This window comes from Mustela erminea, chromosome 10, assembly GCF_009829155.1.
Source record: "Mustela erminea isolate mMusErm1 chromosome 10, mMusErm1.Pri, whole genome shotgun sequence".
Lineage (NCBI taxonomy): Eukaryota > Metazoa > Chordata > Mammalia > Carnivora > Mustelidae > Mustela > Mustela erminea.
The window spans coordinates 15,878,332-15,948,117 of NC_045623.1; the positions used below are offsets into that span (position 1 = coordinate 15,878,332).

At 50.2% G+C, this 69,786-nt stretch overlaps 3 protein-coding genes across 3 annotated transcripts; 2 read left to right on the top strand and 1 right to left on the bottom strand.

Moving 5' to 3' along the window:
* Positions 1-21,299: 21,299 nt before the first annotated feature.
* On the top strand, positions 21,300-31,709 carry EPS8L3 (EPS8 like 3). Its single transcript, XM_032303271.1, has 18 exons — positions 21,300-21,356; positions 21,524-21,588; positions 22,952-23,110; positions 23,404-23,553; positions 23,659-23,714; positions 24,108-24,247; positions 24,334-24,449; positions 24,667-24,787; positions 24,879-24,940; positions 25,182-25,256; positions 25,617-25,759; positions 28,468-28,549; positions 28,816-28,850; positions 29,347-29,542; positions 29,757-29,885; positions 30,495-30,568; positions 31,054-31,186; positions 31,427-31,709. Exons 1-18 carry the CDS (start codon positions 21,326-21,328, stop codon positions 31,436-31,438), a joined length of 1,779 nt encoding a protein of 592 aa, XP_032159162.1. The 5' UTR covers positions 21,300-21,325; the 3' UTR covers positions 31,439-31,709.
* Positions 31,710-43,398: 11,689 nt separating this feature from the next.
* Positions 43,399-46,744, top strand: LOC116567830 (glutathione S-transferase Mu 3). Its single transcript, XM_032303165.1, has 8 exons — positions 43,399-43,533; positions 43,924-43,999; positions 44,360-44,424; positions 45,347-45,428; positions 45,522-45,622; positions 45,938-46,033; positions 46,122-46,232; positions 46,543-46,744. Exons 1-8 carry the CDS (start codon positions 43,483-43,485, stop codon positions 46,639-46,641), a joined length of 681 nt encoding a protein of 226 aa, XP_032159056.1. The 5' UTR covers positions 43,399-43,482; the 3' UTR covers positions 46,642-46,744.
* Positions 46,745-61,814: 15,070 nt separating this feature from the next.
* LOC116567292 (glutathione S-transferase Mu 1) lies at positions 61,815-66,930 on the bottom strand. Its single transcript, XM_032302287.1, has 8 exons — positions 66,808-66,930; positions 66,423-66,498; positions 65,906-65,970; positions 65,525-65,606; positions 65,327-65,427; positions 64,491-64,586; positions 64,294-64,404; positions 61,815-62,308 (listed from the first exon to the last, which is right to left on the bottom strand). The coding sequence occupies exons 1-8, from the start codon at positions 66,841-66,843 to the stop codon at positions 62,219-62,221; spliced, it is 657 nt and encodes a 218-aa protein (XP_032158178.1). The 5' UTR covers positions 66,844-66,930; the 3' UTR covers positions 61,815-62,218.
* Between the last annotated feature and the right edge of the window lie 2,856 nt (positions 66,931-69,786).

Here is a 69,786-nt window from a genome sequence, read left to right on the forward strand (position 1 = left end):
GAGGCATCTCTGGGAGAACCCTGGAGATTTGTGGACTCCCTCAGGTGCACACCCAGAAGGGGCTCCAGCTCTCTCTGTGCCCCTCTCAGTGCCCGGTGCTACGAGGCAAGCTTCCAGATTCCTCTGGGGGCTTGCACAGCCACTGACCTGGGCTCCCTTGGGAGCAGGAGGCACAGGGAGAGCCTGAGGAAGACAGAAAGCATAGCCTGCACCCCCTGAAGAATACCAGTGAGGTTGTGGCCTCTGAAGCCCCATAACCTGGTTTCAAACCCTAGCTCACACCTACCAGCCATGTGCCAAGGCACCCTTTCTGAGCCTCAGGCATGTGCCCTGCAAAAGCATAGACCCCATGGAACTATTCGGTGGCAGGAGAGAGACCACTCGGCCCAGGGCCTTGCGCGTGGTACTCAACCGTGGCCTCACGTGCCCTCATGCTGGTACAGGTGTCCAAGTAATCAGGGAGGGTGACACAGACCTCTTCCAGCCTTGTGCCTGTCCATGAACTGACTTGGCATCTCACGCTCGATTGGAGGAGGCTGGGCCGTGGCCACGGAGCCCGGGAGGTTTCTCACCGTGGCAGGGAAATTGCTGGGTTGGGGGTGCGGACAGCCACAGTGACCGTCTCTCTGCAGGACGGATGTGGCTTTGCTGACAGAGAGTCTGCGGCCTGGACATACCAGCGGTGCAGGTCTGAGGTCAGCAGTGGGGAGCCGGGCCCACCACGGCCTCGCCATCCCCGGAGGGCCCAGCATCTGCTTCCAATCAGCTGCCCCTCAGCCTGGGGAGGGGGCAGGGTGGGACGGGTGCTGAGGACTCCTCCCCGGGCCCAGCTCTCACTGCACAGGATGGACCCCAAGGGTGAAGAAGACAGGGAGACCTTCCAGGGCCCTGGGTCACATAGGAAAGGTCTAGAAATCGAGGGTGATTGTTGTTAGTTCAATCCTCTGCTCGCACCCCTTTGCAAGACTACGCCCAAGGGAGCCCAGTGAGTACCCCCAGGCTCCCCTGGCTCATGCCTCTGGCTTGTTCCCCACTCCCACCCTGGGCCTAGAGACCCCTGCCCTGCTCTCTGCCCAGCTGACCCCTCATCCTTCCTCTTAAATCCCATTTCCTCAGGAAAACCTCCCTGGCCCCATGTTTGGGCCCCATTAGACAATCTTGTTGGTGTGATTCACTTTGCACTTACATATTTACCTATGTAAGTAGAAATTGTGTCTGTCTCCCTCGGGACCATATCCTAAAATCCAGCCCAGAGCCTGGCACAGAGCATGTGTTCGACAGAGATTTGTGGAGTGAATGACTGAATCGTGCCTCCTCATTCGCCTAGCAGTTTCTGGGTGTGATCATCATACTTTTTTAATCCCTGCAGGATAATCAGTGCTTGTGCCCATTTTACAGGCCCAGAGTCAAGGTCAGAAGTGGGTTATGGACCCTGGCTCACAGCCCAGTGCTCATCCTTTATCTGGGAGGATAGTGTGTACACGGGGAGAGTGGGATTTACAGTCAAATACCCTGGGTTCCTGCAGATAGCTCTGCCATGGTGGGCAGGGAACTCATCTCTCTGAGCCTCATTCTCCTCATCTGTACAATGGTACAATAACAGGGCTGATTTTAATGGGCTGTGGCCAGGCTTCCATGAGCACATGAAGGTCGAGCATCTAGCATGAGAATGGGGTCTCCTTGCCTCACCGGACCACCTCTCAGACATTAAGTGGCTTTTTTAAGTGCATTAAGTGGACAGGCCTTACTCCCCAGTACCTGGCAGTGCCCTGAGGACAAGATGGGATCTGGTGTGGCCGGCACAGGCCTGGAGTGGTTTTTGGCTATATGCGTGAGTATGTGAGGGCTCGTCTGAGGCCAGAGTCAAAGCTCTGCCAACCTCCTGCTGAGGAGCAGACTAGGGAAGCGGGAGGAGGGCCCTCTCCCTCCCAGATCCAGGGGCTGGAGGATGAGTGCAGGCCCGAGTGATGGAGCAAATGGGAGCGTTCGGAGAACCTGTGAGTTAGTTCCAAGGGAGGGAGCAACAAGCTCCAGAGGGGTGGAAGCAGGGATAACCAGAGGGAAGGCAAAATCTAGAAAAGAGACTGTGACAAAGGCCCTGCAGAGGGCAGGTTTGGCCTGGGACCTTGCAGTGGAGCCCTGGGGGCCTAGAGGGACAAGAAAGGGTGCCTGGGAGGGAACAGAATGAGCCTAGACCTTGGCCCATGGGTGAGCACAATGAGGCTAAAGGAAGCAGAGGCCCAGAACATAGACATCAGCATGCAACTTTGAACCCTGGAGCTCAGTGTGCCTATTGTACTCTCCCCTTGGACATCTGGGTATTCCTTTCGGTATTCCAGAACAATGTCTCCCACAGAGCACGCGCCCAATAAACATTTGTTAAGTGAATGAATGAAGAAGAAGGAGATTGTTCCATTAGCTTCTTCAGTGCTCTCCTGGCCTCCCTGGACTCTGCCCTTCTTGAAGCCATCTCCAAAATGCCCCTGGGACCCCATCACTACCCCGGGACCCTGTGGGTGGAGGTGGGGGAAGCATACCAGTGGCCTCTGAGCCAAATCTGGATCACTGACCTTCTCTATCCTGCCCACACCATGTGTTTTTGTTTTCTTATGTGTTAAATTCGAAATCGTTGCTAACATCTAAAAATAACAGTGCCCACAGAAAAATCTGGGTTTCTAGCTTTTCTGAAGAGTCCATGGGGTGACATATCAACAGGGTCTGCCCGCCCCAGAAGACAGCGACCAGAGATGTCCAGAGAAAGCCTGCCCTCCCTCCTGCCCTCTCCCTGCTCCAGCCTCTTCCACCCCTCCCTTCCCATCCTGGTCCCCGCGGATAGCAGAGACACAGGCGGAAGTCCAGACTCCTCTGCCAGGCCTTGGTGATGTGACCCTCCCTCACGATGAGCATCTCCATCTACCCATCCTCACTGTCCTTGTCCCTAAGGTTCTGGCCACACCACACTGTCTCTGATTCTCCTGCTGCCCACGCTGCTTCATATATCTGAGTGCTGGCATAGCCAGGACCTCAGCCACGGGCCTGCCCCACTGTGGAGACTGTGATGATGCCCACTTGATCTCCACTTTAGGCAGACGTGGAGCCTCCAGCTACCCCATCCCACGCAGAGCAAACAGCCCTTTTGTGCCACCACAGCCTGGGGACTTACACCACACAGCCTGGGAATCCCATCATAGCCTGGGGACTCACACTGCTACCCATGACTTTGGCACTGTTCATAGGGCTGTGGGCTCAGGGATGTGGGAATCACACCTTGCTCTCCCTTTATCTCTGGGAGGGCCAGTCTCTGGACAGAATATGGTCTCCTGGGCCGAGCTCAGCACATGCCTAAAGGAATGAATCAAATAGAAGACTTTGAGTTCATGTGCAGCAGGAACATAAACCAAAGAAACTGAGAAGCCTTTGGATGGTGTCTTATCAAGAGCCACATTTTGTCACTTCTGCCCCCGACACACACATGTACGCACACATGCATGCACACACACTCACACGTACACACGTGTGCATACACACACACACACACACACACACACTGCTCTGGTGGTTCTAGGACAGACACTGTCCCAATCAGGCCAGGCTCTTGAAAAACAAGAAAATGGCACAAATATTTGGAAACACTACTACAACACACACACACACACACACACACACACACCATTGACCGCAGCCACGTACACACAGATACACAGACGTATCCCATGTCAACTAACATCAACCACCTCCTGTTTGACCTCCAGCCGAGGCCCCACACCTCCCTTACCTTCTAAGCCTTTCCTGACTCCTCTCCCACCAAAAGAGCTCTATCCCCAGTTCTTGGCCTCGGCCTCCTCTGGAAAGCCAGCTTGCTGGATGGATCGTGGGGTCAGACAGCTGAAGCCTGCAGCTCTTGGTGGAGACTGTTGTCACATCTGAGAGCTGAGAGCAGCCTCATGTAACAGATGGGAAGATCAGTCTAGCCTAGAGTCCGGCTCTGAGGGGCCTGGCCGGCACGGCCTGGCCAGGAGGGGGGAGTGTGGTGCGCTCCGGGAAAGCCAGAGCCCTGGGAGGGACTAACCCTCACCACCAAGGGACTACTGGGTCCTGCCAGGCCCAGCTGAGATGTGGCCAGCTCCTGGATGGCCAGGCCTGCTCCGCTCCTTGTCTGTCTGGCTCTGGCCCTGGAGCCTTGCTCTCCACCACTGGGTTTCAAGTGTCATCCGTGACTGTGACCGACCATCATGACAGGGACAGGGTAGAGGAAGTGGAAACTAATATGCCCGCTGAGGTGCCCCATACAAGGGAGCAGCATTCAAATTTGCTGTCGCGGGATATTCGTATATTTAATGCGATAATACTCGCACATACCGATGTAGAACTTTTAGAAGAAGGGGCAGTTCTTTCTCACTGCCTCTTCCGAGGGCCCAGGTGGGCTGGCAGAGCCAGTGAGATAACATTTGAGGAGATGACAAGGCCAGGATCTGTCCCTAAGTCACCTGGTGGCCCTGTTTCAAGGAGGAAGCTTAGGCTCAGCAAGGTGTGTTGCGGCCCTAGGCATATTTCCAGCCTGCTCCTGGCCCTGGTCCGGGCTCCATGCCCTCCTGCCTTGGGTCTGTTCACCAGGCAGCAGGAGCAGGGCCAAGCCCTCCTGCCTGAGAAGTCTAGAAGGCATTAGTGCTTCTCCCGCCTTAGCCCCCAGGGGTGAGCATCCCAGGCTCAGCAGAGGTGCCACCCCCCTTCCAGCCCAGGCACCCACCAGAGCGTGGGGCATCTCAGGCTCACGGGCACGGACTCCAGAATTCTTGTTGGCTCCCTCCAACTCTACCTCCTGCTGTTCCAACTCCCACAGCCAAAGCCATTAATCACCTTCGCTCCTCAATCCCCCAGGAATGTGGCGGTCTCATAAAAGTCCACCCTGGGTTAAACAAACAAACCAACCTAGGTTTCTAAGTCAACTGCCAAGGCTCTACCAGGCTCCTGGCCTTTCGTCCTCTGCTGCGCTCTGCTCACTGCACCCCTGCTACCGTCACTCCCCAGCACACCTCAGAACCAGGAGGGAACAGTGTTGCCACATGAAATCATTACCTCCCCCTGCCCGGGGCCCTCCCACTCTGCCTGCTTCCACCCCACCACCCTCTGTGCGCCCCACTCCTCCTCAGCACTCACAGGCCTGAATTTGGTGTCTTGCACCCCACTCCCCAACCTGGGCTCTGCCAGCCACCTCTCATTCTGGCTGGGACCCTCTACCCACGCTGTATGGAACAGGACACCGTTCCGGGGAGATTTCCCTAAGGAAGTAAAAGACCAGAGGTGTTGGGGCCAGCTGGGAGGCTCTGGGAGTGAGTGTTTTCCTGCGCCATCTTGCCTTCCTCCATCTTGCCTTCCTCTTCAACCCCCAGTGGGACTGGGCACCAGCAAAATCCCACTGGGCCTGGCCTGGGATAGTAGGTTCAGTCCCGCCTCAGGGACCTTCTGCCAAAGGGAAGGGGGAACCACACCCCTAAGTGCATATAAACAAAGGAGAAAACATGCATACCCTCCACCCACTCACCGGAATAGAAGAAGCCACAGCTGGACAGAGGGAGGCACACAGGTGCAGACCACACTGCCTCTCTCATGAGCCACACCGAGGGGGCCAGATCCGGAACTGTGGTTCCCATTCTAGGGCCCCAGACTTCTAGAGTTTCTTACGCCACTTAAAACATTTCAGAAAGCCAACGGACATCCTACATTTAGCCACGGAGAAGCTTCTAGGATTAACAAAAATTCCAAGGCTCTGCGTTTGGCTTGGATTACACCAGCTCCATACAGAAAGTCTGGCCATCTCGTGCAGATAAACACTCTGAGGGGCTATGTACAAGGATCACATTGAGAGAATTCAGAAAGGAATAAGGACAACTGCTCTTTAACAAATTTTTCCCAAACATGGAGTTTGTAGCAGAGCAAATAATAAAATGGGTCTTAGAGGCTTATTGCCTTAATATACAAAGAGCCCTGACCAATCTAGGAGAAAAAGATGAATCACCCTCCCCTAGAATAGACAAAGGCCAATGACATGATATTCACCAAAAGAAGAAAAAGAAGAAATTCAAATAGCCAAGAAAGATATGAAAGTATGTTCAGCCTCACTCTTAAAGGCATTTACATTTTTTTAAGCGAGATGTAATTTTTCACCTATCAGATCAGCGAAGACTTAAAAGGTTGATTGCACCAGTACCGGTGCAGATGTAAGGGAGTAGGCAATCCCATACATTGTGGATCTGTAAATGGGCACAGTGTTTTTGGAAAGCAATTTGGGGACATATATTCAAATTTTAAACACATACCGTATTAGTCAGTGGGCAATTCATCTACAAATACAGCTGTTTATCCTAGCACCGTTTGGAATGGCAAAAACCAGAAGCAGCCTAAATGTCCATCAAAGAAGAAACCGGTAGCGCAAGTCTCTACAAAGAACTCTGTAGTCATTTAAAAATATGATGGGTACATCTACAGATATTAACATGGAAAAGATGTCAAAGATATGACATTAAGTAAAAAAAAAAAAAGAAAAGCGAGCTATAAAACAGAATGGTTATGATACGGTCCCATTTGTGTGTGTGTGTGTGTGTGTGTGTGTGTGTGTGTGTGTTTTAAGATTTTATTTATTTATTTGACAGACAGAGATCACAAGTAGGCAGAGAGAGGCAGGCAGAGAGAGAGGGGGAAGTAGGCTCCCCGCTGAGCAGAGAGCCCAATGTCCGACTCGATCCCAGGACCCTGAGATCATGACCCGAGCCGAAGGCAGAGACCCTAACTCACTGAGCCACCCAGGTGCCCCCCCATTTGTGTTTTATTTAAGATTTTACTTATTTGAGACAGAGAGAGAGAGCAAGCATGATCGGTGGGAAGGGGCAGAGGGAGAGGGAGAAGCAGACTCCCCACTGAGTGCAGAATCCTATGTAGGGCTCAATTCCAGGACCTTGAGATCATGACCTGAACTGAAGGCAGTGACTTAACCAACTGAGCCACCCAGGTGCTGTTTGTACTTTTTTTTAAAGCATGTGTAGTGACTTGTGCTATTTATGCTTGTCTATAGAAAGCCTTGTTTTAGGGATAAACGAGAAATTATTGGGTGGTTCCCTGCGGAATAGGCTGGAGCAAAAGGCAAGAGGGGGTAGAATGCTTTTAATTTGTCCATGCCCTTCTCTGATATATTATTTACCATATCTATTATTTACTAATATATTATATTACTTATAATTATTTTTATAATTTTTTATTGGTCTTTAAAAGAGGCCCCTGGCAAGGACGGCATGAGAGTTCCATTTTATAAGGACTGGATGAGTACCGAGGAGGGCCCAGGGGAGGGGGTGGGGATGGCTGCACCAAGGTGCAGAAGGGAAGACTTGGGGGGTCCTCTGCAGAGAAGGGGAGCCCCGCAGAAGCAGCCTTCTCTTTCATCTTGAAAAGGATGTCTTCCCTCTCAGAACTCCATCACACACAGATGGGCCAAAGGTGGGGTCCTATGAGAGGGGAGGACTTTTCTGGTCTTTGTGTGATCCCTCCCACCTACACACCCCCCACCTTAACTCCAGTCCATGTGGGGTCCCGTGGCCCTCGGGTGGGATATCAGCTTCTGAGCTTCTTACCAGGGCTATTACTTTGCTTCCCTGACCCTCAGTTTCTTCATCTGTAAAATGAGCATCATGGTACCCTGAGGATTGATGTGAGAATTAGAAGTAATACAAATAAATATGATAGCACTATGTTTGCCACACAAGGGGTCACTAAAAAGCATATAGTTGTGGGGTTTTTTTATTTAAAGATTTTCTTTCTATATTTGACAGAGAGAGAGAGAGTGAGAAAGGGAACACAAGCAGGGGAAGTGGGAGATGGAGAAGCAGGCTTCCTGCTGAGGAGGGAACCAGAGCAGGACTCAATCCCAGGACCCTGAGATCACGACCTGAGCTGAAGGCAGATGCCTTCAACGTGAGCCTTTGCTCATGCTGGTTCCCGTGTCCAGGATGCCCCTTCTTCTCCATCTGGCCAATTCTTACTCATGTCTCAAAGCCTAGCTGTGACATCCCTCCTTTGTCAAAACCTCTGCAACCCCTCTGCTGAGCAGAAGCGGTCTCCCCTCTTCAGAGCTTTCGGGCACTTTGTTCATAGCCTTTCCTGCCTTTGCAGGCTGAGTCACTGGAGTCCTTCGCCCTGTGCACTTGGGGGTCCCGGTCCGGGATTCATAGCTGGAAGCTGCTCTCCCAGCCTTGTGTCCCTGTCCCTAGCACAGAGGGCCCTGGATAAATCTTTGCCAAATGCCCACATGAATGGCTTCCCCTCATACAGACAACCTTCCCTCCTCCTCTTGAGGGACAGGAGTGAGCAGAGACATGGGACTTCTTTCTCTCCAGTCAAATTCCTGGATTTGGGTTGATTCCCAAGTTGCTGGGGGTATCCTGAGGGGCCCTATTCAGACACCTCTTGACACTGGGGCTCTCTCCCCCGGGGAAGGAGTGGCTGAGCATACCAAAGGCAAAGGGGCACAGTTGGAGCGCTAGGCTGGGATGCAGGTGTATGCCCCCAGAAGAGTGGGTGCCCATCCTGGGGCTGTCTGTCAAGTCACCCGACTTGGCATTTCCAGTGACCGTAAACTGGCCTTTTAAGGAAAGAGGCTGGTCTGCCCCTCCTGCCCCAGCTGTGCGCAGCTGGCCTCTTCACTCCTCCTGCCAGAGCAGTTAGCCCACCCCAAACCCGGCGGAAAGAAATGTCCTGGGTCTGTCCTGCCCCCTGCTGGCCAGCACAGGAATGGCCCCTCAACTGGTGAGGTGGTCTGAGGTGCAGAGGGAGGGATGGGACCAGGGCCAGGGGCTGCCTGGCCCCTCTGCATGGAATTGTTCTAGAAGACAAAGACCACTCCAACCCCACTGCCCTGTGGGTATCACCATTAGACCTTATTGGTTCAGGTGGGCATTACCCAGAAAAGACGCAAACCCCTGTCCTCAATGTCTAGTGGAAGAAAAAAATCAAGATCTTCACCGATATCCTGCATTAAGGTTTCTGACAAGAGATGGAAGAAGAGGCGTGCTCTCTCGGGTCAGAACCCTCAGAACCTGAGGGGGAAGGGGAGTTGGGGGAACCTTCCAGGCAAGAAAGTTGGGGAGGCAGAAGGTGCGGTGAGGTCGGGGTTCCGGGTACCTCTTTGTGGCCGGGTGGGGAGGGTGTGAAGTAGAGAGGAGGCTGAAGGCAGATCTTGGGTGCCATGGAATAATCTAGAGTTTGCTTTTTTCCTTAATGCAATGGGAGCAAACTAAGGATTTGCAAGCAGAAAAGTGACGTATGTAGATCCGATTTTTTAAAGATCCATTGGAAGGAGCAGAAGGAGAATCCCTGGGGAGGAGACCCCACATGAGAGGTTTGGGATGCTGTGGTGGAATAAGGGGGGATCAATGTCTGAGTTAAGGCAGTAACCGCAGGGAAGGAAACCATGAACAGATTCCGGAGCATTAAGGAAGACCCAGGACTTGGTGGCTGCCTTTGGGGAGTGGATGGTGGGACCACCACCGGGATGGGGACACAGGGTGGGGAGAAGATTGGGACTATGGAAGGAGCAGGGTCAGTGTGGAACCCGAAATGTCTGAGGCTCATTGGCCGAGGTTGACTAAGAGATGGGTCTGAGGTGCAAAGGGACTGGGGCTCAACCCCTCGGTGAAGGCCTTGTCAGCTCTCTGATGGTTGCTAAAACTGTGGGACTGAACACACTCACCTAGGATGGTGGGGAAAGGAGGGAAAGGAGGTGGACAAGGAACACCCTGCTCATTTTAGGGCTTGTATAACCAATCCCTGGGGAGATCGGGAGGTGAGAAAGAACTAGAGGCAGAGCCATTAGTCAGAGGCACTCACGTCACAGTATATGGGCTCATGGCCCCGGTGCTCCAGTTATGTAAGCATTTCTTTACATCTCCAGCCTCAGTTTCCCCATTCATGAAATGGCTCTCATAATACCCACCTTGTTGTATCATTGAAAGGAAAAGAAACAATACTCATAAAGCTCATCACACAGCTCCTTACCAAGAGGTATTCAGTAAATAAGAGCCACTGTCATGAACAGCAAACTTAGAGAAGCTACAAGTTTCCAGAATCGTCCAAGTGTGCTAGTGTTCTGGGCCAGAAACCCCTCTGGGCCTCCATTTGACACCCTTGTCACCAGCTGGATGAGCAAATCCAGGCAGGACACAGATGTCCCTGAAAATCCCACTTATGTCCCTGAGAGGCACAGGCTTGGAGACCCAGCTGTCTGAGCCTCTGTCCTTCCCAGGGTTGGTGTTTTCTGGAGGGATACCCCAGCCCACCCCCCTCATTCCCTGCCTCGCCCATCAGGACCTTCCCTGGAACTGCAGCTTGCAGGGGAAAGGACCAGGCAAGGGCCTCAGCCTCTGCCCAGAGCTTGAAGACAAGCCATACCCTCCCCACCATGTTGATTCCCACCTCTCCACTGGGCAGCCCCGAGGACTGAGCCAGAATGGGATCAAAAGGGGGCTTGAGGAGTCAGGGAGCCCATTAGGACAGAATGGCCCAGCTCTTCTCTTTGGGGCAAGCTCCCCAGTCCAGGGGCCATGCAGACAAACTTCATCCAGTGAGGTGGCCGCCCTGGCCTTGGTTTCTTTTCTTTTCAATTTAATTTTATTTAATTTTCAGTGTTCCAAAATTCATTGTTTATACACCACACCCAGTGCTTCATGCAATAAGTGCCCTCCATAATACCCACCACCAGGCTCACCCAACTTCCCACCCCTCTCCCCTCCAAAACCCTCAGTTTGTTCCTCAGTCTCATGGCTCATCTCCCCCTCTGATTTCCCCCAACTCCCCTCTCCTCTCCATCTCCCAATGTCCTCCGTGTTATTCCTTATGCTCCACAAATAAGCGAAGCCATATGATAATTGACTCTCTCTGCTGGCCTTGGTTTCTTCATCTGTAAAACATCCGGGTGGGCCAGGCCACCTGCGAGCTCCCTCCCACCAGGAAGGACAGCCCTAGCCTTTTCTGACTGCAATTCACCTTCTTTCCAGCAGAGGGAGCCATCACCTCCTTCCAGCCAGCCTGGAGCCCGGGCTGAGGAGGCCGGCCCAGGGTCAGGAAAGTTTGCTGAATAAGGGATGTGCCAGCCGCCCTGTGACATGCTCAGTGCACCCTGGTGGGGGACGAACATTCAGGGAACAGCAGCCTTAGTTGTCTCCATTTCACAGATGAGAAAACTGAGGTTCCAAGAGTTTAACTTGAACCCAGGGACTCGGGCATTCATGAGGACATGGGCAACTCTCAGAGGGTATGATATGATCTCTAAATCTGACGACTTGCCTTAAAGGTGGGACACACAGAGTAGATGTTCTGGGGACGCAGGCCTGACACTGGCCCAGAGAAGAACGTTGTGACGGTCAGAGCTGGCCAGTGGGACTCCGTGGCTCTCTCAGGGAGTCTGGAGTTAAGGGATGGTGGGTCTGAGACCACCTCCAGCCCAGGGGGTGACATTCTGAGAGGCCCTGAGGAGCCAGGCACAGTGGGTACCTGCTCTGAGTAACAGGGACCCCTTCCCCTCTGGGGCTCAGCTCTGCTGGGGCCTCACTGCTATCAACACCCTTCCTGGAACATGTCTGCCTCAGGGCTAGATGGGCCTGGTGTTTTCTCTGCGGGCCTCTGGATCCCAGTCCCAGACCAAGCGGCAGACTTGCACTGGCTATCTCTCTCACCAAAGGCTTGTTCTGGACTCCCAGGCAAGCCTTGGGGTGGGGGTAGGGGGTTCTTTGGAGGCCTGAATTCTGTGCTGCATTCATGGGGCTATGACCCTCCAGCCTATTGAGGTGGGCCAGGGAGCCACAGAGCAAGCTCACCAGGCTCATTCTGGGAGCCCTGTGAGGATGTCCGCCCAGACCTTTAGATGGACCAACATTCTGGACCAGGGCTCCAGGCCCCCGCTTCTGTCCAGTTTCAGAATCAAGCATGGCAGGATGAGCTTCTCTGGAAGGATGGTGCCTGTCTGGGGCCCACACACACCCCACAGGGCATGCTCAGGGGGCTGTGTGGGGAGAGTGAGAGCCAGCCAGAGGGACAGTCTCTCGGGTCCAAGCTGGTCGGGCAGCAGCCAAGTACTTGTCAATTCTTAGGCAGGGCAGTGCCAGCTGGAGGAAGATGGAAGAGGAGGATGGCTCCCATCAGAACCACTGGTGAGACTACATAAACTTGGATTCTGAGACTCCGTCATGGACTCTCCACGGTGGAGTCCAGGACTTTCCGTTTTCAACCAAGCTTCCCAGGGATTCCCATGGAGCCAGCACCTGAGCAACAGCCCTAGAGCGACCAACATGGTGGCCTACCTGGGCTCCCTGCTATCCTGGGGTGGCTGAGGGTGCTGGGGAAAGCTGCCTGGAGGGGAGACCCTGGGAGAGATCCAGTCTCAACCTCTGAGGGATTGTGCCGGTGTGCTGGGAGCAGCAGGAAGGACTTCCACGGAGACCAGCTTTGGGGAGAATATTCGTGGCACCTCTCCCCTGCTCCAGACATGTGACCCATGCTGTCTTGTGTAACCCTCACAGCCAATGTCAGCCCTTTAGATAAATGATGAACCTGAAGTTCAGAGAGCTTGGATTCCAAGGCCACACGGCTAAAAGCCAGCACTAGGATTCCAAGGCCCTTGGCACCTCGCTCTGCAGTGTGGAGAGCCCCACATGGCCGGCATTGCTGGTGGGGTAAGAAGCATCTAGTCACCAAGAGGGTCCCAAAGGCAGCTGGATGCTCCCAGGAAGAACCTTGCTTTATAGGGAGGCCGAACAGTGTGGGGTGGGAATGTGCGGTGGACATGTGTGGGCCAAGAAATCGAGGAGAGGCTTTTGGACTCCTTGGCTGGCTCTGTGTTCCCACCCACGAGGACCCTTCTCTCTCCCTCTCTCTCTCTAACACACACATACACACACACACACACACACACACACACACCCCTCCCCAAGGCTCAAGGAAGCCTGCACAGCCAGTCCAGTGTCTCTCAAGGCCAAACAGGGTGAGGCCTGGCCCCAGCCTTGGTGGGGTACCCTGAAATTCTCAGGGGCACTGCCCAGGTCTCTGGGACTCCTGAGGACCATGTGGGACAAAGGGGAGATCTGAGTCTTTCCCTGGCTTCAGGCCACTGATCTCCCCCGTCCGCAGCCACCCCAGCGCAAGACAGAGTCCCAGGGCCTCGGGAGGGGTGACTTCCTGGATATGTTTGTCTTGTTTTGTTACTTTTTAAATTCCCATTTATTTTGTGTGGGACAGAGCGGGAGCAGAGAGGCCTGGATTACTGCTCTTTAGGGAAGAAGCTGGAAAATACAAAAAAGAGAGTAAAGCCACCAGGAAGGGCCCACAAAGCCAGATTACTGACTCGTTTCTTGAGGTATCCTCTCAAACCCAGCCTCCTAGGTTCAAATCCAGGCCCACCCTTTAGTGCTGTGTAACCTGGGGCGAATTCCTAAACCTCTGAGCCTCTTGGTGCCTCAGTGTCTTCATATGTAAATCGGAGTTACAGATAACAGAACCCGTTCCCTTCCCCGGTTGTTGTCAGCATTCTCTGAGCCCCTAGATGAGGGCAGTGCCGCATAAATGTTTAGGTTCACACGGTGACAATTTTTTATCTTGCTCAAGATTTCACAATTACAATTTTTTTTTTTTACAAAGTTGAGTGTTACCATTTTGTAAGTAACCCTTTTCACCTGGAACTACATCATGAACATTTTTTTTCTTTTTTTAAAGACTATGTGTGTGTGTGTGTGTATATATATATATATATTTCTAATATATATATATTTTAGATTTTATTTATTTGACAGAGAAAGATCACAAGTAGGCAGAGAGGCAGGCAAAGAGAGAGGGGGAAGCAGGCTCCCCATGGAGCAGAGAGCCCGATGCGGGGGGCTTGATCCCAGGACCGTGAGATCATGACCTGAGCCGTAGGCAGTGGCTTAACCCACTGAGCCACCCAGGCGCCCCAAGACTATATTTTTAAGTAATCTCTATACCCAGCCTGGGACTCAGACTCGCAACGCCAAGATCAAGAGTGGCACACTCGACCTACTGAGCCAGCCAAGATTTTCTATATGTCGATTTGTATGACTGTACTGTTTTCTATTTAGAGGTATATGATTCTAGGTTTTGTTGAGATTCAGACCATTTCTTCTGTTTCCACTTATAGGATTTCAATTTATTTGTTTGTTAGTTTGAGGATCTCAGGAAGCAAGCCTCTGTCACTTTGCAGCCTGCCTTTTCCAGCTTATTCTGCATCATGAACTTTCCCCCATACTCCTGAAGGGTCTTTTATAGGCTGTTTTGAGTGGCTGCATTGTGGTCATCCTGAAAGTTGTGTGTGGAAGTGGAGGCAGGAACAGGAGAATGTGCTGGAGGGACTGCTGCTTGAGGTCCCCTCCCCAGCACACCCAGGAGGCGAAGCCTGAGCTGGGTCTGGCCAGGCCACTCCCTCGAGATCACAGAGGGCATGCCCCTCCCAGAGGCGGCCCCTCTGAGGCTGCCCTTACAGGCCCGCTTTCATGAAGGCCTCCTCTGAATCACAGCGCAAAGTCCAGGCCTCCAGGAAGGGCTTTTCCAGACATCACTGAGGGCCTCTCCTTCAGTGTTGTCTGGTCAAGGGGGTACTGGGTGAATCTGGGCCTCTGGGACCACCTCCACACCTCTCCCCGGAGGAGGAAGAGGCCGCAGAATACAAGGAAGGGAGGAAGAGCCATGTGTGGGAGTGACCCAGTGGATTTAAGGCTGGAGAGAGATGGAACCAAGTGGAAGCAGGGAGAGGGGCCCTGAGAAACCCCTAGAATGACATCCTGCTGTCAGGGACATTTAGGGAAAGGTAGGAGAAATAAGGCCTGACCATGGGCTTTGGGTTTGGGATTGTGGGAGACGGAGGGACTGAGGGCAACCTAGGCAAGCTAGGGGCTGGGTCTGAGATTCCAACCCTGGTCTCCCAGTCCCTGGAGGGCACAGTTTCCAGGGGCACCTGGGGTCTGGCCTTCTGTCTGGAAATTTCAAAGCTGTGACACCGCACTGACCCCAGAGGATGGACTACATGCCCTCAAGTCACCCCCTCCCCCAGCCTCCCTCTGCTCCAGCCCCCTTGCCTTCCTCTGCCTGAATGGGGAGTGGGGGAGCACAGCAGAGTCCCCCCAGGCTGTGAACCCCTGTTCCACCAGTGACACCAGCCCCTCCATCTACACTTGACCCCATTCTCCCATAGCTTCCTAAAGTCTCCGGTCCTTTGGTATCTCTGTTCTGGCACCAGTAGCTTCTCTCAGCAGCAAGTATGCCACGGTATCTGCCCTCTTAATCACGTCTGGACAAGTTTCCACAGGTCATTCCCTGAGCCCACCATCCCATTCCCAGCAGAGCATCTTGGCGCCACCTACACGAACCCTCTCCAGCCAGCCCTGGTCCCCTATGGCTCTGGGGAACTGCCTTCCTCAGGCCCACCCGTGGCCTCCATGTGCACAAGCACACGGATTCTTCTCTCTCAGCGCTTTTCCCCACCTCTCAGTACCACCTCACCCAAGTGTCCGCTCCTTCCTTCTCCAAATACTCTCCCTTCCTCGCTCCCCTCAGGGCTTATGGGCTGCTCCTCGGTCTCCTTGGTGGGTTCTTCTTCACCTTCCAAACCGTAAGGTGGCCCTAAGGTGGCATGCCAGCCCTCAGCCTGAGGCCACTGCCCTCCATTCACATTTTCTCCCCAAGTGGCCTCCACCCCCTCGGGCTTCTTTGAGATTTCTGTGCAACTGCCAGGGATCCACCACTCTGCTGCCCTGCTTTTGTCCTCTTTCCGTCTCAGTCCTCACCGCCATGAACTTCCCCCCACACGGCTGAACAGTCTTGCCCCACGGTCTTGAATGGCTGCCTCAGGGTCATCCCACCGCACTCAGCTTCTGATTCCAAGTTCCTCCTGCCTTCTCGATGCTTCCACTCCAAATCTGCAGGAGCCTTTCCCACCGTAGCCGCCAGGAACAGAACTGAACCTCTTCCCTCCTTCGCGGTTGCTCCTCCTCGTCTGGTCCTCCCCACCTCACCGAGGGTCACCATAACCTGCCTGGTTGTCCACACTCTGAGTCCCTCCCCCAGAGGGCCCTTCTCCACCACCACAGTGCTCCCCAGACAGTTCACCTACATGCTCACCGGCCTCTGCCTCCTCCCCATGGCTGCAGAGCTGCCCATCGGTCTCCCTGGGCCCACACCCCCACTGCAGCCTATTCTCCTAAAACACAAATCAGACCACACCACTCTTCCACTCAAAAGCCCCCCGGCGTCTTCCAACTGCCCTTGAAATAAAAGCCAGACTCCCAGCCTGCAGAGCCTGGGGCACTCTGACTACCGCCCACCTGGGCCTGCCCTGATGCAGACCACGGTGGCAAGCCTCTCCTCTCCTGGCACCCATTCAGCTCCAGTCTCCCAGCGGCCTTTCCAGCTGCCACATCGTTGTCTCATTGCCTTCCTTCCATGGTACTTCACAGCACAGTCTCCTCTCAAACACTTTACCTCGGCTCGAAGTTCCCCTCCTCGGAGACGTTTTCTCTGATTACAGGCATCCAAAGTATCCTCCCACACCCCTGCCTTCAATCACATCACCCCCGCTGGCTTCTTCCTGTCACTTATCAGAGCTTTGATTACCTTGTATCTACTCATTTCTTCTACCTGAAAGCTCCAAATGGCAGGCGCGATGTCTCTCCTGGACTCCTCTGCCTGGTTTCTAGAAGCCATTTGCCCCCCAGGTGCTGGGCCTGGAGGCAGCGGTGGCAGAGATGGGGTCTGTTTCGAAGCCCCAGGACCTAAGCATCAGTTCCTGGCCATGGCCACGATTCAGGCTCCAGCTCCCTATCCGACATCACCCATGGAGTGGGCTAGCAAGAGCTCTGGCAGGACCCTTCCCGGCTTCTGCTTCCACGAGCCTCAGGCTCTCTGTGACTTTCAGCCACAAGCAGGCCTCTGTCCCCAAATCCCGGAGTCTGTCCTCTCTCCCCGATGGCCCTTCATGCAAGCAGAGTTCCCTGGCACTGAGCAGGGCCCACTCTGGAGCTTCTGAGAGGCCCAGGCCGGGGTCGCCTGGAAGGGGTACTCCTTGGCCTCTTCAGCCTAAAGCCTATGTGCCTGGGTCTATCCCTACCCCCCACTCGGTGGCAGCCTCACTCTAGGCCCTGAGAACCAATGAGTGGCAGGGCCTTCTGGGAAGGCAACAGACCAGGGACATCCTTGCTTGGATGCTTGGCTGGGTATTGGTGCCTCCGCCGGGCTGGGTACATGGGTGGCGAGGCTGGGTTGTTTAGAGGGAGACACTGAACTTGGGCTGAGTCCCAAGGTGTCTCCTAGCATCTAGCTAGGTGCCCGGCCAATGGGAAGCCCCCCATACAGAGCTGGGGAGTGAGTGAGTGAGTGAGTGGATGAGATCCAAAGTCTTCTAGCCTCATAGTTCAAGGAGATGTCCTTTGAGTTCCAGCCAGGATGACTTCACTAAAGAAATACTTTGGTACCTGGAGCTTTCTTTGTGCAAAAGCACCAGTAATGGACCCCACATCCCCGGGGCAGATGGCCTGGCCTCTCTGTCCCTCCTAAGTCCCTTCTTCCCTGGAGCGCTCCCCTCGGTCAGATGTCCTCAGTGCCTGACTCAAAGGCCTGGGGCCAGCTCCACCCAGGCCGCAAAGGGCTCCTTTCTGGGGAAGCCCATACTGTTCCCAAGGGCCCCCACCCCCACCCCACAGGGCACTGTGGAGAGCAAGAGCCCAGGGTGCCAGGCGGTGCTCCTTGTCTCTCTGCCCTAAGATTCACGTGTATCTCTGCGGTGGGCCTTTCCCCTTCCCCTGCCCACAGTCCTCTGTTTTTAGAGCCTCCTGTCCTTGTACTGACATCAGGGGAGGAGTATGCGAAGGGCAGGCTCATCCTGAGCGGGGCAGAAGCATGGACTTAGCTGGGCACTGGGGCCTGCGCCGAGGGTGGAATATGGCTACGGCCTTGATGAAGCTGGGGCTGGGACTGGAGGAGGCAAGGTGACAGGCTGTCCTATCCAGGAAGAAGCTGGAGGACCAACAGGCTGAGCCCCAGGGAGGCCTGGAGGGCCAGTTCCCATGAGGCCATGACTAGGGCTGGCCCAGGAGGTACCTGAGCCCTGGGCCCCTAATGCTGGGTGCCTGATGGACTCTTGCAGGTGGGGAAGGCCCTGGCCAGGATCTAACCCCTGGACTCCAGACCACCCAGAGCAGTGTTGGCTGGGCAGGGGGTGAGAAGTGAGTGGAAGAGCAAGGACGGTGAGGGGCTGCTCCTTGCTGGTGGGAGGAGACAGAATAAAGGACAGAATGAGGTAGCACTGCTGGGAGAAGTCTCAGCCCTCCTTATTATACCCCCTGGCGACCCCCACCCCCTCAGCTCTTCCAAGATCCCTGTCCCACTCACGGGCACCACTGAGCATGCGCATCATGCATGTGGTACCCGCACCCCCACGGGCACAGGTGCCCCAAACCCCAGGGGGCCACCTCTAGCTACCTGTCCCCTGACCACAGAAGCCAGGCCTCCCTGGCCAAGGGGCCCTCTCCTTCTAGCCCCAGCTCTAGTGCCTAAGGCGGACTGGGGCCCTCAGCAGAGGAACCCAAAAGGCAGAGGGAAGAGAAGGCCACACCCAAACACTGGGGGAGAGCAGAGGGGGAGGCTGGGCCTGGGGGGACTCTGGCTAAGCTTGGCACTGCCATAGGTCCCGGCTTCCGCGTGGAGTGGGTGCTGGCCTACGAAGCCACCACACCCACCGGAGTCCAAAGAGCACAGGTGTGGCTGCCTCCTGGCCTCATCCCCATAAGGCCTGCTGGCTCAGCCAGGGCCAGCCGGTCACAGGGCCTCTGTCTGGGGCTGCTGGCAGAGCAGCCGCTGCGCTCCCACCACTGGCTCAAACGGCAGCCCCTTGGGGGGAGACAAACCTCACCCGGACACAGGTAAGGCCTGGCCTTCTGGAGGATGGGGGCGGGGTTTGCCGCTCAGCCGCAGGGGATCCTGGGTGGTGGGAACATGTCCGTGTCTTCCCCACTGAGGTCTCCAGCCCGTTCCCGAATGCTGCCAGGAAGAGCAAGCCCAAGAAAGGCTTGGGACTCGGGCTGGTTAGCTGGCTCGGAAGCAGGGCAGGAGAAATCCGGATTAGAAGCATCTCTGGGGGGCGCCTGGGGGGCTCAGTGGGTTGGGCCTCTGCCTTCGGCTCAGGTCGTGGTCCCAGGGTCCTGGGATCGAGCCCCGCATCCGGCTCTCTGCTCAGCGGGAGGCCTGCTTCCTCCTCTCTCTCTCTGCCTGCCTCTCTGCCTACTGCCTACTTGTGATCTCTCTCTCTGTCAAGTAAATGAATGGAATCTTTAAAAAAAAAAAAAAAAAAAAGAAGCATCTCTGGTCTTCTTCTCCCAGGGTCTGTGATGCAGACACACCTTCCCTGAGCCAAACCCTTAAGTTCAGGGGATATGTGGGGTAACTAGGTGGCCACAGCCCCCCTCCCCCAAGGGGAAAGCAGGCCAAAGTCAGCTGCCTCCCCTCTATTGTCGTCTGCGATTCTGAGCTTCAGACAGTTCCGGGAGACCTGCGCACACGGACCCACATACTAGCATGGGAGGAGGGGAGTAGGGCTGACCAAGGCAGAGCTAATTTTCTCTTCTTTCTCTTCCGGACCTAGAAGCAGGAAGTGTTGTACCCAAGGGGGTAGAGTGGGGAGGAGCAGGCTTCCATCAGCCCTGTCCCCTCCAAGGGGACTCGGTGCTCCCAAACAAGGAAAACAGAGCCAGCCACCTCCTCCACAATCCCTCAGTCGTTTCCTAGCAACTGATTTCCCCATCCCTGAGTCATCTTATCAGAACCTCTGTTATTTTCATAACAGTCCTAATAAACAGGTGTGGGCTGCTCTCTTATACTTTGCCCGGGATATTTCAGGGTTTCTGTACAACCCAGGCACACCATGGAGATGCATGGTGTCCACAGACTTGACACCCTATTCATGATGCATACACACGTCATCCCAGTGACACTTACCCTTGACCCACATGCTCAGTTCACTCCCCCCCCACCCATGCATGCACACGCACTATACTTACCTCCATTGCTTTTCAACCTGTGTGTATTCTAGACAACCCCTCCCCTCCGCCCCATGTTGGGAAGGCACTGGGGAGACAGCCATGGCAAGACAAGTCTGTCCTCGGCAGGTCACAGCCCTGTGCTGTGACATATCTACAGAGTTATATCTACACAGTTAAAGCCTGGAGTGTGCAGCCAGACTGGGCTAGGCTCATTCTCCAGGAAATACTCGCTGGTGACCTCAAGCCTGTTACCCTCTTTGAACCTCAGAGTCCCCATCGGGTAAATGGAACAATAACAGCACCCTCTGGGTGAGGTGGTTTTGAGGACTAAGAGAGTTGATGAGGGTGAAGTCCATAGAACAGTGCGTTGAGCCAAAGAAGTCCATACGATGGGAGTGAAAGTGAAATACGGTATTTATAAGGGGTGCAGCCCCAGGTTCACACACTAACCAGAGTGGCTGTCTTTGTGAGAAACATACAAGGTTGACCGTGGCATCGGGAGGGCACTCTGGGCAGGGGAGAGCGGTGGTCAAGGAGGGGCTTCACGAAAGAGGTGATCCTTGAGCTGGATTTCAAGGGCTGGGTAGGGAGGGGCTCTGGGCAGAGGGTTCAGAGTATGGAAAGATGAGGAGACAGGAGTCTTGATTATCTAAGACATTCAGGGAGGTACAGGTCATTGACAAATCCTACAGAGCCCCATGATTAAAGCGTGCAAACAGATAGACGCATACAACACACCACTCCTAAGTTCGACCGCAGCTTAAGGGGCAACTCGACCTTTTCCGGATTTGCAGAACCGAAACAGGCTTGGACAAGAGGCTTATTTTGGCAAGAAAGGGTGCTGTACCTGCCACCCTTCCTCCAGAAGCTAGGTGCAGCCCCTGGACCTGGCATCTTTCACATTCAGGCCCAAGACAGGATATGTTCCCAGGTGCCTGTCCACACAGCCTTCTCGAGCCCAAGGGAATGAGCCTTAGTGACCAAAAAATGGGAGGTCAGGAGCCTGCCTTGAGCCTCCCCAGCCCAGCCGAGATGGGGCTCCTTGGAGGAACTCAAGGCTGCAGATGGTTCCAGAAAGGCCCCTGGAGCCAGAAGTTTTGGGTCTGGTCCTGGAGGACCCAGGCCTGAGTGAGGGGCGAGCTGCAAGAGCGCGTCTCCTGCCCGGTTCTGCCCTCGTGTTTTCCTCCCCAGCCCTGATGGCTGTCTCTGTGGTTCAGTGTAGATTCTGGGAGTCCTCTCACTGTGCCAGCATGTCCCGGCCCAGCAGCAGAGCCATTTACCGTAAGCGCCCCCTCTGGTCTGCTCTCTCTTTCCCTCCTGGAACCCCCACCCTCAGGGGTCTCCCCCCAATCCCATCCCACCCCCCACCCGCCGTCGCTGACCACATCCCACCCTACCCTACCCCTTGGGTTCCTCGCCCTCCATCCCCTTGCTTCGCTCCCCTGCAGTGCAGCGGAAGGACTACGTGCAGGCCATCTCCTCTGAGCCCACCCGTCTGCAGCACAGGGTGGAGGTGAGTAACCCTGGGCCAGTGTTCTTTGCCCAGGACCCAGCATGGCGGCAGGAGGATGGCCTGTGGGAGGACAGCGGTTCCTAGCGGTTCCTGCAAGGACTCCGGCAGATCCCTGTCTCAGCAGGAAGAGGTCTGGGCTAGAGCCCCCAGGGCAGGCATGCGCTAATTGGGGGCTGAAAGGAAGGCTCCCGCCCCGCTTGTGCAGGCAGACGGCCTGGGCACTGTGAGATCTGGTGGCCTGGCGGGCTGCGGACACCACAGGGCAAGCGCAGGCTGGAAGGCTGTTGGGGGAACAAGCACACACCTCATCAGGTTGACACACTGGGGGCAGACAGCAGATTTGGGTTCTCAGGGGGAAGAAGCAGGGAGGGACACAGGGGCAGTGGTCTGGAGGCTTGCAGGGCAGCAGGGGCGGGGCTCCCCACCCCTCAGCCAGGTGGAGTCCTGGGCCTCACAGGGAACTGGCTTCATGAGACCTGGCAGGTGGGAGCAAGAGGAGCTGTGTCCCCGATGTGCATGAGGTCGTGTAGACATCCCAGAACATGTAGGCAGCATGAACTCCCAGAGAGGCGCTGAGGGCTGGGCAGAGAGCAGGGCGGGGCATCAGGAGCAGGAGGCAATGGCGGCCCCCCAGCAAGGGCCTGGAGGAGAGGGTAAGTGTAGGACTGTGGCTTTTGAAGGTAGCATTTGGATAGGAGAAGGGAGGGGTCTCCTCAAGGAGGGAGAGTAACAGTGAACACCTGCCAGGATGATAGGATTCGCACGGGTCAAGGCTCTGAGTGAGACGGAGATGACCATGGCCTTCATCAGGCAAAACTCAGAGGGAGCTCTTGATCTTCCTGGGAGACGGGAAAGGGCTAGACTAGCAGAAGTGGGAAAAGCATTCTGGGCATGGGAAGAGTGTGAGCCAAGGCAGGGAGGCAGGAAATGCTCGGGCAGTGAGGGGAAGGACCAGGTTGAGATGGTGGATTCCCAAAGGGAGCAAAAAAAGCCAGAGACAGAATCTGAGGGTCCTATATCCCGCCCATAGGAGTTCAGACTTTTTTGGTTGGGTTATTAGAGCCCACATCTACCACCAAACAGCGCCCTCTGCTGGCCTGGGCTGGTAAGGGCCATGACTTCCTTCAGGACCTCCTTCCTCCAGAGTCCTGAATGCTCTGGCGCAGCTCATCTGACCCTGACACCCGGGGCCCTATCCTAGCCCAGCTGCTCCTGATCTCCCATCGGCCCTTGAAGGCTTCTCTATGGGGATGGCCTGGGACCTCCCCAACAAGGAGGCCAGGAACACATCCTCTGCTGCCTTTCCCCCACCCTTGCCCACCACCACCTGCGCGCCCTCTCTCCAAACCTCCTTTCCCCTCAGCACCTGATGACATGTAAGCTGGGGACACATAAAGTCCAGGACCCCAGGGATGCCCTGAGGAAGCTGCAGGAGATGGATGCCCAGGGCCGGGTGTGGAGCCAAGACTTGCTCCTGCAGGTCAGAGATGGCTGGCTCCAGCTGCTGGACATTGAGACAAAGGTCAGCACCCCCCATCCCACCAGACTCTGCAGTGGGTCATAGCACACATGGGTTTTGGAGAAGCCAGCACGGGCATGGACTCCACCCCTTCTGTGTCCCAAGCAGCAGCCACCTGTCCCCATATACAGTACACACCCAGGCCTAGGGAGGCTTGGGGGACAGAAGCATCAGGGTCAAGGAAGACGACACCCTGTCCCGGGCCACAGGGAGATCTGGGGCAGCCCAGGTTAGGAGTTCCCAGTAGCCACCCCAGTGCTCAGTGGCGTCATGGCCGAACTCTCTGTCTGGCCCAGGAGGAGCTGGACTCTTACCGCCTGGACAGCATCCAGGCCATGGACACGGCACTCAACACCTGCTCCTACAACTCCATCCTGTCCATCACGGTGCAGGAGTCGGGCCTGCCAGCCACCAGCACTCTGCTCTTCCAGTGCCAGGAAGTGGGGGTGAGGGACCAGGGGCGAGGTTGGGGAGGAAGTGGGTACAGGGTCCCCCTGAAAACCTCCCACTGCTGACGCACATACAGCCTGCCTGATTGCCACTTCCTCCAGGCAGAGCAACTAAGGACTGGCCTGCAGAAGGCCCTGGAGGAGGAGCAACAGCAAAGGTAGGCGGTCTGTGCCCCCTGCCCACCTGCAGGACCTCAGAGCCTGGGCCTGGATAGGTCAGGCCCTGGCCCTAATTCTGGGAAATCCTAGGAGCCTGTGGCTCCACTGACCTGGGCTTGGAACTGGGAATGGACCAGTCTGGGGCTAGGGTGCAGATGGGCACAGGGGAGGAGCTGGGACTGGGCCCAAGGAACACTGGAGATGTGCCAGGAGACTGACATGGGACCGAGAGGGCCCACAGAGCAGGCAGATGAGGCAGGGTGAGTCCAGGTGGAGACCAGGGAGCAGAGCAAGTGGCTCTCCTGGAGAGGGTGGTGCTGCCCTTGATCCTAGGGCAGAGCCTCTGTTCCAAGAACCCCGTCTAAGCTGTGTTCCCATCCTGTGCTCAGCAGACCCCCATCTGGAGCCCATCGCCCCAGCCAAGACAGATGGAGGGGGCCTCCTCTGGAAAGATCATTCCCCAAGGAGCAGGCACCCCCACTGGAGCAGGGGTCCCCTCCAGAACAGCCCTACTGGATGACCGCAGGGTGCAGTAAGTACGGGGCATGAAGGCAGGTGGAAAGAAGGTTTGGATCAAAGATCAAAAAGGTTCTGGGCCATGGTCCCCTTCCATTGCAGGCACGCCACCATCCCCAAGGCCCCTGGCACGCAATTCCAGTGTCCGAGAACTAGGCACCTTCACTCTGCCTCCTCCGCTGCGGCCTCCATCACCCGAGAATCTGGAGAGGGATGAGGTAACTGGAGGTGGTCTTGAGCTGGCTGAGGCTCTATGGGCCCGGGCCCGGGTTGGCCATGGCAGACCTGGGACTGAGGAGGAACAGGGAGGCTTGATCAGGCCCTTGGCTGGGCCTGAGACTCTGGTTGGTGGTGGGAAAGGGTTGGGGGCAAGGTTGGGAGAGTCACAGGGTGGGCCCAACTGGCCACTCAAGGGCATGGTTGTTTTGGGTCCAGGAGATACTAAACCACGTCCTTAGGGACATCGAGCTGTTTACGGGAAAGCTGAAGGAGGCCCAGAGAATGAACAATCATAAGAAGAAGAGACTGGGGAAGAAAAAGGGCAAGAATCAGTGGGGTGAGTGCTGAGGGCTGCAGGGGAGGGGAGGAAGGTGGGGGGCATGGTCTTGGGACGATCTACAGCTCACCACCTTTGCCCTCCCCTGTAGTGATGACACAGGCCCAGTACACGGATTGCTTCCAGAAGATCAAGTACAGCTTCAACCTCCTAGTATGTGACTCTTTGCAAGTCCACAGCCCTCCCCTCATCCCACCCCAAAAACCACCTCCTCTCTGGTCTTGGAGACACCCCAATCCTTTCCCTCTCTAGCTTCTCCCCTGGGAACCTCCCCTCCTCCTCTTGGGACATTTGGAGAGTGCCAGGCTCCCTCCCAAACCCCTGAACAGTTACAGGGTCCTGGGCTCCTGGGGAAGGATGAAGGGTAGTAGCCCATAATGTGCTGTGTCCCCAGGGGAAGCTGGCCACCTGGATGCAGGAGGGGAACGCCCCTGAATTCGTGCACATCCTCTTCCAACTTCTAGACTCTGTGAGTTTGGGGACCACAGGGTGACGAAGAAGGCCAGGCTAAGGTTAAGACAGAGCAGAGGCCAGGGCAGAAGGCAGGGGGCAGAGGGAGGTTGTGGGGCCTGCACCTTGCTCCCCACAATACGGCCTCCTCATTGACTCCAAGACACCACCCCTGCTGTGTACAGAACCCCTCAACAGGCAAGATGGGCTTGGGTTGGTGTGAGGACACCAGGGATCAAGGGAGACAGGAATGGAGCTGGAGGCCTGAGGCAGTATGGTGTTACAAGAGTGGGAAGCCCGCAGAATTGCGGGCCCCTTCCCCCTCCTCTCTGACCCTGGGAGAGCCTCAGCTTCCTGACACCCTCCATCCCTCCCCTAGATCCTGGCCCATTGCCCTGAGCCTGGCCTAGCAACCCAAGTGATCTCCCCGCTCCTCACCCCCATAGACCTGCTGCAGTCCTGCCTCAGCCCGGCTGAGACTGACTTCTGGAAGAGGCTGGGTGTGGCCTGGACCACCAGCCGGTGAGTGAGGACAAGGCCTGGGCATGGGGGCATTGGGCCGGACATTGGAGATGGCAGGCTCTACGTTGTCACATGCCAGAAATAACGCAAAACAAATTTGGGATGACTTCTACATGGAGTTCCCAACTTTTTATTAGACTAAGTACAAACAGTTTAAAAAAAGCAAAAACGAGAAGTTGGCCCCTCACCATCACCCACACCACTGAAGGAAGAAAGAACAACTCTTGCCAAGAAAGCAGAGTTGGCAGCCTGCTTGCTATTAAAATATTTTCTCATTTTGGTCAAGGACAAAGTGAAAACTTTGTCTCAATCCAGCCGGACTTGGAGGCTTGCTGATGGAAGAGCTGCCGATGTCACATCAATTAAGACTTAGCAACCAGCGGGCCAGGGTGGGGAAAGGAAAAAAGCTACACTACGCGGTGTGGCCGTGAGATGAGCCACAGCGCAGTCAGGCCTCGCTGACCAGGGCCTCGGGGAGCAGGCAGGAGGTGGAACCAGCCGGGGGTGCACCAAGCTGGGGCTTCGGTGAAACATTCCCCAGATAGTGAGGGGCCCCCGAACACAGGAGAGAGGTCCTGGCTGGACTGTGGGTTTGAGAACAGTGAGCAGGGAAGTGACATCTGGAGCCCCTTGGGGGAAGGGCTCCAGAGGGAGCCCCAGGGACTCACTTAAACCATCAAGGCTCACCCCAGCCCGTGGGAGGCGAAGGAAGGGACACGTCCCCATGCAGGTGGCAAAGGAGGGAAAGGGTCAAGGAGGCCAAGAGAAATTCCAGAGAGTTAAAAGGAGAAACAAAAAAGGAGGGGCATGAAAAGTAGGAGAGAAGAGGGTTTTCGAAAGAAAGAGAGGAGTCAACCAGGAAGTCAGCCAGTTGTGCTAGTGAGTCTTCTGTCTGATGGGCAGCCCTTTCCTATGCAGCCTCGTTAGAAGAATTTTCACCCCATCTGTCTAAAGACATGAATTAAAACTCAGTGTAGTTTATTGATTTCATTGTGGGAGAACATACATAAGATTTACCATTTAAAGTATATAAATCAATAGCCGTAGGTTATGTTCCCTGTGTTGTGCAGCTGTCAGGTACACAGCTGTTTCCAGAACTTTTTTCATCATGCCAAACAGAAACTCTGTACACATGCCTCCCTCTCCCCAGTCCCCAGTAATTTCTGTTCTCTTCTCTGTCCCTGTTTATTATTTCAAATATAAAATGAAGTCAGATGTGTCCTAAAATATTTTCCAGTTTCTTCAAATAACCAAAAATCAATAAATGGATGAATGGAAAGACAATACAGAAAAGAGACTAACCCAAAAGATGTAAAAACCCTCAAACGAGTTGAGTTTGGGCAAATTATATTTAGGTGACTTGCATATAGGCAAACTGACCAGAAATTACAAATGGCATTAAATGCTGTGGTGATCTAGAAGCATGTACACCCTACAAGGCCATTGTCTTTGGCAACTGGGAGATTATTGGGACTTTTGAAGAACAAGTTGTTGTTTTTGGTTTTTAAGATTTTATTTATTTGAGAGAAAACATGAGAAATAGAGTGAGAGAGCACAAGCAGGGGGAAAGGGCAGAAAGAGAGGGAGAAGCAGATTCTCTGCTGAGCAGGGAGCCTGATGTGGGACTCTGTGGGATTCGATCCCAGGATCCTGGGATCATGACCTGGGCCAAAGGTAGACACTTAACCAACGAAGCCTCCAGGTGCCCCAAGAATGAGTTTTGATAGAGTAATAGCAGAGCTAAAAATCAGATTGCAAAAAATAAGGAAAGACCTGGAGGTAAGAAAATGTAGGCAGAGTGTATAGACACATCCTCAGAAAAGAAAAGATGCTAGAATGACTGCCTGAAAGGAATATTAGCAGGGTCAAGGGAAGATTTGAGAATGTTTTTAGGGTAAAGGAAGGGAACCAATGAAAAAGAATGGTGTATTCATGCCCATTGGGTAGACACTAGTAGATACTAACTGTCTCCAATATACTACCCACTGCACTCGGGACACTACAGAGGGGCTCCGGAGAGTGAGAAACACAGATATGGGAAGCATATGAGATACAGTGGGAGAGGAGCAGTAACCCTGGGGCTTTCCAGAAGGAATACTCCCCTCTGGCCTGGTGACGGAGGGAGGGAGTTTCCTCAAGGGGAGCAGGGTTTCCCCAGGGACAGGCGCTTGGAAGAGATGCCTCTTCCTGCAGTGGCAGTGCAGCAGGCCAGGAGGGGGAAGGAAGGCAGGGAAGCAAGGAGCAGTCGCCATCTTAGACTCAAGCAGAGCAGGTCCTATAATTCGAGGTGGAGTTCCACCCACGAGTTAGCCAAAAGAAACAGAGCTGCTGCCAAGATATGAAAAACAGGTCTGAGAAGCCCTGCCCGAGACCCCGGGGTTGGGGGGGGCGGTCTTCCAGCTGCGACACTCCATGGTTCCACCCCTTTGATCCAAACCCCCTGTCCTTGTGCTGAAGGACCCAGTCTGTTCTTACCAAGTGGATGTATCTGCACTTGACAGCCGGGGTGAGGCTGGGCTGCAGAGACCCACACAGCGGGAGGTGTGCGTGCTTCACCATGTGCCCCTGTATGGGTGTCTGGCCTTTTATCTGTGCTCACAGGCCATGTCCCCCCTTCCCCAGAAGATCCCGAGGCTGGGTCCTGCCGTCTCCTCCCTATCCACATCCAACAGCCTGGCAGAGTGGACTCAGCTCTGTTCTCTCCTCAGGGCCGACTGGACAGGTGTTGAGCCCCCGCCCTACCAACCCACATTCTCTGATGGTTGGCAGCTTCCAGAACCCTCCAGCCAGGTAAGGGGAGCTTCGCAGAGCGCCCTGCTCAAAGCCCTGTTCTCTTGCTCCTTTCTGCCCTCTCAGTCCAAACCACAGTCACATGACAATGACATGGAAGGTAGGTTCGCAGAGGGACCCGGACCTACATGGTCGCCAGGCAGGGGAGGGGATATAAGGCAGGTGTGTGGGAGCAGGGCTGTGGTCTGATACCCCAGCTCCCAACCACCATGCTGGCTGACTCCCTGCTCCTGCTCGCTGTTTTTTTTTTTTTTTTTCCCCTACAGGCACCCTCAGGATACCAGAACTCTACCTCCCTCCGGTATGCCCTGGGCTTAGTAGGGACAGTATGATTCTGGGGAGGGGAGGGGAGGGGAGGGGCGGGACTGACCCTGTGGATCCGTGGATTCTACAACTCAGAGACCCCCTGGGCTCACTTATAGCTGGTCACTTGCCCCCCTGTCCAACTTAGGTGAAAAGCAGTGTTTTACCTTCTCAGACTCCAATCCTTCTCATCATACAACCTGCACATGCCTCTGATTCCCCAAAGCTCAGGTATAAAGCACTCAGAGGAGAACTCAGACATAGAAAGGTCCAGTGCTAGCAGAGTCTTCAGAAATCAGTGACATTTCAGACCCCTCCAGGCTGTGGGAGACCCCACCCCAAGCCCCGTCTCATACTGACCTGCCATTAAACCCTGCAGCAGCTGAGAAGTCACCACTAGACTCCAGGCAGGAGACACCTGGGGCTGGGACAGGGATTCAGTCTCTAATGGTTCTATTCTTCAGCCATCCTGACTGTGTGTGGTCGGGGGGGAGGGGGGAAAGCCCTGAGTTAGGGAGCACCTCCCACTTCGCTCAAGAGGAGACACACCATGACCTTCAGCCTGGGGACCCCAACCATGCGCCCTCCAGCCCCAGACCTGTCAGGCCAGCCCTGAAAATGCAAGTCCTGTATGAGTTTGAAGCCAGGAACCCACAGGAACTGACTGTGGCCCAGGAAGAGGTGTTGGAGGTGAGGCATCGGCTTGAGCCTAGGAAAGGAGGTGGTGGTTGGTGGGATTCATAGGCAGCCTGGCGTTGGTGGTCTAGGTATGCGGCTGCTGGGGTGGGTGGCCTAGATAGGATGAAGAAGGGTAGGGGATGGCAAGAAGGAAGAAAGCCTTGTTGGGGTTGGGGGGGGCGGTGTGGACAGAGGCTCAGGTGACTGAGGTAGTGCCTCTCGGCAGGTCCTGGACCAGAGCAAGCGGTGGTGGCTGGTGAAGAATGAGAAGGGACAGACCGGCTACATTCCCAGCAACATCCTAGAGCCCCTACAGTCGGGGGCCTCCAGGAGCCAGAGCCAGTCACCTTCTCGGGTACCACCCAGCCTAGACTATCCAGAAACTATAAGTCGGGGGTGGAAGCAGGGAGGATTCAATGACAAGTGGAGGAGATAGTCCTGGTTCAAGTTCATCGGTACTATCACAGGCTTACTACGTGCCAAGTTTATCATGAGGCCAGAGCAGAGAATAAGCCTTGCCCCCACCAAAGAAGCAAACCATGGAGTGAGATAAGTGATTTGACAGGAACCCAGAGCAGGGGCTCAGATGATGGGGGCTATGGGTAGAAATGAGATGAGGGCACATGGGTGGCACAGTCATTAAGCGTCTGCCTTCAGCTCAGGTCATGGTCTCAGCATCCTGGGTTAGAGCCCCCCATGGGGCTCCCTGATCAGCAGGAAGCCTGCTTCTCCCTCTCCTGCTCCCCCTGCTTGTGTTCCCTCTCTCTAATAAATAAATAAATTAATAAAATTTATTTATTTATATATTTATTTATAAATAAATATTTATATATAATATATAATATTATATATTATAATTCCACATATATTATAACTCCATAAAATATATAATTGATTAATTAATTAAATCTTTTTTAAAAAATGAAATGAGATGGCCCCTGATCCCCAGCTCCCCTCATTCTAGGCTCCAATGCTTCGACTTAGCTCAACGCCTGAGGAGGTCAGAGCCTGGCTGCAGGCTGAGAACTTCTCCACCATGTAAGTGCCTAGCCACAGAGGGTGTGTCGGGAGAACCTCTTCAAAGTACTCAAATTATAGCCAAGGAAAGCCAGAGACCCAGAACATATGGGGTACAGAAAAGACCCGCAGTGTCCCCCACCTGCTGAGTTAGAGTAGAAGAATGGGAGTGTCCATGCCTGGCCTGAGAAGCCTCTGCCTTGGGGAAGAGAGCAGGATCCCCAGGAGCTCGGGAAGAACTTCAGCTGCCAGCCACCCCTTCCCACCACAAAATTCTCTTCCAGGGTATTTCTCGATTCAAACCCTGGAGTCCTGAAATAGGTTTAAGCCGACATGTGAATTCTTTCTTCTTCACCTCCAGATACCCTATTCCCTGAATTCTCCTGCAACCCCAGCCTCCAAGCCCAAACAGCCTCTCATCCAATGTTCCAAAATAGACCAAGCCCCAAATACGCAGGCCCAGGTCCTTCGCTCTGCCGCTGACTGCTCCCCGTTCTCATTCCCAGAACTGTGAAGAGCCTCAGGTTCCTCACAGGGAGCCAGCTGCTTCACCTGAGACCTGGGGAGCTGCAGATGCTGTGTCCACAGGAGGCCCCACGGGTCCTGGCACGGTTAGACGCCGTCAGAAGGATGCTGGGGGTGAGGACACCCGGGGGCCCTGACCCCCACAGGAAATGCGGGATGCTCCCTGGGTGGGAGGGACAATGCTAGATGGACAGTCCCGCAGGCCCAGCCCTGGGCCAGAATGGAGTGCGACAGGTCCCGGGCACAGGATACAGCCCCAGAGGCTTGACTTCATGCTCTAGGCTGATGGTTGCCACGAGCCCCGGGGAGCCCTCACTGGGCACCTGCCTCACCTTAATCCTTTTCTTTATTCAGGTGAGTCATTAGGTCCCAACCCAGATGCTTCTGAGATCAAGCAGGATGGCAGATCTGATACTTTTGGGAACCTTGAAAAATCCACTCTCGGGTCCCCAGTGTGCATCGAACCCCACACCCCAGCTCGCCCAGCACAAGCCCAGGGGTTGAAACCAGCGGATCCCCTCCTCCCTGCATTGAGAGCCCTCCCCACTTATCACCTATTTATTGTATTTCTTTCCTAAGTTTGGAGCACTTGCGCTAGATCTGGGAGGACTCCCTTCAGTCCCCCTCCTCCCCAATAAAAGCAGTTTCAAGCTTGGTATGTGCCTTCCTGCGGCTTCTTCTGGGCCTGAGGGGGGCCAAAGGCGGGGAGGCAGGAAGAGGTGGGACACTGGCCATGAAACAGCAGCCGCCCCACACCCACCCCTGGGCCAGGCTGTTGGCTGGTGAGCGGGGATTCGCGTAGTATAGCTGGAGCCGAGAGAATTTGAGAACTATGGCCCAAGCTCTCCTTACTCTCTGAACAAACTCCATCTTTCTCCTCTGCACACTGCTCCCCATATGTCCCAAGGCACCCAGGACCTCTGAGGTACAACTCTTCACAGGAGGAAAGAGTGTTCAGAGTGACAGCTGTTGGTCGGGAACACCTGGGTTCAGGACCCAGAGCAGCACTAACATGTCAGCCGCTCCCGGCTAGACATGGCAACGTCCTCTTTTAATACGACTGTGGTCCCCTCCCGTTGGGTGGGCCAACCCTGAGCTCCCCGCGCCCCCCAGCTTGTCTCTTTAGTGGCAGAGCATAGGGAACATTGGACTGCAAGTTGAAAGTCTACCAGTTGGCTGTTGGACTTGTAGTAAAGTCACTTCACACTCTGGGTCCCTATTTTTTCAAAGGTTACATGAAGAGTTTGGACCATTTGTGGCTTCTAATATTTAGTATAATACATAGCCTTTTTAAATCTCATAACTGTCATGGACTCTCCTCCCTACAGAACAGAGATTATACTTTCATTGATTTTGGCTACACAGAAGGCTTGATGTGCCTATAAGCAGTGGCCCTGGAGGGTTCTTAAGATGTTCCCCTAAATCTCTTTTTTGTCTGGGTCTTTTGGACTGCCTGTGCCATTCCCTCAAGTGCCTCACCTCTGAAAATCACATCTTAGCTAGTCACACTGAATAGGAAAGCCAAAACTTTCCTTCACAAAAGGGAAAAAAGGCAAGAGTCTTAGAATCTGACTGTCAAGGGCCAAAGTTAACCCAGAAATGTTGACTCCTTCGGGTGGGGAGAGGAGATATTAACCGATCACCCTTTTGGGTGTTCAGAGAGCTGAAGGAGTCCTAGACACAGGGAAAGACTTTAGAACCAGAAAACAAACCAAGTGTTTTAGCACAGGGCTCCCCAGATTTCCCAGCAAAGACAGACGAGGTGAGTGGCTGCCAGGACATCCAGGCTCAGTGGAACTGGCACTGGTTATGCTATTGGACCTACGTTTGAATCCCAAGCCACCCATGGGAACTGAAGTTTAGAACCTTAAGCTCCCCAGGCATTGCTTGTCTTCATAAAATGGGCATAAAATCTATTTCACAAAACTGTTGTGAAGCTTGAATTGGAGTAAGTTAGCCAACGTATATGAAATACTTAGATTCTTGTCTGACATATCATAGGAGTTCAAAACATAATCACCTTTTGGGATGCCGAGGGGGCTCAGTCGGTTAAGCGCCCACCTTCCTCTTTGGTCATGATCCTGGGGTCCTGGGATTGAGCCCCTGAGTCAAGCCGGACTCCCTGCTCAGTGGGGATCTGCTTCTCCCTCTCCCTCTGCTCCTCCCCCTGCTTGTACTCTCTCTCTCAAATAAATAAAAGCCTTAAACAAACAAAACATGTTTGTCTTCTCCCTCAGGTTAATCTGGCACTTTGGAAGAGAAATCCAGGCATCTTAAGTCATCTGTCCCTATGCGTTTACACTTTTCTCCTTCTTCCCTTTAGTGAGGTGTGCTTTTAAAAAGTCCCAACCTCCCTTTAGCAAGCTAGGGGGAAATGTGGTTTGCCATCCTCAGGCCTGGGGGCTGGGGGTTCAGTGTCCTGACGGCCATGCCGTGGAGGCCAGGCCAGGCTCCTTCTGAGGAGCAGCCTTCCCACCACCCTCGACAGTAGCCATTTCCTGGTGGTCAAGAGTCTCAGTCGCCTCTGTCCGCAGCAAAATGAACAAACCTTTGCAAATTGCAAAAGGAAAAAAAGAAGGAAGAGAGTTTTATTCGAGCCCAAGTAAGGACAGCTGCCCGGGATCCACAATCTTCACAAAGAAGAGAGTGCTCCTGAGAAAGAACATTTACTACAGGGTTATATGTGGTTTTTTGTTACATCAGGTGTTACAAATCACCACGATGAAGGACATTTCAGAAAAATCACAAACTTTATTTTATGTGCAAGGCTGCAGGCTTCAGAAGTATGGGAACAGAACTTAGGGAGATTGTTACTCTTATCTTTAGTCTGAAATGTTTCTTTTAGGTTATTTGCGAACAGATGTACAATGTGTGCTTGGGACAGCAGTAGAGCCCTGCTTTGAAGTTTGATGAAGTCATTCTGATCTTGGTAAATAACAGTCGTGCTTCCCTGGGAGCCAAGGGGCAGGGCCCACAAACACTGAAAGTTGAAAATTTCCTTTATCATTTCCCCCTTTGGATCACTAATCTTTCCTCAGAAAGCACTGAAGATCGACCTTATTTTATATCTCTTGGCTCCAGGATGACAGGCTTGTCTGTCCTGAGTATGTCAAGTCCCTCGTTGCTAGGTGTTGGGGGGGAATAAATACACACACACACACACACAATATACGTATGCATACATAATGTATGCATATGTATATGATATATATTTTACATAAAATATATATCTCTTATATATTATCTAGAGCTCTTTGTTGAGGAAAATTTATTGTAATATAAATGGTGGGAAGCTTAAAAGTGATATGTATTCTCTATTAAGACCAAATGGCGAGCAAACATAGCACACGTGCTTGACTTAGATTGTCTAGTTTTGATGTAACATTTATAACAAAGACATATGGACCGTAAAAGAATTCCGATAAGCAGAATTTGAAGAAACCAATATGATGTTAAAACAGACTTAGAAGAAAAAAATCCAAAAAATCCTTTACATACATTTTGATAAAAGGGTAGGGAAATTTATGATTATTTATGGGAAAGATGAAGCATGTGCATGAGGCAAACATAACATATGTTCCCATGTTTCTTCGGGGCAGAGACTGAACATCAGAAGAAGGCAAAATAGTCCCTCACATCAGGAGGTTTTCTTAGGATAAAGAGAAAGGGCTTTGGGCCAGCGCCAAGAGCTGGTATGACCTAGGTGGGGTCTTAGGCTCGTTGTCTCTGATGAGGAATGCAGAGCCTTGGGCACCTGGGTGGCTCAGTTGGTTAAGCCACTGCTCAGGTCGTGATCCCAGAGTCCCGGGACTCCCAGCTCCGTGGGGAGTCTGCTTCTCCCTCTGACCTTCTCCCTTCTCATGCTCTCTCTCACTCTCTCTCTCTCTCTCAAATAAATAAAGAAAATCTTAAAAAAAAAAAAAAAGAAAAAAGAAAAGAAAGAAAAAGAAAAAGAAATGCAGAGCCTCGTTCCCAGGCTGGAGCCATATCAACCGGCCTTGAGTCCAGGCTTCTGCAGGGACAGCTAGTGAGCTTGTTAGTGGGGTCTGAAAAGACACACTAGCTGATGGGTGGAAATGGTTGTCTGAAAAATAAGTTTTAAATTTTTTGTTAGTTTTAACTTCATTAACGCAATTCTCCTGAGTTACGATCTTTCCTCACTGTGGAAAAACCAAAATGATGACCACTTTGGCCACTTCTTTATTTCTTCAGGTGAGGTGGGTTTAGGGTAAAGAGCCATTCTTGAAGATCTTAGCTGTGCGATGCCTATGTCCTGGGCTAAGCAGAAGGTTTTAATTTAAAGGTTCTAGCAGCAAGGGAAATAGAAGCAACATGGAGTGAGACATGCTAAGTTTTTTTTTTCCTGTTGTAATTTCCCACTGTCAGTCCTTCATTCCATTTCTGTGGAACGTGGGTGGAGGCCCGTCTTCTGTCACTGCTTCAGGTTGAACTGGGGTGCAGTAGGGGCTTTGCAATGGAAGGAAATGAAATGCTATAGGACGCAATTCTTGGTTCCTTGTGCTAATAGAAGGGAACTATCAGAGATAGAGAACTTGGATATTTTCCCACATAGTCTGGTACTATATGATATCATTAATTTTATCCCCAAGTATATTTTATGGAAAAGTAACATTACAGTTAAACCCATCATTCCCTCTAAAATTGTTATCAGTGGGTATCCAAAAGAATAGCTGAGTAAACCAGTCCCCGCCACCTTGCAAAGGCAGGCCTGGCAGTCAAGGGCTTCTTGCTGCCAAGGGACTTGCTGTCTGATTTTACCTATACGGATTCTGTTTCCCAGAGGGAGTTCATTATAGGAGCAGTAAGTGCTAGCCATTACAGAAATTCTGCCTTAGGTAGGAAGCAGTAAAGTAACTGGGAAGAGGCATTTTCTATGGAAACAAAAGTAAAAAACAGGTTAATGGTTGGAGCAAATGACAAACCCAGTGCCTGAGTCTTGAATGCTGCCAGATTTTCAAATGTCAGGCTTGAAACGTCCTCAGGCAGAGTGGGAACAGGCAGTGGCAATCAGATGGTTTTTTCGGTTTGTAATTTGAATGTGTCCTGTGATCTTTTTGAGCATCCCATAGAGCAACAGGTACAAAGATTGTCTATATATTGGTTTTGTGGCAATTCCTCTGAAGCTAACCTCAAGTTGTCCAGCATCAGTCTTTAGGGTTTTAGGAAAAATGGGCAGTTTTAGTTAGGATAAGAGAAGAAGACTAGAAACCTTAGCTTGGAAAGCCAGGGCCAGATACTTGAGGAAACCAGAAGGATTCAGGATCTAGTCTAGTTTATAATAAATAATATTAAAATCTAGTGTCTACAAAGATGTGTTATTGAAACATTTTCTCTCTATAATAACCCTCATTTAAAAAAAAAAAAGACTTTATTTATTTATTTGAGAGAGAGAGAGAGAGAGAACACAAGGAGAGGAGTTATGCAGAGGGAGAAGACGACTCCTAGCTAAGCAGGGAGCCCGATGCAGGGCTGGATCCCAGGACCCTCGGATCATGACCTGAGCTGAAGGCAGATGCTTAACCCACTGAGCCACCCAGGTGCCCCATAATCATCCTCATTTTAAATATAGCCAAATTCAAGGCTAATTTGTTTGTAAAGCAGGTCCAGTTTTAACAAACTTGGCCCAGTTATTTACTCAGCAAGAGCCGTGACTGACCATAGTCTTTCAAACTTGTATTGCTGGAACTTTTTTTTTTTTTTTTAAGTGGGCTCCATGCCCAGTGTGGGGTTATACTCACAACCTCAGGCCTGAAAGTTGCTTGCTTTACTGACTGAGCCAATCAGATACCCCTGGAACTTTATTCATAAGGAATCTCCAGATTAAATTTTTTTTTTTAAAGATTTTATTTATTTATTTGACAGAGAGAAATCACAAGTAGATGGAGAGGCAGGCAGAGAGAGAGAGAGGGAAGCAGGCTCCCCGCTGAGCAGAGAGCCCGATGCGGGCCTCGATCCCAGGATCCTGAGATCATGACCTGAGCCGAAGGCAGCGGCTTAACCCACTGAGCCACCCAGGCGCCCTCCAGATTAAATTTTTAGTAGCCTCTTGAATCCAGAAGCCAAGCCAAATACTTACCATCAGACTCGCTTGTGATATCTGTAGATTTGGGCTAATTCCTCTTCTCAAGGCTCCCAAAATATCCTGAGGTTCTTGCACCTTTCAGGAAGCAACATTCTTACCTGGAAAGGCTGTTGAGAACTCCAGAAGCGAGGGTATCAAGCCAACACTTCCAAAGGGCTCTATTGGCTTCATAGAGTCAACCTTAATTCCTTAAAACTGTCCAGTCATATCTGAGTCTGTGCATGTTTCTCTCAAATACAACATTCCAGTCCAAACCTTGAAAATATAACCAGTGTTTCCAATGGTGTTCTCTTATAAGGAGAAGAGATTTTTATTGAACTTATGCAAATAACTGTAATTGCCATGAAAGAAAGAATACTCACTTAGGATTTCTGAATTTCAGAGGGTTCAGGTAGGGAGAAAAGTTAAATATCTTAATTTGTTCATAAAGGAATTTTTTTTAAAAGATTTAATTTATTTATTTGACAGACAGAGATCACAAGTAGGCAGAGGCAGGCAGAGAGAGAGAAGGGAAGCAGGCTCTCTGCTTCGTAGAGCCGATTCAGGACTCAATCCTAAGACCCGGGGATCATGACCTGAGCTGAAGGCAGAGGCTTTAATCCACTGATCCACCCAGGCGCCCCATATAGGAGTATTTTTATCATATTTCTGTAGGTCATGGATATTTTAAGAGAAAGTTTCCTTAATCTGAAAGAGCAAACATTAGAAAGCCAACAATCTTTTAAGTCAGAGTCATAAAAAAACCATAATCATCTTTCTTTATCCATTTAGCTCCATGTTATTAATTCTTGTTTGAATGCAGCTTTTTCTGTTAGTTCTGGAAATTTTTATTTAGCTTAGTTTTATGATCTTAAAGATATTAAATAACTATATTTGTCAAAAGTTCCTTTTATGAGTCTCCTTGAAGAGGAAACACATTTTGCAAGAGCATCAGAAAAATAACTAGAAATAACAAATAACTCAAAAATGGACATGGTTAAAAATCTGATATGAGATCTCATTATAATATGGGTGGCAAGGAAATCCAGTTATTTCTGATGTATAACATTTCAAAAATCAGAATATTGGGGAGCCTGGGTGGCTTAGTGGGTTAAGCTTCTGCCTTTGGCTCAGGTCATGATCTCAAGGTCCTGGGATCAAGCCCTGCATCAGGCTCTCTGCTCAGTGGGGAGCCTGCTTCCCCCTCTCTGCCTGCCTCTCTGCCTACCTGTGATCTCTGTCAAATAAATAAATAAAATCTTTTTTAAAAAATCAGAATATCAAGTGATGAGTGATGATCTAATAACAGAACATACTAAAACTTTAGAAATTTCATATTTCTAGAAGTAGAACAGTTATAGCGTTTATCCATAAAATACAACCTAAGGATTATCGTTGTTTGACAGTGCTTTCCAAGTAAATTAACATACCAAATTAGTAAGCCTAATTAGTCAAAAATATTTCATTTAGGATTTGAATTTCTGGGAAGTTTGTTTAAAAAAGACACAGAATGGGAGCTCCTGGGTGGCTCAGTGAGTTAAGCCTCTGCCTTCAGCTCAGGTCATGATCCCAGGGTCCTGGGATCGAGCCCCACATCGGGCTTTCTATGAAGCAGAGAGCCTGCTTCCCTTCTCTCTCTCTGCCTGCCTCTCTGCCTACTTGTGATCTCTGCTGTCAAATAAATAAATAAATAAAATCTTAAAAAAAAAAAAAACACAGAATGTTTTACAGGATGTATCTACATAAGATCATAGATTATTATAAAATTTAACATTGAATTACTGCTTAACCAGGTGGCCATAAGAGATTTTATGGGAGGTTGTATAATTGTTACCAAAACTTAACTCCTTTAATACATTTTAAGATTTTTATTTATTTGACAGAGAGAGAGCATGAAATGGGTGGCAGAGAGGGACAGAGGGAGAGGGAGAAGCAGGCTCCCCACTGAGTACAGAGCCCAATGAGGGGCGCTATCCCAAGACCTGAGATCATGACCTGAGCCAAAGTCAGATACTTAAGCAACCAAGCCACCCAGCTCCTCTAATATTGAAAGACTTAGTTGTTTAAAGTAATCAAAGACCTGATAAAAACAAATATGAAAACCCTGTTTTTCTGGGAAAATAGGGAAGAAAAAAATAACTTGTTTATAACTACTTAACAAGAGCAGACCAATAATCCAAAAAACCGGGTCTTTTTTTTTTAACAGAGAGAAAAGCCAAATTTTAATTTTATATCAGTGTACTTTTAAAACTCGTTTATTTCAATCTTAGTCAGTCCTGACCACACATAAAATTGTTTTCAAAAATTCACCTTCACAAACCTTCTACATGTTTCTTTTTAACTTAGATTTTGTCCTAAATTTTCCCTCTCTACCTAACCAGCTTCATTTCAGGACAAAATTATTTTCTTTTCCATCAACAAAAATGTCTTTTCATTTCTTATGTCATTCTTCTTACATACTTATTTTTGTACATACAGAGTAGCTTTTTAAAATCATCTTCCAGGGGCACCTGGGTGGCTCAGTTGGTTGAGTGACCGCCTTCAGCTCAGGTCGTGATCCTGGAGTCTTGGGATCGAGTACCACATCAGAATCCCTGTCTGCTTCTCCCACTGACCCCTCTCCTCTCATGCCCTCTCTCTCTCTCTCTCAAATAAATAAATAAAATCATTTAAAAAAAATAAAATAAAATAATCTTCCAGCAGTCTCAATCATATTTATCAGAATTTTAATTCTGAGAAACCTTAGTCTCCAGTCAAAACTAGTAACAAATTGTGAGTTATGACACCAGAATTCTTCAGATTGGCAAATTTATGAATATATTTTGTAACTTCTAGAAACTTCTTTTCATAGTATAACCTCTCAATAAGGCACAAAGCATGTTTACAACCTACTCAATTATCTTTCATTTTTCTGCAATAAGAAGCCAAAAGCAGACAAACTTACATTTAGTAGTATTTTAATATTTCATCTTATCTGGAAAAGACTTGGACAGCCAATGAATTTAACATAAATTATCATTTTACTTAGCACAACTTCAAAGTTTTAGATGACCAGTGATTTTTTTTTTTTTTGGAAGCTCTTTAAAAGTTTATCCACAAACCCTTTCATTTATTTCACCTACTCATTTTTAACAATTACCCATGAAAACTTCATGAGACAAACAAAGTCAATCATTATTTTAAGTCCTCTCCTGCTGATAAACTACAACAGGGATAACATAAACTTAATATATTAATTTGGGTAGAACAAAAGTTGGTTCTCTGTATTATATTTGATATGGATAACTCTAAAGACACGTTTATTTAAATCAAACTGATGACCTTGCTTTAGCTTTAATACAGCATTTTGTTGCATCTGTATCCACTGGAAAGTCCATCAGTCTCTTTCTCAGTGACCAATTTTATTTGGGGCTCCTGTGGAGAACTCTGAAGTGAGTGGCTTAAGTCCAGGGGAGTTCTTGGGCTCCTTCATGTTGAATTGGGAGGTGTTTTAGTTTGAGCCTCCTAAGGAGGTAGCGCAATAGCTTGGGATGTCTTTTGCTCCTTGATAGGGTAGGAGGAGCCAGAGTTCATGGCGCTAGAGGCATGAAGGCAGCACAGGAGCTGGCCCTGGGATGACTGGGTAGAGTACTGGAACAAGAGGAGGCAGAGACAAAGGCGACGGGGATCAAGTCCCATATTGGACTCCCAGCTCCATGGGGAATCTGCTTCACCCTCTGACCTCCCCTCTCATGCTCTCTCTCACTTTGTCTCTCTCTCTCTCAAAATAAATAAATAAAAATCTTTTTAAAAAATAATAAAAAAATTTGTGGAGAGGACATTAAAGACCCAATTTCCAAATATCCACCCCCTTTTTTAAAAAAGATTTTATTTATTAATTTGACAGAGACCACAAGTAGTCAGAGAGGCAGGCAGGGAGAGAGAGGAGGAAGCAGGCTCTCTGTGGAGCAGAGAGCCTGATGTGGGGCTCCATCCCAGGACTCTGGGACCATGACCTGAGCCAAAGGCAGAGGCTTTAACCCACTGAGCCACCCAGGCAGCCCTCCAAATATCCCCATTTTATTAGAACCAATCTGGGGCACCTGGGTGGCTCAGTCATTAGGTGTCTGCCTTGGGCTCGGGTCATGATCCCAGTGTCCGGAGATCAAGCCCCACATTGGGCTCCCTGCTCAGTGGGAAGCCTGCTTCCCCCTCTCCTGCTTCCCCTGCTTGTGTTCCCTCTCTCATTGTCTCTTTTTGTCAAATAAATACATAAAATCTTTTAAAAGATAAAAACAATCTAATTATAAGACAGCCTTAAAATTTATGGATCCATTAATTAGTTATTTCCCATTTCCAATTAGAACATGGCTGGTTGTGTACAAAGATACCAAAAGCTCCAGCAACAGACAAACCAAATGAAGCCAGAACACCTCTGTGATTGTTGGTCCCTTCCCGAAAGCCGGGGGTTTCACTGACTGAACCAGATGTCTTCCCAGTGTCTGGTGACTTAGTCTTATAGCTGGCTTTCTCTAACTTTGTGCACAAGAAACTAATTCAGACATGTCAAAAGAACCCTATTTGGCCCATGTGAGACTCAGATTATCCTTAAATTTTCCCATTTATGTAAATACTTGCAACTATAGGCTCATTTGTGCTATACATATAGCCAACCAGAATTTTTGTGGGTGGCTTTTGGTTTTTCTGGGGGTTGTTCCATCCTTTGAAGCAAGGTTCCCCATTTCTTTTAGTTTTGGTTTTATTTTTAGAATAAGGCTTGAATAAGGTCTAAGAATAGTAAGTGTGGCAGATTGACAGGGTGCTGTTCATTAGTGTCACTTTCCAAACAGCTGTGATGTACTCTTCGATGTCTCAGTTTTCCCCAGCAAGATCTAAGACCCCCGAGGGGGCTCGGAGCACTGAATGATCAGTCCTTATGTGTAAGACCCCAGAGGAGCCCTTACCTCAGCAGATGGAAATTCCTATGGGGCCGTGACAGGTCTTGAGAAATATCCTCAGACACTCCTAGGCTTTCAGTCACCTGAAAGCACTGTTTGGCTGGAAGAAGCAAATGGCCCCTCTCTTCAGAGCTGAGTGATTTAGTCTCTCCTATTTCTAGCCAGAAACTGTATTCAAACTTCAAGCTTCATATTAATAACATCAGCATAATGCCAAAGTGAAACAACCAACCCATCAAATCCCCCCTCTAGGTTATTCCCACCTAGAGAACATTACCAACCAGTAACCTTTAACAGCTAGGGAAAAAGTCAGGAGCTTCAACTCAGGAGGTCCAGATATCAGGAGAATTTACCAGATACAGCTATGAGACACTGAGAAGTCAGAGGGGCACAGGGGGCTGGTGCTGGTACCAGCACAGAGTTCCAGCCTACCCCAAGGTGTTCTCAGGTAAGCAGCTCTGATATGCTGCTATGCCAACATAGCAGAACTGCCAATACATAATGAACAAACCTTTTAGAACTGAGAGAAAAAGAAAAAAAGGAAAAGAATTTTATTAGAACCCAAGTAAGGACAACTACCCAGAATACACAATCTTCACAAAGAAGAGAGTGCTGCTGAGAATGAATGTTTACTACAGGGTATATATGGTTTTCTGTTACATCAAGAGTTACAAATCACCATGATGACGGACATTTCAGGAAAATCACAAATTTTATCTTGTGCTTTTAGTATGTGCAAGGGTCAAGGCTTCAGAGCTATGAGAACAGAACTTAGGGAGATGTTTACTCATCTTTAGTTTGAAATGTTTCCTTTTGGTTTTTTTTTTTTTTGCTAACAGATGTACAATGCGTGCTGGGGGCAGAAATAGAGCCCACGCTTTCAAGTTTGGTGGAGTCACTGTAACCATGGTAACAGTTGTGCTTCGCTGGGAGCCCAGAAGCAGGGCCCACAAACATTGAAAACTGAAAATTTCCTTTATCACCTCTCGGTGCTTGTCCATCTCCCCATCTCCCCCCCAACACCCTCCCCCTCCCTCTGGAGAAATATTTAGGACAGGAATCTCACCCTCCAGGGATTCCGCAGGGCCCTCACTGCCTGGGTTGCTGGTGCTCCTCCTGCCCTGACTGGCACTATTAACCACCTGAGCGCAGCGCCACCACCAGGGAGCGCAAAGCCCCAAACCCAGCGGCTTCCGCCAAGGCCCTACCTCCATCCCTGAAGACTACACAGGTTGTCCCGCCGCTATTCCTGTGGACTCGCGGAGAGAGGGGAGGACGCCGGGTGGGGGCGGAGTCAGAGCTCTCGCGTTGGCCCCGCCCACTTACGTCGGGTATAAAGTCCTGCCCGTTTGCCCCGTACCCCCAGACCTCGAAGGCACTGAAGGGCCGTCATGTCGTTGTCCAAGTCGACCATGGTTCTGGGTTACTGGGATATTCGCGGGGTGAGTGCCGTCCCGACGACCGAGCCGCTCGGTCAGGGAGACGGTCGCGGAGGCGACCGGGGGCTCAGGGTCAGCGGCCTCCGAGAGGAGGGGGCGATACTCCGGAGCCCGCCTACCCTAGCCACGGCGCAGCCCGCCCTAGCGGGGCTCCCCGACCGCGAAGACCGATCCCGCTTGGCTTCTGGGATCGCCTGGCCCCGGAGAGGGCTGAGGACAGCAAGACGCTGAGGTCGATCTCCGGCGGAGCGGGGGGGGGAGGGGGGGGGCTCTTAACGACTGCCTGGGCAGTATGCACGGTCTCCGCAGCCCCAGGCAGGGGACGTTGGCGGGCGGGGGTTGGGGGGCCTGTGGCCGCCGCGCAGGCGCTGACGGCGGGTTTTTCTTCCCCAGCTGGCGCATGCCATCCGCATGCTCCTAGAGTTCACCGAAACATGCTATGAGGAGAAACAGTACACGTGCGGGGAAGGTAATGCTTCCCGTGTCTGTGACCCAGTGTCCAGCGCTAAGCCCCCGGCCCTCGAACTGTCTCTGTGGTCTTATGCCCAGAGGGTGGCATCACGCCTAAGTTGGGTGGGACATCTGTTCCAATTACCCGGGAGCCCCCTGCTGTGTCCCGCGTGGGGAGAGGTGGATGCATCCTTTATCGAGCTGGGGATCCTCCCTCTGCCACGGTCCAACCCAGTTTACTTAATAGGCCCCGAGAGTAAATGGTTAACTTTGGGATCCTGGGAATGTGAGGTATTGAGATGAGGTTATTTCTTTAGATCTTTCTACTCTCCTCAGGCAAGATGTTAAGAAGGTTGGGCCCCACTTCATTCTCTTACAGCTCCGGACTATGATAGAAGCCAGTGGCTGGATGTGAAATTCAAGCTCGACCTGGACTTTCCTAACGTAGGTGTCCTTAGGAGAAGAGGGGGCAGAAGGGAAGGCCTTCAAGTATATCCTTGCTTCTTTCCTCTCTGGTCTAGGGGGATCTAGAATGTGGGCTCTTAACCTGGATAAAATAGGTAGAATTCAAGGGTGCCTGAGCTTGGAAAAAAAGTTATTTTCATTTCCAATAACCACAATTGAAAAGTTAAGAATTCCTTCTCTGGTGAATATAGGTAATAAGTGACATTGGTTATTAGCCATGGCTGTGACTTTGTCACTAGTAGAAATTGGGTATTTTCACATTACATTACATGTGTGGCAGATCTTGTACATAAATAGTAGTTACGTGCATCAGACTTTGGAATTATGATAGTTATTACACCTCGTTATTTAACACATAAATAGACACACATGATAATTCTTTAATGTTTTACAAATTGTGAAATCCTACATAATTTGCTTTATGTATTTAAAAATCGTATTCTGACAAAAGGTCTGTGGCTGCGCACACACACACACACACACACACACATACACACACAGAAAGATTAAGAGCCCTGGCCTAGAACCAGGTGGAGGGGCACCTGGGTGGCTCAGTGGATTAAGCCTCTGCCTTCACCTCAGGTCATGGTCTCAGGGTTCTGGGATCGAGCCCCATATCGTGTTCTCTGCTCAGCAGGGAGTCTGCTTCCCCCTCTCTCTGCCTACTTGTGATCTCTCTCCCTTCCTCTGTCAAATAAATAAATAAATAGAAGCCCTCCTTTCTTTAAAAAAAAAAAAAAATAATAGAACCAGGTGGGGACCCAACAGCTATTTTCTTCTTTGCCCTAACACAGCATTTTCCCTCTACTACTTACCTGCAAGTCTCAAATTCCCCAGGAGAGAGAGGCAGGGAGGCAAGAGAGAGGTTGGTTGCTCATCTGACCTGTCCTTTTCCTTCCAGCTGCCTTACCTCATGGATGGTAAGAACAAGATCACTCAGAGTAATGCTATCATGCGCTACATCGCTCGCAAGCACAATATGTGTGAGTGGGGTAGGGCCCGCAGGGGAGACCAGGCTGGCAATTCTCCGGGAGCTGGATGATTCCAAGGGTGATTTCTCATCCGCTGGCCTGTAGGTGGCGAGACTGAAGAAGAAAAGATTCGAGTGGACATCGTGGAGAACCAAGTAATGGACTTCCGCATGCAGCTGATCCGGCTGTGCTACAGCCCTGACCTTGTAAGTCTCCTTAGCAGGCAGGCATTAAGGAAAAGGAGTGTTTAAAAACCCTGGCGTTCATTCTGCTCCATTCTGCTACTTCTGCTGTCCCACCAACCCAGCCTGTCAGAAATGCGGGGGCGGGGGGGTTCCATTTGTCCTATAACTCTGGTGTTGGCCCCCTGTTCTTTCTTTCTGCAACCCCTATTGAAGGCAGTAAGAGGGAGGCACATGGAGGAGGGGGCCGCTAAGTGTCCCCTCATTGGCCCATGCCCTGACTCGCTCTGAGGGTGGTAACAACTATTCTCTCTTTCTCTCTTTTTCCCTCTCTCCCAGGAAAAAATGAAGCCTCAGTACTTGGAACAGCTACCTGGACAACTGAAACAGTTCTCCTTGTTCCTGGGGAAATTCTCATGGTTTGCAGGAGAAAAGGTAGGAAGACAGGAAAAGGGGAAGATGCCTTTCTATCTCCCCAATATTACTGAACCCTGCAAACCTGACCATCTTATTGCTCCCCTAGCTCACCTTTGTGGATTTCCTCACCTATGATGTCTTAGATCAGAACCGTATGTTTGAGCCCAAGTGCCTGGATGAATTTCCAAACCTGAAGGCTTTCATGTGCCGTTTTGAGGTGATGCTCCCTGCACCTTTCCCTTTCAGAAACACTCCCATACTTCCCTGGTCCCTAGAGGACCCCATTATGGTATATTCTTTCTCAGCACCAGCATTTGCGTAAAGGGATCCATGGTTGGACACCTCTAAACCTTCATGTCTTAGGAAGGGCCTGGCTTCTATACCCTAATGGCACTATGTGCATGAAATTGTGGCCAGGGGTGGGATGGATGCTATAGAGACAGGCAGTATGGGAATGTCCCTGGTTTGGGATGTGTCTGTTGGACTGGGTTAGCGTCTTTACCAGGTTTGGTGTGCTTTCCCTTCAGGCTTTGGAGAAGATAGCTAACTACATGCAGTCTGACCGCTTCCTGAAGATGCCCGTCAATAACAAGATGGCCCAGTGGGGCAGCAAGAGAATATGCTGAGCCGGAGAAGGATTTGCACTGCTTGTTTTATTCCACCCTGTCCCTAGGGAGCATGTACCCTCGCTTCTCCGCTCTTTTCAATAAACAGCATTTAGGCTACTGATGTCTAGCTGGAATTTCTTTTGGGAGTAAAGGCCAGAAGAGAGTAAGGATATGTGGAAAATTTCCAAGATGTGAATCCAATCCCCGCAACACTGACAATCCCCCTACACCACAACTGTGTTCCAAGCTAGAGGTGCTTGCCCAAGTCCTGAGAGCGAGCACTAGAAACAAAGGTGAGATTGTGCAACTGTAGAGAACAGGTCCATTACATGGGACTAGAGCCCTGTAAAGATGTGGCATAGATAACAAGTGAAACTGTATGGGACACTGGATTTTGCAGAACTGAAGTTCAGAAACAGTCCCTTATATGTGGGAATGTAGTGTGATAAAGATGGAATTTCAAACTGGTAAGCTAACCAATAAGTAAGTTGGGGCAATTACTTACCAATTAAAAATGATAGTGGGGCTTCTGGGTGGCTCAGTTGGTTAAGTGTCCCACTCTTGGTTTCAACTCAGGTCATGAGGGTCATGGGACTGAACCTCACATTAGGGTGCACTTGCGTGCTTTCTCTCTCTCAAATAAATAAATAAAATGAATGAATAAAATCTTTAATAATAATAATAATAGACCCCATACCTTAAATGCAAGTTGGTGCAGGCACTTTAGAAAACTGTGGAGATTCCTCAAGAAATTAAAAATAGAACTTTCCTATGACCCTGCAATTGCACTACTGGGCATTTACCCCAAAGATACAGATGTAGTGAAAAGAAGGGCCATCTGTACCCCAATGTTCATAGCAGCAATGGCCACAGTCGTGAAACTGTGGAAAGAACCAAGATGCCCTTCAACGGACAAATGGATACGGAAGATGTGGTCCATATACACTACTGAGTGTTATGTCTCCATCAGAAAGGATGAACACCCAATTTTTGTATCAACATGAATGGGACTGGAAGAGATTATACTGAGTGAAATAAGTCAAGCAGAGAGAGTCAATTATCATATGGTTTCACTTATTTGTGGAGCATAAGGAATAACATGGAGGACATGGGGAGATGGAGAGGAGAAGGGAAATGGGAAAAATTGGAGGGGGAGACGGACCATGGGAGACTATGGACTCTGAGAAACAAACTGTGGGTTTTGGAGGGGCGGGGAGTGGGAGGTTGTGTGAGCCTGGTGGTGGGTATTATGGAGGGTACGTATTGCATGGAGTACTGGGTGTGGTACATAAACAATGAATTCTGGAACACCGAAAAGAAATGTTTAAAAAAATAGACCCCTAACCTCAAACCATTCACTAAAACTAACTCATCTTCAATTCAGTCCCAACATTAAACAGAGCTATAGAAGTGTTCAAGAAAATGTAAGAATATTTGTGATCTTAAGGTAGTTTTCTCTAAATAGGACATTAAAAACCAAAAACCATAAAGGGAAAGATTTGAAAATTGAACAGTATTTAAGAATTTTCTATGACAAGGGACAAATAAGTATAATTAAATGAGAAGATGGCAAACGAGACAAAAAAGGACAAAACAAAGACAAAAAAAAAATACCAGTGTAAAGACTATATAAAGAATTCCTATAAATCATTAAGACTTTATTAAAATGGACAGAAATCTATGAACAAATGATTTACAGAAAAAGAAATGTGCTAGCCAAAAAAACTATTAAACAGATGTTTATAATCCAAGAACTGCAGGTTACAACAGTGAGAGACCATTTTCCATCTATCAAATGAATAAAAACTAAGATGTTTGTGAAGTGTTGGCATTTCCTGCCTGTGAGCCTGTAAATCAGTTAGTTACACTGGAGGACAGTTTGCCAACATCTTCCAAAAATCAAATCACGTCCCGTAACCCAACAATTTCCATTCTGGTGAAAACATCCCCATGCACCTAAGCCATATGCTAAGACTGGGGTATGGTTTGTGGGAACAGGTGAAAATCCTGTCCATGCCCATCAGTATCATGGAATACCATAAGGCAACTAAAGAATGAGATTGAACTGTGTGAACTGATGTGGAAAGCCCCCAAGACACATTTTTTGAATTTTAAAAATTAGATTGCAGATAAGCATGTATGGTGCAAAACCTTTTGCATTTTAAAGAAGGAAACTATAAGGTAAGCATTTTCTACATATACATTTATGTTTGTAAATGCGTAGAAAAAGACTTGGAAGGGGGCATGTGGGTGCCACAGTCAGTTAAGCATCCAACTCTTGGTTTCAGCTCAAGTTGTGATCTTGGGGTCATGAGATCGAGTCCTACATTGAGCCCTACGCTTAGCATGGAGACTTCTTGAGATTTTCTCTCCCTCCACCCCGCCAGCTTGTGCTCTCTCTCTCTCTCTAGAATAAATAAATCTTAAAAAAAAAAAAGAAAAGAAAGAAACAGAAAAAGGGCTGGAAGGACACACTGAAAAATGCTTACTTTAGGCCAATGGGAGAGAGCCCCAGGCTTCAGGATGGAAGTTAAAGGGAATCTTAGAGATAGGGGTAAGGATTTCTCTTTTTTTTTTTTCTTTGTTAAAACCATTATGCACTGGAGACCATCTGTACTGAAATGTACATTTCAAAAGGGTGAATTCCATGTTTTGCTTGTTTTACTGTGTCGCGACCAGGAACGTGAGGGTAAGAGGATGGTGAAAAGAAATTAAGAGACAAAGAGATGGGGGCAGGAGGAGCACCAAGGAGGATGTCCAATAGTGCCAGTTTTATTCAAGGCTGTGAGGCATTATACAGCTAACAGAAACAATCATAAGAAAGCATCTATTTTTAGCTGTTTACTAAAGAGTTTGTAACATGCACAGAAAATCCTTCAAGCTTTCCCATTATCTATTTCCCAAGCCCCAATAGCAGACCCTCTAGCGCCAGATGTACTGACTTCAAGGCCACTCAAGACACAGCACAGTCTTACAGTGGTGTAGTCTATAGCCCGTACAAGGACAGCAAGGACCAGCCAGGAATTTCTGACCCCGACCAAATCGTCTCTATCTGACTAGTAAACGTGTGGGAAGTCATGTAGGCGAGTGCACAGCACATAGCACAGTCCCTTTCTCAGAGCTACTCAACTTTATTGACCTTAGCCTTTTGTTCCGCTATTCAGCCTTTAAAGGAGGCACAAGTCAGGGCCTGGTTTGGTCCTCGTCTCAAGCCTTAACGTGGCCTCCCACATTACTGTGCTATATATATATCTATTTTTTATTGATGTACAGTTAATATAGAATGTTTTATTAGTTTCGGGTGGACGATATAGCAATTCAGCAACTCTGTACACTACTCAGTGCCCACCATAGTAAGTGTAGTCCCCATCTGTCACAATACAATGTATAGCTATATTCTCTATTCTGTGCTTTTAATCTCCATGCCTTATTTATTTTATAATGGGAAGTTTGTACATCTTCATTCCATTTATCCATTTCACCCATCCCCCACCCACCTTCCTTCTGGCAACCACCAGTTTGCTCTCTCTATTTAAGTCTGCTTGGGGGTTGTTGTTTCATCTTTACACTTGTTTTGGTTTTTGAGTCCATGTATCTGTAAAATCTTTCTCTGTCTGACTTATTTCACTTGGCATAATACTCTCTAGGCCCATCCATGTCGTTACGAATGACAAAATCCCATTCTTTTACATGGGTAATAGTCCATTGTATACATATACCACATCTTCCATTCCTCTATTGATGGACACTTGGATTGCTTCCACATTTTATTGTAAATAATGCTGCTAGAAACATAGCGTGCATGTATCTTTTTGAATTGGTGTTTTTGTTTTCTTCTGGTAAATACCCAATAGTGGAATTATTGGATCATACAACATTTCTATTTTTAACTTTTTGGGGAAACTCCATACTGTTTTCCAGTGGCAGTACCAGTTTGCATTCCCACCACGGGTGCACAAAGTTCCGCTTTTCTTCTCATCCTCGCCAATACTTGTTATTTCTTGTCTTTTTTAGTCTAGCCATTCTGACAGGTGTGAGGCATTTCCCTGATGATGAGTGATATGAAGCCCCTCTTCATGTGTCTGTTGGCCACCTGGACATCTGTTTTCTCTTTTAACAAAGGGAGTGTGTTCATGTATTACTGTGTAAGAGAAACTAAGGGGAAGTGAACTCCTCTGGAGACTTATTTGGCACCACACTCCATATGCAAAGTCTTTAAGTGGTTTCCAGTCTTAGATAGTGACATGAGGGCCAGATTCCTGTCCTCAGTGGACCAGGAGGCAAAGATCTCTCTTGGGAGAGATCTCTCTCTCTCTGTTTCCTCTCAGGGACAGAGGGTCTGAATGGTCAGGTGATGTCAGGAGGGCGGCCTCAGGAGGTATTAGACACAAGGTATTAAGCAGGTGGTTCAACTGCCACCTGTTGTCAGCACCGGTGACAGTAGTTAGATACCTAGGGCCGTATCTTGGATACGGGGAACCACTGGCCGGGAGAGGTATGAAGCTGGAGTTTCTCGGTGACCCATGAACTATTGACATGAATTTCCATAATCTGAGTGGGTGAAGTGTGTCCTCAGGGAAGGGAAGGACTTGTAGGTTTAGGGAAGGCCGGAGGAGTTGAGAATGTGTCTGTCACTAGATAGAGGATGTGACCAGAAGTCAGAAAGGGAATGAGTGATTTATTGCTGTGTAACAATATTACCACCGATTTCACACTAAAACCACACACACTATCTCACGGTTTCTGTGGGTTAGGAGTCTGGGCACATCTCTACAGGGTCCTCTGCTTCAAGGGTTCATCTGAAAGCCACCGTCTGTGTGTCAGCCGGGGCTACGATCTCATCTCGAGGCTCAAGATCAAGATCTCAGATCGAGAATGACCTGCTTCTGAGACACAAGATTGCTGATAGAATTTAGTTCCTTATGACCTGTTGGCCTGAGAGAGGGTGTTAGGTTCTTGCTGGCTGTCAGCTGGGGGCCACCCTGGGTTCCTTGGAAAGGGGACTTCCTGCTTCATTAACACTGGTAAAAGGGAAAGTCTCCTGGGAAGACGGCTGCTACAGCCCTGTGTAATATAATAATGGAAGCAACATCCCATCACCTTTGGGTTCCTCTGTTAGAAGCAAATCACTGGTCCCACCCACGCCCAGGGGGAGAGAATTTCTCACAAGAACGTGAGCACCAGGGGGTGGGATTATGGGAGACTGTCTGTTCCCCACAGGGAAGAAGGCAAGGAAACAGGAAATTGGCCGCGTGGTCCTCTGAGAGGACTCCTGGGAAAGATGGGTGGCAGAAAACAGTGACAAGGCAGTTACAAGGGAGAGGTTTTAAAAGCATAAATCTGCCAGGGAAATGGATTTCACATGAATTCCAGGTGGATAATGGGTAAATCACATGTTCCAACTTTTTCTAGTCATTATGTTTGTTAGGGAAAATCCACTAAACAGTTGTACAAAACCAGTGAACTTACTGGCCCAGGAAGCTGGGAAGGACACTGAGAGGAACAGATCCATTCTACAGGAGCTGCAGTTCCCTCAGGCCCCAACCCATCCCCAACACTGACTCTAACACAGGCGGGGAAGAAACTACTGTCACAGTGGTGGCCTCCAAGCAAGGAGGGGAAGTTCATGCCCTGTCATCCCAGAGGCACACAACACACAAACATTGAGAAATTAGTCTACCAACAATGGGGTTGTACAAGGTACATCCATAAGAGCTTTCAAATGAAAACAAAAACCTTTAATCAGCGCTTTAAATGTGGTAGAGCAGGTCTCCCAAAGTATTAGGGAAATTCACCTGCGTTCATTGTTGAAGGCTGAGCAGCTGGATTAAGGCACTCCCAGTTCAGAAAGAAATAGCTTGGGGTGGCTGGGTGGCTCAGTGGGTTAAAGCCTCTGCTTTCGGCTCAGGTCATGATCCTGGGGTTCTGGGATCGAGCCTGCATCAGGCTCTCTGCTCAGCAGGGAGCCTGCTTCCTCCTCTCTCTCTGCCTTCCTCTCTGCCGACTTGTTCTCTCTCTCTCTCTCTCTGCCAAATGAATAAATAAACATAAAAAAAAAAAAAGGAAGAAAGAAATAGCTTATGGGACTCAAGAGAAATAGAGCTATCTCATTGATGGGATGAGTGGCCTAGGGGACACTGATGTGGATTGACGGATCTGCCTCGACAGCCAGCTCCAGGGCCTGCGAGAATGTCTGCTTTTGGCACAGAAATTACACACTCCTTATCCTTCATCTGCAGGACTAGGTGGGTCATTGAGCCACACCAGCTAAAGGGATTTAGCTGGAGATAGATGGTAGAGAAGAGAGAAGGAATGGACCATTAGCCGGTGATTTCTCTAATGCGCAAAGGTGCTCATGGCCCTCCCCTGCTTTAGTTATCCTTCATAATCTGACCTCTGTCTTGTCCCTGCCCTGGAGCACTGGCTACGAGCCTTGCTGAATTCCCTAAAGAGAAGCAAGCTTCCGGGGTTCTGAAGGCTGCCTGGGTAGAGATCCTGGCTCTGTCCCAGTAATTTCTAGCCTCCTGTGCCTCAGTGCCTTCTCCCATAAGTGAACCCTCCCTTACTGGGTTATTAGGAGAATGAAGCCAATATTTCTAGAGCACTCAGAACAGACCAATGGTACATACATTTGTAAATATAAGTAATCCGAAAGTACCATGTTCTCTTTTATCTCCACGCTTTTGTTCTTGCTGTTGCCTCTGCCTGGAATGTTTTTGCTCCAGCCCTGCCTGCCTAATGACCATTCATCTTCTAAGGTAAGCTTAGAAGTTGCTGCCTCTGGAGGCCATAACTGACATTCCCCCACCAAAATGGTTAGTGATGATCACCCAAGATTTGTGATCGTTTTCCTTTGGGGAAAGCTTCACTACCCTCTTGCTTTTAAGTGACTTGCTTTGGTCAATTAAATATGAGGAGAAATTACATACAAATTCCAGGCAGAAGCTTTAAGAGCACGAGCGTGGGTTGCCCTATCCACTCTCTATCACTGTGATGCCTCTGTGAGCAGGTATCAAGCTGAAGTTTCCACTTGTATGACAGACAACAAGGAGCAGGGCCCCTGTTGACCACATCCAACATAAAGTATGAGTCAGAAATGAATGTATATTAAACGACTAATGGGGTGCCTGGGTGGCTCAGTTGGTTGAGTATCTGCTTTCAGATCAGGTCATGATCCTGGCGTCCTGGGATCCAGTCCCGAGTTGGGCTACGTACTCAGCAAGGAGTCTGCTTCTCGCTCTGCCCATTCCCCTTCTGGTGCTTTCTCTCTCTCTCTGAAATAAATAAATTAAAAAAAAAAAAAAAACTTAAAAAAGAAAAACCACTGAGATTTGGTTGAGGACTGACATCTGTCCTCCCCCAGACAAAATTAAATGCAGTTATGTTAAATCTCTCTTCCTTTAGGATTCAGTGTTTTCTCCCATAAACTTACCACACTGAACTCTAACTGCTTGTTTAAAAGTCTGTCTCTAGGGCACCTGGGTGGCTCAGTGGGTTAAGCCTTTGCCTTCAGCTCAGGTCAGGATCCTGGGATCCTCAGGGTCCTGGGGTCAAGACCTGCATTAGGCTCTCTGCTCACCCGGGGGCCTGCTTCCCTCTCTCTCTGCCTGCCTCTCTGCCTACTTGTGATCTCTCTGTCAAATAAATAAATAAAATCTTTAAAAGTCTGCCTCCGCTACTAAACTCTAAGTTGCCTGGGAGCAGGGACATGTGTCTTCAGCAAATTTTTATATTTAGTGCTTGTATAGAGCCCAACACAAAGCAGACACTCACAATGCATTGACTCCACTCTGTCCTAATGAGAATTGGAAGGAGAAAAGGAATTTGCTTCAAATAAGCGCTTACTGCTCTCAAAAAACTTTTTCACATTCTCCCCCATTCTGGAAAAATGGAATGTTCTGGTTTTAAAACAGGTAGAGATGGTCCAGGCAGAAGTGTTTCAAGTCAGGACAAAAGCCCAGGTTCAGGGAGGTCCCAAGGATCAGCAAAAGAGTTCCAAGCATGGAGAGTGGGTTTCAATGATTCTGGAGTCTGGTTTATTCCTTGCTTAGGACAAATTGGAACGCAATTTTTTTTTTTTTTTTTTTTAAGATTTTTACTTGTTTGAGAGAGCGCATGAGCAGCAGGGAGAGGGAGAAGCAGGCTTCCTGCTGAGCAGGGTTTAATGCCTGTGCTGGATCCCAGGACCCTGGGCTCATGACCTGCGAGGAAGGCAGACACTCAACTAACAGCCAGCCAGGCGTCCCTCGAATGGAACAATTCTAAAAGCCAACAGGGATGGGCTGTCAGTGTTCTTTTGGCATTTTCCATGGAAATAATTACAGTTGACTCATGTGGGATGTAATCCAGAAGAAAAGATTAAATGGATGTGTGTATATTTGAATTTCAGGTAAATAAGGGCTGCTGTGTCACCCCACATGGAGACAGAGAGGCAGCTGCAGGTCGGTAGTAGGGAGTGTTTTCAGTGGTGTGCAGGGATTGGATTAAAGCAAACAGGATAATGTTCGTCTTGTGTTAGAGGTCTCAAGCACAATTCAAATAGGTCTGTACTTTTTCTTCTATTGTCTAATGCTTCCAAACTGCGTTAATATTTTTTAAACTGTGACCGAGGCCCTATCTGCTTCCTTTCAAAATTATGCTTCAAATGGAAAGAGAACAAGAAGAATGTGGGAAACATAGGGTGTGCGGGCCCTGGGCCTTTAGGATGGAACTGAGATTTATCGGGATATTGCTGGGGCTACCTCAAAAGGTAGACTCTGTTGGGAAATGCCAGATCTGGCTAGCTAGGAATATGGCATTTAGCATTCCAGGAAGAGTTGTCCTGGAATCCATAAGGATCGGCCCCTCTTATTCTCTGCCTCCCAGGTCTTAAGTCACGATGTAGCAGCTGGCTGGTCTCTGAGTGTCTGTCTTCAGCAAAGGTTTCATTCATCATGTCACGGGAGTTAGGAAAAGGTGGGCTAACAAAGTGGGATGACAGTGAACCTGAAAGTGTGATGATCAGAGGGATGGAGACAAAAAAAAAAAAAAAAAAAAACAGCTCAATCCAGGGACACCTGGGTGGCTCAGTCAGTTAAGCATCTGCCTTCAGCTCAGGTCATGATCCCAGGGTCCTGGGATGGAACCCCGCATAGAATTGGGTTCCTTGCTCAGCAGGGAGCCTGCTTCTCCCTCTGCCTGCCACTCCCCCTTGTGCTCTCTCTCTCTCTGACCAATAAATAAAATCTTTACCAAAAAAAAAAAAAAAGGCCAATCCAGGGAGTGCCTTTAGGTTGTTGATATCCAAGTATAAAAAGCCTTATTATGCACCATCCCTTTGAAATTCAACAAAGAAGGGCATCTGTTAAGTATTAAATAAATGCAAGATGTAAATAGATACAAATAAATGCATAACAGCTTATCTGCAAATCTGAGTGCAGGCTGCTTTCTACTATATTATTGCACTCACCTAATTTTCCTTTTTCTATCTCCCATTCCCTTAGTATTTTCTATAGGGCGAATTGGGGGTCATTGACATTACACTTTAGACGGTCATTTTTTAAAATATCAACCTGAACGTTTCTCAAAGATCTCCAACTTGGAACCCGATGCAGCGGTTGATGACACTTTGAGTTTTCCTGTTTTGGGTAAAAGAGAGTGAATGTTTTTGTTTGTGTAAGGGATGGTTGCAAGAGGATTTTATGGTGGTGGCTATTGTTTGGAAACGCACATACGGAAAAGAAAGAAAGCGTTTATGTTTTTAAAGATTTTTATTTATTTGTTTGACAGAGAGAGAATGAGGAGGGGCGATATGGCAGAGGGAGAAGCAGGCTTCCCACTGAGCTGGGAGTCGGATGCAGGCCTCACGGGGTTCCATCCCAGGACCCTGGGATCATGACCTGAGCTGAAGGCAGACGCTTAACTGACTGAGCCACCCAGCAACCTGTCTTCTGCATCTTTGAAACATCCTTCCTACAGTCCTGCCTACAGGTGGAGAATTTCTCGGGTTTAAATCCCATCTCCCCATGGTAGAAGACTGCCAGTTGACTCTTGAGATCTATCTCCCCAACTTCTGCTGTCACGACCCCCCATTTCTGCCAGCACATTGCTTCTCAGGTAAAAGATATCATTTCCAACCTGATTAAATCTCTGGCCAGTGAGGTATAAATAAATGTTAGTGTTATACTTTACTTCCGGAAAGTTTCCTCAAGAGGAAAAAAGCAACCCCCATTCCTCTTTCTCACCTCCCCCCACCCTCCCCCCACCCTCACCCCCCCCACCCCACCCCCCGTTGTTTGGAATGCAGATGTGGTGGGGGCCTCTAGCAGCCACAGAGGCCATGAGGTGACAAAAAGAAAGGACACCACATGCTGAGAATGAGGGCAGCATAAAGCTAAGCTAGGCCATTAAGGCTACAATGAAGCCAACGTGACCAGTATTTACCCGGCTGCCTCCAGACCTTTCTTTGCATGAGAAATAAACCATTTAAACCAAGGTTATTATCTAGTTCTATAGAGCAGAACTTAATCCTAATTAATCCAATTGCTTTTCCAGCCCCTCCTTGTGGCTGAGGCACAGGCCTGGGACCCAGGTTCTGTTAATTGTGCACAGTGGTGCAGGATTTCAGTTCTAAAGAAGCAGGCCCTGAGAATTTATTTTTCTGGCAAGGACAGGAGTAGAAGGGTCAGGGTTTTGGAGGCAGCAGTGGTGAGACATTGGCATCTGGGTCTGCCTGTCAGGGCTCAGAGCTCCACTGTCTGTACCCAGCAATGGCTGTGAGGCTTTCTCTAGAACAATCTCTCATGTGGTTAGGCACATCTCCTGGCCACCCAGCTTCCAATGCCAACTCACTGGCCCTCTCAGGGATTCAGTGAGCAATATGATACCTCTGATAAGTCATTTTCCTGTCTCAGCAGCAAGGATCCCTAAGGGATAGGGCACTCCCTTTAGGTTTATCGAAAATAAAGATCTTGTGTTTCATACTTTAGACCCTATCTTACCTGTTTGAAACCACTGGCCGAAACCCAAAGTTTCTCATGGATTTGAATGTAACCTTTACCCTTGCTTTTCTGAGTGTGGGAGTGACTATAGTTGGCCACCAACATCCATTCTTCTGTCCAAACTAGGGTCTACCCTCTTGACTAGGCATAGCCACGCAACTGAACCTCATGAGTGTAAGGCAGGCAATCTGCCCACTTGCATCATGGGAAGTTGCTTCCTTGGCTTTTCTCTATTTTCCTTCCCATGCTCATGATACAGCTTCAACCAAGGAGAGGATGTCCCCTCAGGGATGGCAGCAGCCACAAAATGGAAGGAGCCTGGGTCCCTGAATAATCTCCTGGAGCGCCAACAGCCTGGACCATTCCCCGTGAGACGTGAAATGAGAATAAACTTCCACGTTCTGGAAGCTGCTGTCTTGTGGTCTCTACCGACTTCAACTTTCTCTGCTAACACCATGGCAATGGAGAAATACTAGACGGAGAACTTGTAATTAACAGCAAGTGATTATGGATCCCTGCCGAAGACACCGGGCAGCCAGCCATGTGCTCAGAGCCCGTCTTGTTCTCCCATTCTAGAAGAGGAAGGCACACACTAGATGGTGTATGGGCCCCGTCATCAGATGCCAAAACATCCCAAATCTTGGGGCCTCTGCTAGATCCTAGCCACAGTAAAATAATCTTTCTTGGTGGCCTCAGTTTGAAGTAGATACATTCTACTACTCCTACCCCCGGACTTTAAAATGTACTATTTTACCTTTTATGATTTTGACCATGTTTAAAAAATTGCTTTCATTTACAACTATCTTTGTTATCATATCTTCCTTTTTTTAAAGGACTGCATTATTTCGTTCTTTTCTTCAATAATCATCTTTTCCTTCCTCCCTCCCTCCCTTCCTTTCTTTTTCTCTTCTTTCTATCTTTCCAAGTAAACTCTACCCGAGACATGGGGCTCAGACTCATGACCCTGAGATCAAGAGTCACATTCTCTAGGGCACCTGGGTGGCTCAGTGGGTTAAGCCGCTGCCTTCGGCTCAGGTCATGATCTCAGGGTCCTGGGATTGAGTCCCGCATCGGGCTCCCTGCTCGGCAGGGAGCCTGCTTCCCTCTCTCTCTGTCTACTGTGATCTCTCTCTCTCTGTCAAATAAATAAATAAATAAATAAAATTTTTTTAAAAAGAGTCACATTCTCTACCGACTGAGCCAACCAGGTGCTCAGGTAATCACCTTTTTAAATTCCAAATGGTAACATTTAAGGTTTCGTATACCTATTCCCTTTTATTTTCTTTTTTTTAAAGATTTTGTTTATTTATTTGACAGAGATCACAAGTAGACAGAGAGAGACAGGCAGAGAAAGAGAGGGAAGCAGGCTCCTTGCTGAGCAGAGCCCAATGTAGGGCTCCATCCCAGGATCCTGAGGTCATGACCTGAGCCAAAAGCAGAGGCTTTAACACCCTGAGCCACCCAGGTGCCCCTAGCTATGCCCTTTTAATTTGAGCTTCTGGGTCATGAGTCAGGGAACTCTGGCCACCTGTGTTTGAATTTGTGTTGGACTACAGGCCCACCCAATTCATTTATGTATTATCCGTGGCTGCCTTCACCCTAGATTGGGGGGGGGGGCGTCCATCCAGATACTACGATCATTGGTTGACCCATGGGCTGGACCCCAGCAATCAGAAAGTCTTCATTCCCCATCCCTGACAGGTGCATTCCATTGCCTTCCCTGTTCTGCAAAGCTGCCCTGAGGATGCAGCCTTCAGATACTGATGTGATGCTGAGACCATCTGGATGGCACCTGTGACTGGACCCAGTTAAGTCCTCTCTATCAACTTTTTTAAGAATCAGCAGATGGGAGCGCCTGGGTGGCTCAGTGGGTTAAGCCGCTGCCTTCGGCTCAGGTCATGATCTCAGGGTCCTGGGATCGAGTCCCACATCGGGCTCTCTGCTCAGCAAGGAGCCTGCTTCCTCTTCTCTCTCTGCCTGCCTCTCTGCCTACTTGTGATCTCTGTCTGTCAAATAAATAAATAAAATCTTAAAAAAAAAAAATCAGCAGATGGGTATGGAGATCTCCTCATCACATGACAAATTCCCATGCTTAGTAAACAGGCCACCTATCAAACTGGAATGACCTGCCTCTGTCCCTGCCTGCCCTCCTGTACACAGAACGGTCTCAAATCACACCTGGCAAGCTGCCGAGGAACTTGCAAACTGACAATTTACCTTGCAAACTTGCATTGCAGTTTACAGTGCCAGGGGGTAACTGTGACCAAGACTGCAGGGCCCACAAAGCCAAAAACATGCCCGACCTAGACTCTCACAGAAAAGAACCGGCCAACTCCGCTTCTAGATCTGGATCTATTTTATTCGACCTAATAGTTTTGTTCTCTCTGCTTATCTTTTAACTTAATGTCACTCCTAATGTCTATTACTTCTTTCCTTTTTATTCTCATCCCTTTTTGTTCTATTGAGATACATTTGTTAACCAAGAGGTAGAGCTGAAATAAAACAAAAGCATGTATTTGGGGTCTCAGAGTTTAATTCAGGGAGTGCAGATGTGGGTAGCAACCCAAATTGTGTTCCTTTAGGGAACAAAAGTCAAAGATGTTAAAAGACATTTGTATGGGGGAGCCTGGGTGTCTCAGTTGGCTCTTGGTTTCAGCTCAGGTCATGATCTCATTAGTGGTGATATTAAGCCCCATGTGGTCACGGCTGCACATGCTCAGTAGGGAGTCAGTGTCCCCTCTCCCTCCCCCTCTGCCCCACCCCTCTGCCCCCCCCCACTCTCTCTCTGTCTAAAATAAATAAAAAATCTTTTAAAAAAGACATTTGTATGTGTTATTTACAAAGAACTGTGACTTGTGTGGGTGGCAGAAAACTAATCTTAACCGAATATAATTGGTTTGCTAAGGCCATTACTAAGCAAGATCTCTCTCTCTTTTTTTTTTTCCTGGCACCAGAGTTTAGGACTTTGAATTTGTTCCAAAGTTGCTGAAGCAAAAATCATGATAAAACATTCTGCTTTCAGGGTGCCTGGGTGGCTCAGTGGGTTAAGCCTCTGCCTTCGGCTCAGGTCATGATCTCAGTGTCCTGGAATCGAGCCCTACATCTGGCTCTCTGCTCAGTGGGAAGCCTGCTTCCCCCCTCTCTCTCTCTGCCTGCCTCTTTGCCTGCTTGTGATCTCTGTCTATCAAATAAATAAATAAAATATTTTAAAAAATAAAAAATAAATGTTAAAAAAAAGTTCTGCTTTCCTTTACACCCCCAACACAAAAACAAAAACAGGGGCACCTAGGTGGCTCAGTGGGTTAAAGCCTCTCCTTTTGCCTCAGGTCGTGATCCCAGGGGCCTGGGATCGAGCCCTGCTTGCATGGGCTCTCTGCTCAGCAGGGAGCCTGCTTCCCCCTCTCTCTGCCTGCCTCTCTGCCTACTTGTGATCTCTGTCTGTCAAATAAATAAATAAAATCTTAAAAAAACAAACAAAAAAAACCCCCAAAACTCTTTGTAGGAAAAAAAAATGGTATTGTACATGGGAAGAAACAATATAAATTCAAGGCTTACAGATAAGGATTATCCAGTCAAAACCAACAGGGGACCCCCCTGAAATGTTATCTATAGGAAGTTCCAAAGAAAGTTACAGGTATTTGGGCAGAGTCCTTGGAATATTTGTAGTGTGGCCCAGTTCAAAGTTCACAGTTTCATTAATGAGGATGTCCATCTCCTTAATAGCCTCCTGGCTGCTTCGGAAAACTCCTCAACATTAGTGATTTTATTTCCTTTCACCTTTCATAATGGTACGGGCAGCACGGAGGAAGGGTTTCCAAGGCAGGGCTAACACCCAGGGAAGGGAGACAGTGTGCAGTTGGCCAGGATCCCACACTATCAGTGGACTGCCCAAGCCCAAAGAGCCCCCAGATAGCCACACATAGAGCTTCTGCAAGCTTTCAGGACACACTCCAGGAATACTGCATTAAGGAGGGACCCAGGCACGGAAGGGCCTCTCTGGTTCTGTAGAGACCCCATGCTCAGGCACAGAAGTATATGAAATAGACAGAAATAAGCAAGAATCCTTATAATCCTACATATGCCCTTTCTTGGCACCTCACACACATCCCGGTCCATTGAGCTGGTGTAACAGACACTGGAAAAGGGAACGCCATGTCCCCAGACACATGTGGCCCTGACTCCAAAGACCAGAACAGAAGAACACAAGCCAGGTCAGAGTGAGTAAGGCTTTACTGCAGATCATGCAGGGCTGGGCAGAACCACCCTCCTGGGACAGCCGGGCCTGGGACCCCGGGTCACACGGGGATTTGGGGCAGTGCTGGGGGGCTTGGGGATGAGCTCCCTAGGCCAGGAGAGGGAACAGCAACTGCCAATTGAAGAATGCTCCAGTTGGTTTTAGTGCAGGAGGGATAACACTGGTGGGGGAGGAAATTTGCTGAAGTAGAGAGCTACGTCAAAGGGTCCGGATGAAGACAGGGTTGGGAAGGAGCAAGGGGACTGACGGGTATTTCATGGGAACAAAGGAATGCACCAAAGGACAGAGGGCATGACTGCTGTTCGGGGACACACACCGAGCACAGCTCTGGCCCCTCGCTGGCATCTCCTCCCACTTGGCCCTACTTGTTGCCCCACATGGCAACCTTTAGAAACAGAGGGCCTGGGAGGAAGCGGCTGGACTTCATGTAGGCAGAGATCTTCTTCAGGCCCTGAGGGTGGAAAAAGAAGGTCATATCTCTGGTCTGCTAACGCACAGAGGCAACCTGAGGTCAGGACTATTCCTCGTGAGGTCAGCGCTGACACACGGCACATATTCCCTGCGGTCCCCTGCTCTGGGACATCACCCCTTCCAGTTCTCTGTAACTAATGGGACACCTGACTAAAATACAAGACTCCACCTGGAGCCTTAGATCCCCCAGACACGATGATGGGTGTGGAAACCCCACCAACCACCCTACAAGACACGGCCCACTCTCACCATCCAACAGAAGGGAAGCAGAGGCCCAGGTGGCTTCAGCGGCCACCTCAGGCTCCCGGGCTCCCAGGTGGGAAGGGCTGGAGGGCAGCTGGCTCTCTTGCCAGGGCTGGGCTCCTCCTGCTGGCCTCTTTCCTCCCCTGCCCTCCAGCAGACCCTGTCCCTTCCAGATCACAGACATCCCCCAGTTGCAGAGGGAACTTCCTGGCTTCTCAGGGTTCGCCACACAGGGAACCCCAGCAGAACAGAGGCCTCAGAATGTGCCCATGCAGCCTGCAGGGGAGGCCAGACCTCACCCAGTGACTCAGCAAAACCTGTATGAAGGGGGAGAGGCTGGGAGCATGAAGTCAGGCCAGGCCACACTCTCAATTACTCCTCTTAAAGGTGAAGGTCCAACTGACTGGCCTGACTGAACCCAATGTCATGGGCACCAACTACCTCGTCCCCCGTCCTGTTGCAGCCAATGGGGCATGTGGCTCTCAGGGGTGTCTGAGCACCATCGTCCCAGCACACCATAAGCCCAGTGAATTCTAAAGTGTTTGAAGATCCTGGCACTGCCTAGACCCAGGGGCCACAGAGTGTAGCCCACAGCCATCCTCTGTCCCTCCTGCTAGCTATTCCTGGAGCTTTGGCATCAAGCCCAAGGCCAGTCACCCAGAGAAGAACCAGCCCTAAAAGTGCATCTCTTGCTGAGGAATGCAGAAGACAAACATACTGCAGGCTGAACTCCCGTTGGACAAATGCCTCCGGCCCCACATCGCTCACAAAGCACAGTCTGCTGCCCTCCAACGAGGAACGAAGGGACCAGTGCCATCAGCTGAGGTCCAGCCCCTGCTCTTTCAGCACCCACTCAGCCCCACACACTAAACATGGCTGGGTGTTCCTCGAGTTCTCTGTGTGCTCTGAGCTCCGGAACGGTGGCTCCAGGCCCAGGTTGCCCTGGCGTCCCCACTGTGCCTGACACAGAGCCTCACACCTGGGAGAAGATCCGATCGGCCAACAGGACTGGAAAGAAATGGCCTGCCCCATCCCTGACCCAGGATCTCCGTTGATGGGAAAGAAAAAGGGCATGGACATGGGGAGGGAAAGAAGGGGCCCGGCACAGAAGCCTCAAGACAGATTCCCTCCACAGGGGCCCCACCTAGGCACTCACAGCCCAGGACAAACAACATTCCTGGGGATGTCAAGGCATCCCCAGGCGGGGATCGGACTGCTGCAAAGCTGCATGGGTATCCCCAGGAAATGCCTCTGTGCCCCTCTATGTACTGTCATCCCTACCACAGCTCTGCTCTCCTAACGCCAGCTCCACGCACACTCCTGAACCTCTGCTATGTCCCCAGAGTCCTGAGCTCTGTGACCCAGCAGAGTAAAGAAACTGAGCTTCCTTCTGGCCCAGGAAAAGGACAGCCATGGACTGCTAGCTACAGAGCCAGAGCCCAGCACACACTGAACCAGCTCTGTGACCTTCAGCAAATGGTTTCCCTCTCAAGACTCAGTTTCCACACCAGTAAATAACAGGTGGTAAGTTTTGCACCATGTAGGAATGTGGTAAAGATTAATTTTTCACCAAGTATGTAAGATCCTGAGCACATATCACGATATAGCAAAGCCTCAATCAATGCTGCTTATTCTTTATTTTACAAAGAGGACGAAGAGAGCATCAAGTGAAAGGAGGGAAGACAGGAGAGATATAAATAGTACAAAGGATAAGGAAATCACCTCAAAGCGGGCCACAAACTCCTTCAGGTTCGGGAATGCATCCAGGCACTTGGGCTCAAACATACGCAGTATATCAAGCAGGTCATAAGCCAGGAAATCCACATAAGTGAGCTAAAGAAAGGCAAAGAACAGTGAGCACCTAACTCTGAACCTGGGGAAACCCACAGCTTCCCACCCTCGCAAAAGGTTCCCCTTACCTTCTCCCCAGCAAACCAAGGCCTCGTCCCCAGAAACTGTGAGTAGAGCTTCATCTTGTCAGGGAGGCCCTCCAGGTACCCAGGCTTCAGTTTCTCCTGAGGCACAGAACAGCCATCACCATCCTCAGACTCAGACTCCCATGGCAGAGAGGTAGGTGCCCCCGGGCTGTGCCTGTCCCCCAGCTGCCAGAGGTGAGCGGCCCTGGCCCCCCTCTGGAGGGGGCATCATTGCCCAGGTGATGATTTCTCCAAACTGTGTTCAGTAGATCCTACTGAGTCTCACCTCCCACCTGTGGGAGGCTGTGGGAAGGCAGAGAACCCCACCTTGCTGTCCCTAGATCTGTCACCACTCATCTCCAAGAGGCAATGAAGTAATCAGTTGAAATGGCCTGGGGAAACAAGTCCCCAGTTCTGCCTGCTGGGGGGGCAGATAGGAGCGGCCCTTGAACAGTCCCTGGAAAGGTGTGGAGTTTGAGAGACAGAGGAGAGGGAGGTACAAAGCCATATCGCCCTGTTCTGCTTGCTGGCCAGTTGTGCTCAGGCCCGGGGCTGTCAGGAAGACAGAGCGAGCAAACAAAGTAAACGCACTATCCAGGAACAGAATTTCCACCCTGGGCACTGACTCTACCCTAAGATTAGTACCCTAAGGAACTGAGTCACAGTGTTCATCGAATGCCTTGAGATATGAGGGTCACTCTGGTGAAAGTATAGGGAGTGGCTTGGAAATCAGTCACTCCTCGGGGTGCACGTGACAATGAGACGCAGTGTAGATGGCCCACAAGAGTCCAGCTGCCCTCAAAACCCTGTCCATCCCAGCACCCAGGGACGGGACTCACAAAGTCAGGGTTGTAGCAGATCCTGGCAAAGTATATGCGATTGTCCATAACCTCATTCTCTAAAATGTCCATGCGAATCTTCTCCTCTTCTGTCTCCCCACCTACAGCCAACACAACAGACTCTCACCCTCAGCATCCCACCCAGGCAGGCCCAGGGGCACCCCACCTTTCCCCACATCCCCACCCCAGCCCACTCACATAGGTTGTGTTTGCGGGCAATGTAGCGAAGGATGGCGTTGCTCTGGGTGATCTTGTGAGCCCCATCAATTAAGTAGGGCAGCTATAAGGACAACATGGGCAGGTGGGTAGGCCACGGGCTCCCCGGCACCCCCTCCCTTAAGAAAGGGGAGACATGAAACCTGGCACTCACACGGCCTGCCCCTGCTAGCCGCTTAATCAATCCATTGTAAAATGGAGGAATGAGCTGGAACAGAGACCATGGGGGACAGGCAGGGACAAGAACCAGGAAGCAGAGAAGCTAGCAGAAGCCGGTAAATCGGGTCACCTCGGAGCTGGGAAAGCAGGCAGTGTAGACACTCTTCTTACTTGCCCCACATCATTGCCACCCCCTGCACCTACATTGGGGAAGTCCAGGCCCAGCTTGAATTTTTCATTCAGCCACTGGCTTCTGTCATAGTCCGGAGCTGTGGTAGAGAAGATGGAGTGAAACAAACCCCCCCAGAGCCCACTCTCATGGGTCTGGGGAGGGGGTTGGGGGTTGGAGGGCGCCCACCAAGGATCAGTGGCCAAGACTCCAAGAGGGGGATCTGGAATCGAAAACACTAAGTCTCACAGTCCAGGTGTGGGGGCAAAGAACACTTCTAATGTTCTGGAACCTGCATGAATAGGTTTACAAAATGTTTATGCAAGCCCTAAAAGGAACCCATCCCAAACCCCATACAGGGGGTCCAGCAATGCCCTCTCATGTCCTGCCTCTTAAGGCCAGCTGCACCTGGAAGGAGTGAGGGAAAGGGCAGGCCCTGCTCCAGCTGGGGGAGGGCGGCAGAGGGAGCTGCAGGTGGCCAGGGCATGGGGTGCTGGGTACCAGATCAGCAGGAATAGGGCAAAAGTCAGACTGCGAAGTGGATGCCATTACCAGCCCCCATGGTGTACTTCTTCTCCTCGTAGGGTGAGTCTGTGTACTCCAGGAGCAGGCGGATCGCGTGAGCAAGCTGCCAGAGACGCCCAGGGAGGAGGTCAAAGGAAGAAGTCCTGCCTTGCTGCCTCCCACTGCACCAGGTAACCTCACAGACCCACCCCCGCCACCCGTGGGCACGTGAGCGCGGGCGCACACACACACACACACACACACACACACACACACACACGCAGGAACGCGCCCACAGGCTGACAGATCGCTAGAAAGAACTGAGCTGCAGGGAGCTCCAAAGGGGCCTTCTGGTAGAAAGGGTCCTCAGGGCGCAGCATTTCCTGCCGCCGTGCGCCTCCATCCCACCCAGCACGGCAGCCCCTTTGCTCACCCCGCGAATGTCCCAATAACCCAAGATCATGACCATGGCGCTGGCTTTTGAGCTGAGTGCGAAGTCTTCGCGAATCCCAATTTATCCGCGGAGGGTGGGCGGGGCCGAAAGGGACCGCCCCTCTCTTGGCCCCGCCCCTACTACGCGCCGGAGGCCGGGCCACCCGCGGGACGCACAGACCTAAGGAGGCTCCCTCTATCAGTCCGCAGCCGCTGGGGGCGGGGCCGCCTCTGAACGTCGCTGGCCACTGGCGCCCCTGGTTCCCCGCCGCCCCCTGGCTCACCGCGCAATCCAGAGCTCTCTTTCTAGATCTGGAACCGGAGAGGGCGCTTGGAGATGCGCCTAAGTCACACACACACAAAAAAACACAGGTCTGCTCTTCCCCGCTAAACATCTCTCCCCTTCGCCCTTGGTCGGCCCAGATCCTGCCAGCTCCGGGAGTCTGCCAAAGTTAAGGCCAAAGAGCTATAGCCCTCAATTCCGGAGTTCAGGCCAGTCTGAAAATTCCTCCCAGGACAAGCCCCAGAGAACACACCATCAGTGGGTGAGAACTACCGCCCAGGACGAGGGCCAGAGAAATGGAACCCTGGTCTCAGTGTTTCCTTCAGGGCCTGGGGAGCCCCAGACCTTCAGTCCCCTGGCTGAGACCTCTGAGCTCAAGTGGAAATGAATCAATGACCCTTAGGACCCAAGTTGTGAATGGAAACCCAGCCAAGGGCAGGGTTAGGAGGTGCAGTCCCGGAAATGCCCTGCCAGTCAGCGAGATGTCCCCACGTGGCCAGGACAGTGACACGGAGCTGATGGTGTCACACACAGAATGTGACTAAAAGAGGGAGGGGAATCCTCTGCCTGGCCAGTCACCCATCCTGCCACAGAGGGCAGACAGAGGGGGTGGCCTGCAGGAGGGTGGAGGTTTCCCCACAGGATCACAGTCTGACTGGCCCCCAGCAGACCCTCAGCCCTCTAGTCCACGCATTCTGGCCTGACCCTGGCTTCCCACCCACATGTGCTTTTCTGTGGCTCAGGCAGGTTCAGGCAGCCTCTCAGGTTCTTCTGTGATCTGTGACAATATCCTACTGGCCAACTTTCTCCAAAGGCAGGAGACTATTTGAAACTAGGTGAGTAGGACAGACTTGGCCCATGGCTCATTTCCCTTTGTATAAAGGGTATTGCAAGGCTGCGGGGATGTGTGAAAACGGAAGAAGGGAACTTTAAAAAACAAATGGGTTTACAGTTAAAGCACAGAAAAATGCATTACCGAAGCTTAAAATAGGTAACACTATGTTAGGACAGCAAGGAGTGAACCCAGTCTTGGCATAAGGATTTCCAAGCACCGTGATCAACAGTGCAGTGGGGAAAGAGGACACAGAGGCTTCAGCTGATCACTATTCAATCTCAGAAGTCAGAGGTCTGTCCATCCGTGCCACGCTGGGGAGCTGTGGGGGTGTCACCTGAGCCCAGCAGAGCTCAGCCCCTGCTGCATGTGCTCCCCACAATTCACCCCTGCCAATCCCCAGTGTTCCAGGTCTGGGTCCAGGCTCAGGAAGTAGCCTTTGGGGTCAAGGTGAATTCTGGGTAGGTTTGGCCACAGGGAGGAGATGGGGGCCAAATGCCTAAGCACGAGCTGGCCTCTAGGTGGGTCTGTTTTCATAATATATTAAGGAGTTGTCACTTTTACTTCTTTACATCTTGAGCCTAGAACAGCAAACATCACTAAATTCCACTGAGACATTACATTTTTGAAGCTAAACAAGAAGCAGGGTAAGAACATGTAAAATAATAGAACAGACATTGGTCCCCTGGCCCTCGTCCATGCTGTCACCCGGTAGGCACGTCAAAGAAGACAATCCTGGCCATGAACGATTAGAAGGCCCAAGGGAAGTGCCAAGAAAGATGCCTTCAACTATGGGACACATTTCCTGTGGAAACACCCAGATCACTGAGAGGCAGAGAGGAAGAATATGGGGGAAAGAGGCGACACCTGGCAGGGAAGGACCCTGAGGAGAGGGGAGATGCGCCCAGAGCTCCCAAGGCCCCTTCCGAAGAAAGAGGACAGTTCTGCAGAAGGAGGAGGAGGAGGGCTCACCGGGGGGCACAGGGCCCAAAGGACCAGAGCAGTGGATGCTGGCACTGGTGCAAGGCATCGGGGAGCAGTGGGGAGCAGGGAAGCTGGAGAGTGGCTTGAAGGGAGGGAATGTGGCCAGTGGTTGCCTGGAGAAAGTCGGTCTCAGTGTTGTCAGGTCTTCTGGACATATATGTGTTCTCTACTGATTTAAATTATTGAAAATTTGAATATTTTTAAGAACACATCCAGTTTGGAAGTCTGGTCTCTGGTATGGCTTCTGAACAGCGCTCTGCAATTCCTTCAGGTTCCGCAGCTGACATTTTGTCCTCTCAAGGTAAAGGAGCAGAAGTCCTACATAAAATAGCCTCATGATTTATAACTACATATTAGTAATAAATGCCAAGCTAACTAGAATTTAAATAAAAATTTGGAAGAAAAAGAAATAAATCCGAAGAAAAAATAAGACAGAAATGCCAAAGTACAGTGAAAATACCGTACATCATGGTAATATTTTTAAGTCATTAATATTATATGTAAATTCAGGCAATCCAGGGTACAAGACTACTACTTAATCTGAAAATAAGAGAATAAAGAGAACCATTTACAAGATGATGTCACACTGGAACTTAGAAAGAAAATATTCTATGGGCTTATCTTATTTTGTATAAGGAAAGACAACTAGGGCCTCCAAAATTTAGGAAAGGAATGGTATTCGAGGTGAAACATTTAGAGCAAGACTCAGAAGAAAGCACTGAAGTAGAAATCATTCCGCTCGTGAAACCTTTAGTTAATTCTCTGATACCGTGGAGCAAACACAAATACAACAAACATGTTAAAAGAAAGAAAAGCTCTGAATCATGTAGTAAGAACCTAGTGAAGAAAAATAATAACCCATAGGACACTTGTTTGTCAGG

Coding starts and splice junctions, on each gene's coding strand:
- LOC116567292 (XM_032302287.1), bottom strand. CDS start 66,843: ATGGTCATGATCTTGGGTTATTGGGACATTCGCGGG. Junction 66,499..66,807: donor GTTATTGGGACATTCGCGGG/GTGAGCAAAGGG, acceptor CGTCTCTGGCAG/CTTGCTCACGCGATCCGCCT. Junction 65,971..66,422: donor GAAGTACACCATGGGGGCTG/GTAATGGCATCC, acceptor TCTCTACCACAG/CTCCGGACTATGACAGAAGC.
- EPS8L3 (XM_032303271.1), top strand. CDS start 21,326: ATGTCCCGGCCCAGCAGCAGAGCCATTTACC. Junction 21,357..21,523: donor CAGCAGCAGAGCCATTTACC/GTAAGCGCCCCC, acceptor GCTCCCCTGCAG/TGCAGCGGAAGGACTACGTG. Junction 23,111..23,403: donor TGCTGGACATTGAGACAAAG/GTCAGCACCCCC, acceptor TGTCTGGCCCAG/GAGGAGCTGGACTCTTACCG.
- LOC116567830 (XM_032303165.1), top strand. CDS start 43,483: ATGTCGTTGTCCAAGTCGACCATGGTTCTGGGTTACTGGGATATTCGC. Junction 44,425..45,346: donor TCGACCTGGACTTTCCTAAC/GTAGGTGTCCTT, acceptor TTTTCCTTCCAG/CTGCCTTACCTCATGGATGG. Junction 45,429..45,521: donor CGCTCGCAAGCACAATATGT/GTGAGTGGGGTA, acceptor GCTGGCCTGTAG/GTGGCGAGACTGAAGAAGAA.